This window comes from Bos indicus x Bos taurus, chromosome 14 (genome assembly GCF_003369695.1).
Source record: "Bos indicus x Bos taurus breed Angus x Brahman F1 hybrid chromosome 14, Bos_hybrid_MaternalHap_v2.0, whole genome shotgun sequence".
Taxonomy (NCBI): Eukaryota; Metazoa; Chordata; class Mammalia; order Artiodactyla; family Bovidae; genus Bos; species Bos indicus x Bos taurus.
Window position 1 is genome coordinate 77,361,448 of NC_040089.1, and position 72,089 is coordinate 77,433,536.

The following is a 72,089-nucleotide window of genomic DNA, read 5'->3' on the forward strand; positions in this document are numbered from 1 at the left end:
AAGTAATGTCTCTGCTTTTGAATATGCTATCTAGGTTGGTTATAACTTTTCTTCCAAGGAGTAAGCATCTTTTAATTTCATGGGGGAAGTAGATAAACTTAAAAATATATTTTAAAGGAAGAATGTATTAAACCTGCTAGTGGTTTTTACATAGGTTCTATGCAAAGAAATGCTCAAAACAGACTCTCAGAGTTCTTCCTCAAGAAATAAGGAGGGTGGTAGTGCCATTTATAGGTGGAATACTGAGAGGGAAAATTGTTGGGCTGGGAGACCAGAGGTATATTTTGTACATGCTAACTTTGCTAACTTCTGCTTTATCCTAAAATGAGCTTTAAAGTTGAGTGTCCAGGATAACTATTTATCTATATATGTCTCAGGTGTACAGTGTTATATTTGAACACCTGTACACCCTACAGAGTCATCATAAATGACTGTATTACCAGAGATATAGCTACCATCCATCACCATACAGTTGACTGCCATCACCCACTCTGCCCACCCGCCAACCGTTTTCCCATCTTGGCAACCACCAATCCAATCTCTGTATCTACGAGTTTGCTTTTTATTTTGTTTTATTTATTTGTGAGTTTGCTTTGCTTTTGAATTCCACATAGGTGTGAAATCATACAGTCCGTGTCTTTCTCTGTGTGATTTATTTCACTGACCACAATGTCCTCAAGGTCCATCCATGCTGTCAGGAATGGCAGAAGTTCACTGCTTTATATGACTGCTGTTTCATTGTGAATATACATTTACATACACCATGTCTCCTTTATCCACTCACCCGTCAGTAGACACTGACGTTGTTTCCATATGTTGGCTACTGTGAATAATGCTGCAATGAACACACGTGTATATATCTTTCTGAATTATTGTTTTCATGTTGTTTGGATAAATACCTGGAAGTGAAATAGCTGGGTCATATGGTAATTCTCTTCTTAGTTTTTTGAGGCATATTCATGCCATTTTCCATCGTGGCTGCACCAATTTACAGTCCCATGTTCTTTGCAGGCGAAGATGGAGAAGCTTCATACAGTCAGCAAAGAGAAGACTTGGAACTGACTGTGGCTCAGATCACGAGCTCCTTATCGTAAAATTCAGGCGTAAATCTAAGAAAGTAGGGAAAACCAGCTGGCCATTCAGGAATGATCTAAATCAAATCCCTTATGATTATACAGTCCAGGTGATGAATAGATTTAAGGGATTAGATCTGATAGACAGAGTGCCTGAAGAACTGTGGACAGAAATCCATGACACTGTACAATAAGCAGTGACCAAAACCATCCCAAAGAAAAAGAATGCAAGAAGGCAAAGTGCTTGTCTGAGGAGGCTTTACAAATAGCTGAGGAAGGAAATAGCAAATAGCTGAGAAATAGCTTTACAAATAGCTGAGAAACAAAAGGCAGGGGAGAAAGGGAAAGACATACCCAGCTAAATGCAGAGTTCCCGTGAATAGCAAGGAAAGATAAGAAGGCCTTCATAATCAACAGTGCAAATAGAGGGAAAAAATAGAATGAGGAAGACTAGAGATCTCTTCAAGAAAACTGGAGATATCAAGGGAACATTTCATGCAAGCGTGGGCACAATAAAGGACAGAAATGGTAAGGCCCTAATGGTTAGGGTTAGGGTGATTATTACTATGAATCAGTACCGTTTCTTTCAGTTTAAGGAAGTCCCTTTTAACACTGTTGGGCCAGTTTAACAGTGGTGAACTTTCTTAGCTTTTGTTTGGGAAACTTTTAAACTTTCCTTCAATTCTGAGTAATAATCTTGGTGGGGAGAGAATTCCTGACTCTGAAATTGTTTTGTTTTTTATTTTATTTTTGTCCTTCTAGTTCTTTGAATATCTCATGCTCCTCTCTCTGACATGTAAGGATGCTGCTGAAAAACCTGCTGATGGCCCTGTATTTAACAATTTGCTTTTCTCTTGCTGCTTTTAGGATTCTCTTTATCTTTTATTTTTACCATCGCAATTATGACATGTTTTAATTTTAATATTTCACTTTTACCATTTTAATTACATGTTTTGGTGTGACTCTCTTTAAGTCCACCATATCTGAAACTCTCTGAGCTTCCTGGACCTGAATGTCGGTTTCCTTCCCAGGTTAGGGGAGTTTTCAGCAGCTACTTCTTTAAATAATTTTTCTTTCTCTTGTCCTTCAGGGACCCCAATAATGTGAATATTCTGCTTGATGGTGTCCCAAAGGTCCCTTAGAGTATCTTCACTGTTTTAAATTCCATTTTCATTTTGCTGCTCTGTCTGGGTGAGTTCCATTGTCTTGTCTTCCAGCTCATTGATTCATTCGTCTGCCTCATCCAATCTGCCGCTGAACTGCTCTGGTGTATTTTTTAGCTCAATTATAACTTCCGTCTGGCATTTGCTTGTATTTTCTGTCTCTCTGTTGAAGTTCTCACTGTGTTTGTCCATTCGTTTCCCGAGTTCAATGGGCATCTTTATGACCTGACTTTTCACATCATACCAGGTAGATTGTGTGTCTTGGGTTTTGTTAGTTCTTTTCCCCAGGTTTTGTCTTGTTCTTTTGATAGGGACCTATTTCTGTGTCTCCTCGGTTTACCTAATTCTCTGTTTTCCGTTCTTGTGTCCGGGGTAAGTCAACTGCCTCTCCCAGACTTGAAGGGGTAGCCTTGTGTAGGACGTGCTGTGGGGCTCAGACGTGGGCTGGCACCTGAGCCGATGCTCGGGCTCTCTCTCCTGTGTGGGCTGCATGCCCCATCTTGACGGGGCAGGGCTAAAGCTGCTGCTGCGGGGTGCTGGTGGCCAGGGATGGCTGCTGACCCGGCAGACCCAGCGCATCTCAGACACAGCAACGGCAGAGCTGGATCTCAGAACTGCTATGGGACCTAGCCACGCGAGCTGCCACCTGCTGTTGGATAGGGTTATTGCCCAGTCAGCTGTGAATCCTGTCTGGGTTGCAGTGGTAGAGGAGGCTTTCTGGCGGTGTGCTTTGGTACTAACAGATTAGACGGAGGTTTACAAAATGGAACCTACCCTGCCATTGGCAAGGTGGCTCCAGTTGGTGTTGAGAAGTAAAACTTAGGGCCCTTTACGGAGGAGGAGGTGAACCGTCTCGCTCATGCATTGAGTCTCACGCAACAATGGATCTTGCAGGAAAGCTGATCGTTCTTTAGGTCTGGAGCTAATGAATACACAGCACAAAGTCTTACTCATGGAAATGCTTTCTTAGGCTCTATAGTAATGATTATAATTGTTACAAATCTTGCCTGGGAACCTGCCTCTCAAGACTTGCACCCCTGATAACACAGCAGCAGCATCTCTCACCCAGAGACCTTGCCTGGAACCCATTCGCCCTGACTAAACTTGTGCCAAAATTATCTCAGCATGTATGCCTTGGGAAAGGGTCTGGTGGAATTTTACAGACCTCGAGATCTTCTTTTCATCTGTTCTCAACAGCCAGTTGAGAAGTATATAATAACCTGCTTAAACTAGTGAGGGTTGGTACTCTTTCTTCCACCTGCTGACATCTGTGTCAGAAGCTTTCTTGGTCCTGTCTCATTAAATAAAATTTCACTGCATGAAGCTCTGAGTGACTGAGACCCGTCTTTGGTCCCAGAGTTAAGTCTTCTGCTTTGGACCATGAACTCTGCACCTACTGCCATCAGCCACCAGTGTCTCAGTCTCCATAGAGAGCATCCTGACTGGTGTCTGCCTCTCTAACATACACTCCAAAGTTAGTAAGCGGATCTCCTTTACTTACAGCCTGAAATGGCCAATGTAATGTCTCTGTGATGGTTTTGGAGTCAAGTGAGTCTATGTGCAAGCCCTTTAAAAGTGAGTTTCCCATCCCCTGTAGTTTTAATAATTTTCCTGAATTTCCCATTGATTTTCAAAGTCAGGTATGTTGGAAACTTATTTCTCCTGTGCAGGGTCTAAGGGTTGGAATGCCTGAAAAGTGAAAGTGTGAGTTGCTCAGCCGTGTCCAGCTCTTTGCGACCCCATGGACTATACAGCCCACGGAATTCTCCAGGCCAGAATACTGGAGTGGGTAGCCTTTCCCTTCTTCAGGGGATCTTCCCAAACCAGGGATCGTACCCAGGTCTCCTGCATTGCAGGCGGATTCTTTACCAGCTGAGCCTCCAAAAATCCTGAAGTGGGTAGCCTATCCTTCTCCAGGGGATCTTCCTGACCCAGGAATCAAACCAGGGTCTCCTGCATTGCACACAGAGTCTTTACCAACTGAGCTATGAGGGAAGCCCTTGGGATGCCTGATGTGGAGCTCAAATCTCTTGCTTCTCAGGGAGATAATCACGCCTTTGTGATCCTTCCTGACTGTGGATCACTGGGGCGTGGATACTGTTTTATCCTTGGCATGACCATGTCTCAGTTTTTCCAGCTCGCCTCAGTGATATCCTTTTACCCTGTGTTGTGGAGTCTCTGTTTTTCTACTTGTTATCTCCCTTTCAGAGGGAATTATTCCACGTGCAGCTGTAGGCTTGCTGTGTCTATGGGAGAAGATGAGTTCAGGATCTTCCTAGCCCACCATCTTGAACACAACTCTTAGGCCAAATTTGATATTTAAGTGTCATTGGAACACATGTGTGCCTTTTTTCATGGAACAATGGTATTTCAACTTATAAATTAAATGGTTGGCTTGATTTTCTATTTAAGATATGACTATTTAAGAAGTGAATATTTCAAACATGATGGGTAAAGACTCTGAAAAAACAACACGAAATCTCATCTTTTAAGTTTTCCTGGAAGGATTTATGGGAAAAGGACTATGTAATTTGTCCCCACAGACTGGATGATGGAGACTTAATGAAGCTTAAACTGTTCTTTCTGTATCTTTGTGTTTTGTTCTTGTTCTTCTTCTTTTTTTTTCTTCCATTAACCAAATGCTATAACCAGGAAACATAATCTGTCTGGGATAATTATCACATGCTCACCATGTTCCTCCAAAGAATTCGGTCTCCTCAGTGGTATGTCATATATAACTCTAGTAAATGGGTTTTGAGTCAGCTGTGCTGACCTTCAGTCCAGTTCAGTTCAGTCACTCAGTCGTGTCTGACTCTTTGCCACCCCATGAATCGCAGCACGCCAGGCCTCCCTGTCCATCATCAACTCCCGGAGTTTACTCAAACTCATGTCCATCAAGTCAGTGATGCCATCCAGCCATCTTATTCTCTGTAGTCCCCTTCTCCTCCTGCCCCCAATCCCTCCCAGCATCAGAGTCTTTTCCAATGAGTCAACTCTTCACATGAGGTGGCCAAAGTATTGGAGTTTCAGCTTCAGCATCAGTCCTTCCAATGAATACCCAGGACTGATCTTCTTAGAAAGGACTGGTTGGATCTCCTTGCAGTCCAAGGGACTCTCAAGAGTCTTCTCCAACACCACAGCTCAAAAGCATCAATTCTTCGGCACTCAGTATTCTTCACAGTCCAATTCTCACATCCATACATGACCACTGGGAAAACCATAACCTTGACTAGACGGACCTTTGTTGACAAAGTAATGTCTCTGCTTTTTAATATGCTGTGTAGGTTGGTCATGACTTTCCTTCCAAGACAGTTTTCAGAGAGTCTAGACATCCCAGGGTAACTGAAGGAAGGTCATACGGGTCATAGTGGAATAAGCTGTGTTATAAATTCTACCTCGTTGTCAACTAGATTTAACGTGCCATTGCAAGCCACTTCCACTGGGTTCTTGCCCAGAGGAGAGAACAGAACCTTTGATACAATCGGTCTGTTTCTCCAGCTTCCCTTCAGCCTCACTTCTATCTCCACGTCAGGCTTTCTTTTAGTTTGAAACCCAATGTTTTACTCCTTTCAAACTCTCCCCACCAGTTAAAATAATAAAGGTCCATTTGGGATCATTCGCACTTTGTTGAACCTTGTTTTGCTTTGTTAGCTATTTCCAGTATATCTGTTTTTTGGTGTAGTTTATATTTCCCGAAGTCTCACCCACCAACCTGTAAGGACAAATTAAGTCACTGATTTCTTGACTGGATCTGCTGGAATAAGATTCTCTACTCTCTGACCCCAAATGAAACCTTACCCCCCATTCATCCTTGGAGTCCTCTACGTTTGTCATAGTTTTTCTTCCAAGGAGCGTCTTTTAATTTCATGGCTATGTCACTGTCTGCAATGATTTTGGAGCCCAAGATTACAAAGCCTGCCACTGTTTCCTAGACAGTATATGAAAACAGTAGAGACATCACTTTGCTGACAAAGGTCTGTATAGTCAAAGCTATGGTTTTTCCAGTAATTGTATAAGGATGTGAGAGTTGGACCATAAAGAAGGCTGAGCACCAAACAATTGATGCTTTTTAACTGCAGTGTTGGAGAAGACGCTTGAGAGTCCCTCGGAGTCCTAGGAAATCAAACCACTCCATCCTAAAGGAAATCAACCCTGTATAGTCATTGGAAGGACTGATGCTGAAGCTGAAACTCCAAACCTTTGGCCACCTGATGTGAAGAGCTGACTCACTGGAAAAGACCCAGATGCTGGGAAAGACTGAGAGCAGGAGGAGAAGGGGGTCTAATTATGTAATTGGTATTATACTGTATCTATTATTATCCAGTTTAATTTTTTGCTTAGTTATGTTTTTGAAATGTATCTGTTTTGATGCATATAGTTATGTTTACATTCCACTGTATGACAATGAATTTGTCCATTTTCCTGTTGGATGACATTTGTTTCCAGCTTTCAGCTATTAACCACTAAAAATAATACTTCAATAATTATTTTTTCCTTCTAATGGAATTTAAAGCAATTATAGTGTGGAAAACTTACAATAAGGAGGTATTCTTCGGAGATTGTGGTTATGGTTGTTGGGGAAGGTCAAAGTACTTGGCTTGGGGTAAGAGAAGGGTGGTAAGAAAGAATTGTTTTCCTAGAATATCCCCTCCTTTCTTGTACCTTCTTCCCGACTCTAACAACTTTTGCCTCCTCTCTTTCTGCCACCAAGAGTCCCCTAAGTAGCCATGAGAGCCAACCTAATCTCTTCTAGTACAATAGTCTGCGTTTGGAATTTCTACCTCTGTGAAACTTTGAACAAAGTGGTATAAACCGACCAAACTTTATTTTTCTCATCCATAACATTTAAAATAATAAGAGTGTTATTGTGAAAAGTAAGATATAATATCTGGGATCTTAAGGCAGATTAGACTCTTCCCAAACAAAACTGGAGTATGTCCCCTCCTGTTGAATCTGGGGAGCTCTGTGACTTAGCACCTCTTAATATGATTTTTCTAGCAGGGCAATCAACTTTTTAAATGCAGACTCATGCCTCCAAGAGCTTATATCCTGGATAAAGAAAGTTGAAGTTGTCAGCCTCAAGGCCTGAGCCTGGAAATCGGTGCAGTCTCTTGCACCCAATTCCACTCGTCAAAGCAGGACTAGAGACTGGAACAGTCTATTAACTGGTCTCATCAATCATAAATCCTTTCCTTACTTCAAAGCTATTAATAATTTTCCACCTCATTTAGTATAAAAGAACTTTACACGTATAAGGCCCTGAATGACTTTTTAAGTGTCTACTTCTTTAAAAGCATTTCGTATCAGTTTCCGCTGTTCACTGGGCTTCAGTTTTCGTTTCCATTCTTTTGCAGGTAGCAGACCACCCCCCAAAATCTGTGATTTAAGGCAATTATTTTTTTATCTCACAATTGTGCGGTGTGGGGGATCAGGGGGTCAGGAGGGCTGTTCTGGTTTTGCCTGGGCCCACTCCTGCAGCTGTGTTTAACCAGAGGCTCAGCGGGAAGCTAAACTCTGTGGGCACCCTTGGGTGATCAGGCTTGGCTCTCCAAGTGGTGTTTCCATTTGGGGGAGGCAAGACCAGGCAGGCTCTCTCTCAAGGCCCACCTGTGTTCCAAATGAGTGCTTATCAAGTTTCTGTTGTTCGCTGATGTCCCACGAGCCAATGAAGTCATGCAGCCAAGCCCAAAGTCAATGGAGGGCGGGGGGTAGATTTCACAAGGGCATGAACAGCAGCAGGCAGGGCTCCTTGGGGGCCATTAGCGTGACACGACCCAAAGGCCTGATTTCACTTCCTAGACTTCACCAGGTTCTTTTCTACCCTAGGCTGCATCGTTTCCTCCTTTACTCATGCAACAAATATTTAGATACCCACGGGTCCTGGACATCGGGGCTCTTAGGAAGTTTTCCTTTTAAGAGGGGAAACATAGCTAGCAGGTGTAAAAGTAAGCAAGGTGATTTCAGATGGTTATAAGAGCGCTGAAGAAGTCAGTCAGATTCGCGGGGAGACAGTGGCCGGCAGAGGTGGAGACCTTGAGTTGAGCGAGGTCAGGAAGACTTAACAGACAGCTCAGGACCTGAGTCTGCATGAGGAGAAGCAGCGGCCCGGGGCGGCGCAGGCGCGGAGGGCTCCAGGCAGAGGAGCAGCCCGCCCTCCGCCAGGCCCCGGCCCTCCAGCCGCCTCTTCACGCCGCGGGTGCCGGCTGCTCTCAGCCTGAAGGCCACTTCTCTGGCTTGGCTCTCTCTGTCTGCCTAACCTAAAGTAGCCTATTCTTGCCCTCACCACTCCCTACCTAGTTCAGTCTTTTAAAGAACTTACAATTTTCAGGTATTTGGTCATTGTTTACTTATTACCAGTCCCCAGTAAGCTATAATTCCCATGAAAATAGGGTCATGTCCCAATGTTTCTTGAATAATTTCATCAGTCAGTTCAGTTCAGTTCAGCCGCTCAGGTGTGTCTTGCTCTCTGCGACCCCATGGACTGCAGCAGCCCAGGCCTCTCTGTCCATCACCAGCTCCTGGAGTTTGCCCAGACTCATGTCCATGGACCAGTGATGCCATCTGATAGAACTATGATTATTCAGCATTCACAAATATTGGGTAAGCAAATACATAAATGAATTAAGATAGTCCCAATCTGAAAGGGTGACCACAAATGCCTGGCGTGGGACAGGTTCCCAAGTCCGATTCTTGATGAGCCCAGACAGATGCAGTCCTGCAGGCTGGTTGGGGCATCCGCTTTCCGGAGGTTTCTTTTTCAAAGCTCCTTGGAGCTTCCTGGACTCTGAGTCTTGGTCAGCACTGCCGCGATACCTCAACAGGTTTCCATCGTTTTAAACCCCAGAAAGGAGACTTGGGAGTCTGTTTCCTTAAAAACTCTCCAGAGATTCTTATACAAAATTCCTACCTCTCTCTCCTGCTACTTTCAAAATTCTTCATGGGGAAAAAAGAAAAAGATTTTAATTCTTTATCTTTAGACACCACCTGCCACGAACATTGATAGGGGGGTCAATCATCCGACTTTGCTTACCAGATAGCAGACACTTGAAGCATAATATTAGTAGCCCTCCCTTCAATCCTGCAAGGTAGGAATTCTTTTCCTCATTTTCCAGGTGGGGAAACAGACTGTCAGAGATCAAGAAACGTCCAGTCTCATCTCAGGGCTGAGTGGAAGAGCAGATAATCAGACTTCTGAGTCTAGAGCTGATGGTGTTCCTACCACCCGCATTCCCATTATGTTGACCCACTTCACACAGGAGAGGGAAATACAGATCCACCATGACTTGCTCCCAACCCTGAAATCCAAAACTTTCTGCAAACCAAAAACTTTTCTGCAAAAATCTGACCTGACTTGGCCTGAACTCATTTGTGAACAAAACTTGACCTGAACTGATATGAAGCTAATTATACTCCTTACTTATGCCACTTATTATGACTAGTCTTACATTTTGGTATACAAATAGTAAAATGTTAAATTGCAGGGTGCTCTTCCACCTCCTTAGTGCCCCATTAGGTCATTATGCATATAATATCTGCCCTGTAATCCTCCTTAAGGTCTGAAAGTTCTAAACTCTGAAGCACACGTGGTCCCAGGAGTTTCAGATGAGCAACCGGGAATCTGTTATATTTGTGAGTGATCCTGTCATCCACAAAGCTTTTACAAACTGGAAGTAATTTTTTCTCATCTTCTTCTCATGCCCAAAGAGGAATTGAGAAAATTTTCTAACATGCCTTATTTTCTTGCTTTTTATAAAACCACTTCATTCTGTGGTTTCAAGGTATTCGCTGTACTTGATGTCAAGAGAAGTTTGCGGTTATTTGTTCGAGAAAAAAAAATTTAATTTTAAAAATTAATAACATACTAAGTGGGGGAGGTGAAGGCCAAAAATGTATACAGAGTATGCTAACTGTATTCTTTGAAAGAGAAAATCTTCAGTTTTTTTCATGTGTGTTTATCAACTAGAAAAGTATGAGCAAAATTGATAACTGTGGTTCTCTCTGAGATGATTGAGGGAGATTTTTTTCTTTAATTTTGTACCCTTTTATACCTGTAAGTTTAGAACCACATGAACTTATTATCCACCGAGAAACTTATAGTCATAAGTAAACATACCCACGAATGATTTTTCACAATGTGTGAGAGACTCGAGACACAGGTGCCAAGTCAGCGGAGGTACCATTCACAGCCTGTGTCAGTCATTCGCGCGGCACAGAGTTGATGGCCCGTGTTTTCCTTGCTTTCTCCCATTCCCATTTAGGACAGGTGTTTCCCCTCATCTTCCATCCCTGAAGAGCACGTGCTGGCCTTTGTTTCTGGTTCACGCCAGCCTTCCCTCTCTGCTGCTTCAGTCTCGGACAGTATTCTTCTCTGGCCAGAGCTCTCAGCCCCTGGCCTAAGTGGTCATCTGAGTCAGGGCAGAATGAGAGGGTCCTGAACAGGAGGCTGGGCAAAGCTGGTGGGCGGGGTGGTCAGAGCGGGCCCACAGGTCACAGCAGGCAGCGGTTGGTCTGTGACGGGCAGCCCCAGACAAGGGCAAGGGCCGGGCAGGCCACGGAGACGGGGGCTGAGGTGCAGAGGGCAAATCCACTGTGGCTGGCACCCAATGAAACTGAAGCTGGGGTGCAAGTGTTGGCTTGACGTTCAAGCTGGGCACGTAGAACAGAGTTCAACTTCCAGAAAAGACAGGCTCACACATGTTTACGCCAGAATCGAGCTATAGCATTCCCGCTGGACTGGAGAAGACTCTTGAGAGTCCCCTGCACTGCAAGGCGATCCAACCAGTCCATCCTAAAGGAGACCAGTCCTGGGCGTTCATTGGAAGGACTGATGCTGAAGCCGAAGCTCCAATACTTTGGCCACCTGATGCGAAAAAAGGATTCATTGGAAAAGAACCTGATGCTGGGAAAGATTGAAAGCAGGAGAAGGGAACTACAGAGGATGAGGTGGGTGAATGACATCACTGACTCAATGGACATGAGTTGGAGCAAAACATCTGGAGACGGTGACGGACAGGGAGGCCTGGAGTGCTGCAGTCCATGGGGTTGCAAAGAGTCAGACGTGACTGAGCGACTGAACTGAACTGAACTGGAATAGTTTAAGCACTTTCCCCCCAAGGAAAATGAGAAAGCCCAGGATTCTGTACATGCTGCTTGTAACACAGAGTTGATGAGATTTCCTCCCCTCCCTCAAGCAGGGCTGTCCTGCCCAGTTTTATACTCTAAGAAGCAACAGATCATGGAAATCCCTGCAAACTTGCATTGTCCTTCCCCAAAAGTTGGGTTGAAATGATCTGGGGGCAGCCTTGACGGCTAAGGAGGCAAGCTGGTGACCTCAACGGCAGTGTGGGTGCAACAGTGAGTCACACACTCAACCCACAGCTCATTGCAACAACCAGAAGTCATGGTGCCCAACTGCCATGGTACCTTTTGTCTTACGCTTTGTTCATATTGTGATGAGGGGATTAACTGGGCTCAATTTAGCTTTGTGTAGACACTGCAATTCAAGGCTTGTCCGTAGCTGTATTTCAATCCTCCTAAATCTAATAGACTTAAAAATCTCTCAGGGGCCTCCGTTTAGCATCCATCTTTTCACTGGCTCAACAGGGGCCTGACAAAAATAATATAATGCTGCCTCACCTCTAGGTTCTCTGCAGAGGGAATGGAAAGAACTGGACTTTCCAGCTCACTTTGAAAGAGGCAAGTGGGAAGGAGACCGAGAGCAGACCATAAATCTGTTGCTTGAGGCAGGACACCTGCCCTGTCAGTCTTTGCTCCATCCAAATGGAAACATGGGTGATCTAGGATTACCCTCCCGCAATGCCAACGGTCAACGCACTGAAAGGTCACGTCTATTACGGTTGGCGTTGCTCTCCCCGCTGAGCTGCTTTCTGAGTGGACGTCATACTCATCTCATGCAGAAGGCATGTTCTCCATGCCAGAATGCTGCTGCTAATATTTGGTCTAATAAAAGACACCTTATCTTTTCTTCAAGCTTCATGACGTCTAGCTGCTGTTAGATGATCATTCCTTTCTTCTTCATCATTCCAACTTTGTGTTCTAAGGACTTGAATCCTTCAGCAAAGTTTTACTTGCCACCTCTCATTTTAAAGTGATTTTTTTAAAAAGATGCAAACCAAAGAAAACAGCTTTATTTGCAGAAGTAACTTTATGTGAATAGTCGGTGTGCCTTTGGAAGGAGCCACTGGCCTTTACTAATACTATCAGCTTCCCCAGCAAACCACACGGTGCTGTTTGTGTAGGATTGTAAGTGGGGAGAGGAAGGACTGGAAACACAATCTTCACCAAAAAATAGGATCAAAACATGCAGCAACAGCTGGAACCAGCTGCGAGCAACTGCACAGTAGAATCCTGTCCAAGTCCACAGACGGAAGTCTGAGCACTCTTGGAGCCTGGAACAAGAGGAACAACAGACCGCTTCGTAAGAATGTCACACGTAAACCCAGCCAGCTAGCGCCCCCAGAAATTGGCAACAGGAGGAATTCATCTTCTTAGATCCAATCACTGGGTAAAATCAGCCCTGTTTGTTCTAGGAGGTCCACGCACATGAACTTCATGCTAACTGGAGCTTGGTTCTCAGCCACTGGGACCCTTAAGGACTCCTTTGGACTCTGTGGGTCTCCATTTCAAAAGCGTTATTGACATGAAGCTGGGGAGCTTTTTCCTGGAGTTCTTTCTCATCAGACTGGTTCTGGCTGCCTCCCGGGTGATGATGGAAAACCAAGGTGCTAGCCAGCATGTCATCCCCTTATTTTGTAATCATCAGGCAGTTGCACAAAGGTTATGTGGAACTTTACCAAGTAGTCAAAGGCACAGCCCCGGGCAGTCTTCAAGGATTTAGGACTATTAACGCACTCCCCAGATTGCATATTAAGGAACTCCACCGCCGGCCAGGTAAACGAGGTATGAGGGAATACAGTCATCACCTTTCACTCTCAACCGTGACCTTTGGAAACCCAAGGCCTTTCAAGTCACAGTTGAGAACTGCTGCTTGGCTAACCTCTCCAACATTTTCTGATCCCAAAAAGGAGCCGTAAGAAACCACAGGGAAGGACCCTGAGCACTCTTGCCGTGGAGTCATTGCTAAAGTCCTTCTTAGAGATCAGCTTAATGTAAGTTCCATGTTTAGGTAGCTCTCATTTGCCTCAGGGCTTTCCAGGAGGCACTAGTGGTAAAGAATCCGCCTGCCAATGGAGGATATGTAAGAGACACGGGTTTGATCCCTGGGTTGGGAAGATCCCCTGGAGGAGAAAAAGGTACCCTACTCCAGGATTCTTGCCTGGAGAATCCCATGGACAGAAGAGCCTGAAGGGTTACAGTCCCTGGGGTCACAATGAGTCAGACACAACTGAGAAATTTAAATAACAGCAACTAAACAGAAATTTAAATAATAGCAACTAAACAAATAATCTGAATATGGGAGACAAGACCTGAAGGGACTTTCATTAAAATCTTGCTATTTGGTCTTTAGCGCAAAGGACAAGACTCTTTTATGAAATCCTGTTGTAGGGATTCTAATGTAAATTTTCTTTTTCTTCTTTTAGCCCTAGGAATAGAAGAGAGGAGGATATATTATGGTCCATCCTGTGCTCTGATCCTTCACCCTTAGGACTAGAAGAAATAAAGAAGACTTTTGCATGAATGTAGAAATATGTTTACCAGCTACACCGGAAACAGGGAGTTGAAGTCATGCAGAGCTTGGTTTCTCCAAAGACATGTTGGAAGTGTGGGCACTGAAAGAGTGTCGTGGGCATTTAACTCTCCTGTCCAAGTTAACCACAGTCCATGCAGTTTCCCATCATCAGCAGTACACTCAGTGGAAAAAATCACAGCTGTGTTTTACTGTGCATCAGCTATGTGCCTGTATCTCTAATCCTGGTACAAAAAGAAAAACCTTCAAGAGAGTACTATCATTAAACCAGTTCAAAATAAATAATACAATGATTCAGAGAAATTGGGATAGACAAGTTTTGGTTAATGCTAACGACTGAAACAGCCGTGAAGCCGTGACAGTCTTTAGAGCCCTAGGGAGCATCGTGTTAATAGCAATGGCTTCGTCCCCATTAGGTGGCTGTGTTCACCCTCTTAAGATCAATAAGCAGAATGCCGACAATGTGCGTCCTCTGAGCACTCCGAGTCCCTCTGCACACCACTATTTCAGGTGGTGGTCTTGCCACTCTCCTTTGGTAGCCTCAGGAAGACGAGGATCAGTTAACGGTAAATTAAATGGCAGCCTCCGGCATGCAGCCGTGGGTATTTCCACTACTAAAAGGCATTTGGTTATTAGGTTTGTCTTCACTTAATCATGGACCTGACTTGAACACTCGATTCAAAATCCCCTGCAGAGCAAGCTATCACTCTGTTGTTGTTAGCATGTTGACCCAATAGATAAAAAAGCATTAAAAAAGAAAAGAATGGAAAAAGGTTTTCTTTTCTGAAGTCAGGAACTAGTAAAAGGCTCAAAGGATTTTTAAAATCTTAGAGAGATTAAAAGCTAGTAAAAAGTAAATATTTCTTTCAGTGGCTGCTCATATTTGTATTCTTCCTAAAGGTGGAAGGCATGTCAGGAAGATGACATTCCTCTTAAAAGAGTTTTGCAAAAGTGTCTAAATGTATTTGATCAGAGATGTTTTCTTTGAAGCATATCTTTCATTAGTTAGATTGTGAAGGCTGATTCATATAGGCCCCAGATGCTTCTGAAAAGGCTGCAATACCACTACTGCTGCTGCTGCTAAGTCGCTTCAGTCGTGTCCGACTCCGTGCGACCCCATAGACGGCAGCCCACCGGCTCCCCCATCACTGGAATTCTCCAGGCAAGAACACTGGAGTGGGTTGCCATTTCCTTCTCCAATGCACGAAAGGGAAAAGTGAAAGTGAAGTCGCTCAGTCGTGTCTGACTCTTCGGGACCCCATGGACTGCAGCCCACCAGCCTCCTCCATCCATGGGATTTTCCAGGCAAGAGTACTGGAGTGGGGTGCCATTGCCTTCTCCTACAATACCATTAATACAATACCACTAATGCAACGCCCCTGAAAGAGCTTGAAGTTTGTTAGCAGTCCAAACTGGCTCGGGTCATCTCCCAAAAGTAAGGGACTCGATGAGACACGCATGTGCATTTTCACTCACGTGTCCGTGACTCCAAAGCCAGTGATCTGCAGCCTGTATGTTACAAACCACAGGGTCAAGAGAGGACGTATTCAGTCGCAAACTTGTTTTAGAAATCTAGCCTTTGATAAAAATGGTTTGAGAGCTAACAGAAGTATTTGGGAAGTCAGGAAAAAATGTTTTTAACTCTTCAAATAACTTTTTGGTAGATGGACCCCAACAAAGTTTGCATGAAAGATGTTACAAGGCAGTTGATGTGACTGACTTCCACCCCCTTGATATTTAAGTTTGAGAACTTATCTCCTTTTGTGTTTACATGTGGGATTTAGTTTAATCTGTGGCAAGCTGATTTCTGTTACACAACTGTTTGAATTTCAGGCCACATGCAATCACTTGAATTATTTTACTTAATTTCATGTATTTATCTTATGTATTTACCTGAGAGTTAAAAATCAAACTTTTTTGAGGCTGAAGTTAATCATTTACATTTGTGCCGTATTTTAAGGTTTGTAAAGCATTATACATACTATTTTCTTTTTAGATGAAAAATATTGTTTAACTATGTCATCTGCTATAGAGGAGTTCATTAATTCTCTAAACATTATAGGAGATAAGACATAAATATTATTTTGTCTGTTTTGAAAATAAATACAAGGATAACACACTTAACCTGCTCAAGTTACCCATTCATCTAGTAGAAGAGGCTCAACAATTAGCTTTAAAGTGCATAAGCCTATATTTTCAGTGTTTTCAGTATATATCTTTCCAATCAGTGATTTTTAACATGTATGACAATCAACTAGACATATTTAAAATGTAATGTTTTCAAAAGCAAGAAATTGTAAGAAACCAGAGCCTCTATGCTGTGGATTAAAGTCACTTTGGTTAACTTGGTTATTAGAAAAATATTCATTAGTGAATTTTAAAACTGCCTTCAGAAATAAAAATAAAATGTTCCAATGCAGAAAATATCAAGTTAAAAGTTTTTCTTTAAGAGTTAGGGATTTATGAAATTTGTATGTCAAAACTTCAAACCACATTTCAAGAGTTAAGTTTTGACACTTACAAGGTATCTAAAAATTTGACACTTATAAAGACCAACATTCTCACTCTCCCAGCAGTGACTGACAGACACACACGGGTCCCTTCGTTCCTCCATTAATAGAACTGAAAAGGGAAAGCTCTGTTTTCTGAGTTCCGAATATGAACATGAGTTTACCTCCAGCAAAGCTCATTCACACCTGAGTTCAGACCAGTGCATTTGGGTGGGCGTAGTTCCTGATGATGGAGAAGGCAGTGGCCCCCACTCCAGTTCTCTTGCCTGGAGAATCCCATGGATGGAGGCGCTTGGTGGGCTGCAGTCCATGGGGTCGATAGAGGTCGGACACAACTGATCGACTTCACTTTCACTTTTCCCTTTCATGAATTGGAGAAGGAAATGGCAACCCACTCCAGTGTTCTTGCCTGGAGAATCCCAGTGATGGGGGAGCCTGGTGGGCTGCCGTCTATGGGGTCGCAAAGAGTCGGACACGACTGAAGCGACTTAGCAGTAGCAGCAGCAGTTCCCGATGAAGGTTCTATTCTTCCAAGTCTTTATAAAAATACAATAATTAAAGTTCAAAATGACCACTTAATAGTTCTCTCTAAACTGTTTATTGAACACCACAATTTACCATGCATGTTATAATTAAAGTTAACATAGTGAAATAAAAAAACAATAAAATAGCCCATTGTTATCAAGGTGTCACTATAGAGATGGTTATAGGTATCAAGCAAGTAAACAAATAAATTTCAGAATGGAAAAGAATGAATAATTTCAAGATGCAACAAAGATAATGAAAGACCTAAGATGGAAGGAAGTAATAGAGTGACTGAGAGCTGGGCAATATGTTCAGTTTGGAGGTCAGGAAACCTGTCTCTGAGAAGGTGATATCTGAGCCTGTGGAAAGACCTGGACACAGAGAAATCCAGACAGAGGGAAGAGCAAGTGCAAAGCCCTAAAATGGGAACCCCGTGGTGGGGGTGGACACAGACCTCCTTGGAAAGGATGAAGCTGGTAAAACAGCTGGTTACAAGGCGAGAGAAAGACCAGTTTGGAAGAAATAATCCAGCCATTTAAATTGATTCAGCAGAATTTCCAATTGTCTTACTGCAGAAATGTCCGAGCTAATATTACCATTTTCCATGTCCCACTTCACTAGAATTAAGCTTTCTCTTGTCACCCTAAACAATATCAATTCTGGAGAAGCAGGGACATTAAGAAGCGATGTGAGAGTTATGCCAATTTAATAAACATGACACTTGATTTTCACTATGTATATTTCTTAATTTTAGGGAAAATATGGGTCCCAGGAAATCCACGCATCCTATGGAATACTAAGATTATAGAACTGCTACTGTCTTTTGGAATTTCTTTTCAGTGGCATTTACAGATTTCTACCATAATGAGACATCATTTTTTCACATTCTTAGTTCCTTCTCTACCAAAGAACTATTTTTAATTATAAATTTAAACTTGGAACTCATCATAATTTACTTGCCCTCATAATAGTTCATGTTCTCAATTTTAAAATATGAAAGTAGGAATCAGAGGAAAATGTTCATTTAAGAGACTAGGAGAAAAAAACTCAGATAAGAAACACTAAGACTTTAAAATGTAGAGTCGCCTAACTATGGTTTTCAAATGTTGTGAAACACTGAGAAAATGTCTCTACATTTTAGGGCCCTAAAATTATCTTCGGTAAAGTTAATTGATGCTACTCAATAAATAAATGTCATCAGCTATTCAGTTCAGTTCAGTTCAGTTCAGTTGCTCAGTCATGTCTGACTCTTTGCGACCCCATGAATTGCAGCACGCCAGGCCTCCCTGTCCATCACCAACTCCTGGAGTTCACTCAGACTCACGTCCATGGAGTCAGTGATGCCATCCAGCCATCTCATCCTCTGTCGTCCCCTTCTCCTCCTGCCCCCAATCCCTCCCAGCATCAGAGTCTTTTCCAATGAGTCAACTCTTCGCATGAGGTGGCCGAAGTACTAGAGTTTCAGCTTTAGCATCATTCCCTCCAAAGAAATCCCAGGGCTGATCTCCTTCAGAATGGACTGATTGGATCTCCTTGCAGTCCAAGGGACTCTCAAGAGTCTTCTCCAACACCACAGTTCAAAAGCATCAATTCTTCGGCACTCAGAAAGTTTAAAGCAAAACTTCTATGGACAGCCTGTTAAAGACAGTCATGTGATAAAATAGGGAAGAGGATGCGCTTTGGGGTTTTAGATTCAAATCCTGCCTTGTCCACTGGAATATCCTGAGCCTCAGTCATTCCTTTTTAAAAGTGGAGTGAGACTAACCTAACCCCAAGTCTTCTGTGAGAACTGAATTAGATCATCGTTTTTAATCTTATTCAGTGACCCATAGTTTTTTTCTAGTCTATTGCAATACTCCTAACCGTGTGCATCGTAACTAGCTGGCCTTAATCACAGTAAATCTTTTGTGTCAGATGCTCAGTCATGTCTGACTCTTTGCACCCCATGGACTGTAGCCCACCAGGCTCCTAGGTCCATGGAATTTTCCAGTCAAGAATCCTGGAGTGGGGAGCCATTTCCTCCTCCAGGGAATCTTCCCAATCCAGAGATCACATCCATGTCTTTATGCGCCCTGAATTGGCAGGCAGATTCTTTACCACTAGCACCACTTAGTTCGGTTCGGTTTAGTTCAGTTCAGTTCATTTCAGTCGCTCAGTCGTGTTCGACTCTTTGTGACCTCATGAACCTCAGCACGTCAGGCCTCCCTGTCCGTCACCAACTCCCGGAGTCCACCCAAACTCATGTCCACTGAGTCAGTGATGCCATCCAGCCGTCTTAGGAAGCACATAAATCTTTTAGCCTCTTTATAGTTCTTTTTGTTTGTGTGTTTGCTGCAAGAATTTTATTTACTGCAAAGGATGGTCAAGAGATAAAATTAGGGCATATGGTTTAAGAGTAAAGATAATATCAACATTTTAGCTGTAAGTTTTTTTTCAGTAAATATTTGACTTTTAAAATTCCATTTTAGAAGGTTAAGAAAGCAATCTTTCTTCCCTCTCCCCCAGCCCATTAATACACTTTCATCAAATTTGAAAATTAAACCAATGTAATTGTTAAAATTAAACATTCTGCACAGCATTCTTTCAACATTTAAAATTTTTTATTTCAAATACTACAATATTTTATTCCTATTTTCTCCATTTTCTGACATATAGCTTGATACTTCTAAATGTTATCAATTAACCAGTACTCTATCAAAATTGACTTATGTAGTTTTACAGTACTTTTAAAATATATATATGTTTTTCCATCAGCTTACCTGCTCCTGCTTCAGTTCCAAGTACCTATGGATTTCTTTGGAATATTCTAACAGGGCTTGGGAAACCTTCTACATATGTGCTTGCATCCTTGATGGTTTTTAAGGAATAAACTGTTTAAATCAGAAGAGCAGAGTTCAGTGTAGACTAAACTCTTCGGTATGCAGAAGCAGTCCAAAGATTATAGGCTCAGAAAAATGTCCTGTGAGGATGTTACAGGTGAAAGTGGAAGGAACACAAAGGGGACATTTGGATTTAGTGCCGATATTAAGCTGAAAGGTGACGTTTGTAAGCAGAAAAAGTGGTGAAAGTAAATGAGAGGCGTGTCAGGATGTAAACCACAGATGCTCTTTAAATTGTACATCTTTCTCTGTATAGCTTTCTGCTCGTGGTCGTAAACAAGCACACCCAAGCTACATAATCGAATAAAGGGTCATAATGGTTAGGATTCAAGCCAATTTTGTGCCTGAACTTTAAACAAATTACCATTCCTATATGAATGTTAAACGTTCATGTGATGAATTGTCATGTAATCATGAAATAAAAAGGGACTTATCTCTTCTCAAATAGGTTGATTAATACAGTAGTTCAACTTAAAGTTACTTTTAACAAAGTATCAGTCAGCAGGCGTCTTAACTAGACACAACTTAGCAACTGAACAAAGAAATAAGAGCAATAACTGACAAAGCGTAGCCTATTTCTATCCCTCTATGTGCTTCTGGGCAACCTGAGACTCTAAATCTAAAATAAAGTAACCTAAGGGTCAATACCTTAAGAGTTCCAAAAAATAGCAAGAAGAGATAAGAAAGCCGCCTTCAGCGATCAATGAAAAGAAATAGAGGAAAACAACAGAATGGGAAAGACTAGAGATCTCTTCAAGAAAATCAGAGATACCAAAGGAACATTTCATGCAAAGATGGGCTCAATAAAGGACAGAAATTGTAGGGACCTAACAGAAGCAGAAGATATTAAGAAGAGGTGGCAAGAATACACAGAAGAACTGTACAAAAAAGATCTTCATGACCCAGATAATCACGATGGTGTGATCACTCACCTAGAGCCAGATATCCTGGAATGTGAAGTCAAGTGGGCTTTAGAAAGCATCACTACGAACAAAGCTAGTGGAGGTGATAGAATTCCAGTTGAGCTATTCCAAATCCTGAAAGATGATGCTGTGAAAGTGCTGCACTCAATATGCCAGCAAATTTGGAAAACTCAGCAGTGGCCACAAGACTGGAAAAAGTCAGTTTTCATTCCAATCCCAAAGAAAGGCAATGCCAAAGAATGCTCAAACTACCGCACAATCACACTCATCTCACATGCTAGTAAAGTAATGCTCAAAATTCTCCAAGCCAGGCTTCAGCAATATGTGAATCGTGAACTTCCTGATGTTCAAGCTGATTTTAGAAAAGGCAGAGGAACCAGAGATCAAATTGCCAACATCTGCTGGATCATGGAAAAAGCAAGAGAGTTCCAGAAAAACATCTATTTCTGCTTTATTGACTATGCCAAAGCCTTTGACTGTGTGGATCACAATGAACTGTGGAAAATTCTTCAAGAGATGGGAATACCAAACCACCTGATCTGCCTCTTGAGAAATCTGTAGGCAGGTCAGGAAGCAACAGTTAGAACTGGACATGGAACAACAGACTGGTTCCAAATAGGAAAAAGAGTACATCAAGGCTGTATATTGTCACCCTGTTTATTTAACTTCTATGCAGAGTACATCATGAGAAACGCTGGACTGGAAGAAACATAAGTTGGAATCAAGATTGCCGGGAGAAATATCAATAACCTCAGATATGCAGATGACACCACCCTTATGGCAGAAAGTGAACAGGAACTAAAAAGCCTCTTGATGAAAGTGAAAGTGGAGAGTGAAAAGTTGGCTTAAAGTTCAACATTCAGAAAATGAAGATCATGGCATCCGGTCCCATCACTTCATGGGAAATAGATGGAGAAAGAGTGGAAACAGTGTCAGACTTTATTTTTTTGGGCACAAAATCACTGCAGATGGTGACTGCAGCCATGAAATTAAAAGACGCTTACTCCTTGGAAGGTAAGCTATGACCAACCTAGATAGCATATTCAAAAGCAGAAATATTACCTTGCCAACAAAGGTCCGTCTAGTCAAGGCTATGGTTTTTCCTGTGGTCGTGTATGGATATGAGAGTTGGACTGTGAAGAAGGCTGAGCACCAAAGAATTGATGCTTTTGAACTGTGGTGTTGGAGAAGACTCTTGAGAGTCCCTTGGACTGCAAGGAGATCCAACCAGTCCATCCTAAAGGAGATCAGCCCTGGGATTTCTTTGGAAGGAATGATGCTAAAGCTGAAACTCCAGTACTTTGGCCACCTCATGCGAAGAGCTGACTCACTGGAAAAGACTCTGATGCTGGGAGGGATTGGGGGCATGAGGAGAAGGGGACGACAGAGGATGAGATGGCTAGATGGCATCACTGACTCGATGGACGTGAGTCTGAGTGAACTCTGGGAGTTGGTGATGTACAGGGAGGCCTGGCATGCTGTGATTCATGGGGTCGCAAAGAGTTGGACACGACTGAGTGACTGATCTGATCTGATCTGATCTGATCTGAAGGGTCAACACTGACTATTGGTCGTCTTGAGACAGACTAGTCTGGATCCACCAAGTCAGTCCTTCTGCAAACAGAATCAAGTGAAGATTAATGGGTATTTGTTGACAGTGGAAAGTCAAGGAAGAAGACAAGCACTGGAAACAAACAGATCTAGGTTTAAACCCTCGCCTGACCCAATGTACACATCCACTTACAAGCATTTATAACCCTGCGGAGTTGTCTTCAGTTTCTTCCTGTGTGGAATACAAATGTTGATGCCTGATTGGCTTATTGTGAGAATTGATGATTTGCTGCACATAAGCTTTTAGCATAGCATTTGAGATATCCTGGACCCTCAATAAATGCTATCTTTTCAAAGTTCTCTTTACGTAATAATTCTTTCCACTTACTAAAGTGAGGAATGGAAACTCAGGTGTCTTCCCATTCTATGTCTGAACCGGTGGGCTGTCAGCACCCAAAAGGGGCAGAAAACGTGGCTCTGATAAGCCTGGCTAAGAGCTGTGACAGACCCACTTCCTTCAGAATGCCCAGGGAGCTCACAGTACGCGAATATGGAAGGAGGTATGACTCCCAGGCATGGAAAGCGTTACTATGAAGGCTTTTTTCAGGTTGCGTTTCCTCTGAGCACATTTAGAGCCTTGGGAATGCAGACCTAGCCAAGATCTGACACACATTCATTACTCTTCTTTGCCTCCTTGACAAGTCCTGTGAATCTTCTCATCACTCAACAGCTGGCAAGTCTCACCTCCGTGCAGGCTTCAGCTGGACTTAAGAGGATCATGGGCAGAGATGGGAAACGGGATCAGCCACCTCCTGGCTCGGCCAGCAGGGCCTTCAGCGGAGATGGAGGCAAAGAAAGCAACTAGATGTGGAGGCTGGAGCCTTGGCTTCTCCCTGGTTGTGGTGAACCCCTCAACTTCTCTCAGCTGCAAAATGATAACTCATTGTATAGGATTTTTATGTATGGTGTTGATGGTAAAATAATATGAAAATGCCCTATAAATCGTATGCGTGTGTGAGCACTCAGTCATGCCTCACTCTTTGGGACCCCATGGACTATAGTCCACGAGGTTCCTCTGTCCGTGGAATTTTTCCAGGCAAGAAGACTGGAGTGGGTAGCCGTTTCCTCCTCCAGGGGATCTTCCCAACACGGGGATCGAACCCTCATGACTCTTAATCTCCTGCATTAGCAGGCATGTTTGTTTGGGTTTTTTTCCCTATATAGAACTATACTAAAGAAAGGCTTCTATTTGAATATTTGATGTGTAAAAAAGTATTGCGCTGTATGTAATTTCAGTCTTAATAAAATGTTCTCCATTTATGGTGGCTCTAGGGAGAAGGAACTGGCAACCCTCTCCAGTGTTCTTGCCTGGAGAATCCCAGGGACAGAGGAGCCTGGGGGATGCTGTTTGTGGGATTGCACAGAGTTGGACAGAGCTGAAGTGACTTAGCAGCAGCAGCAGTGGTAAAGAATCCACCTGCCAATGTAGAAGATGCAAGAGACACAGGTTCAACCCCTGGGCCAGGAAGATCCCCTGGAGTTGGAAATGGCAACCCACTCCAGTATTCTTGCCTGGAAGAATTCCATACAGAGGAGCCTGGCGGGCTACAGTCCAGGGGGTTGCAAAGAGTTGGACATGACTGTGCTCACACATAAAACAAATCTCCATCTGTGAATTCCAATACTGCTCAAAAATGAGGAACTTTACTCTCATCTTGTATGTATTTGAAATGTACTGTCATCAATAATATATTGAGTTGGCCAAAAAGCTTGCGTTTTTCCCTAAGAATTTACAATATACTACAAACTGCAAACCCAATGTATTACAAATGACTCAGTTCAGTTCAGTCGCTCAGTCATGTCCAACTCTTTGTAACCCATGAATCGCAGCACTCCAGGGCTCCCTGTCATCACCAACTCCCAGAGTTCACTCAGACTCACATCCATTGAGTCAGTGATGCCATCCAGCCATCTCATCCTCTGTCGTCCCCTTCTCCTCCTGCCCCCAAACCCTCCCAATATCAGAGTCTTTTCCAATGAGTCAACTCTTCGCATGAGGTGGCCAAAGTACTGGAGTTTCAGCTTTAGCATCATTCCTTCCAAAGAAATCCCAGGGCTGATCTCCTTTGGGATGGACTGGTTGGATCTCCTTGCAGTCCAAGGGACTCTCAAGAGTCTTCTCCAACACCACAGTTCAAAAGCATCAATTTTTTGGCGCTCAGCCTTCTTCACAGTTCAACTCTCACATCCATACATGACCACAGGAAAAACCATAGCCTTGACTAGACGGATCTTTGTTGACAAGGTAATATTTCTGCTTACAAATGATTAGTGGTTCTCTTATCTGATTTTAAATTAACATCATGATATTGGTTCTGATCTGCCTGTAAATATGCAAATTATTCTCCTGACTCAATTCCTGTTGCTAGTATTGCTTGAGTGTCCAGCAAGGGTAAAAGCTGGGAATCTCAAATGCACAGTCCTTTTTAACTGGAAATTCAAAGCATCATGTGTGATAACTCAGCCATATCTTCTACTAACATGAGAATGACAGGGCTTGGTTTTGCAGAAGCTAAGATTTTGATATTTCTCTTTAACAATATAAGAGAATAAAGCAATTGGAATTGACCTTACCTTTGTGAGCTTTTATAAACGATACCTTTTTTTTTAACATGCATATACTTCCTGATAGATAAAGATGATGAAATAGTGGGCTGAGTGACTAACACACATGCACAAAGGCAGAGACTTTCTATAAAAACCCTGCGAACTGCGGTTTCAGTTGTCTATCGCACACTCAGTTACAGTCAGTTATTCCAGGTATTGTCTTTGTTTTCAGGAAAAGAAAACTAAGTAGAAGATCATGGCAAGTCCTGACTGGGGATATGATGGTGAAAACGGTAAGCATTCTTCTGCTCATGTAGATCAAATAACGGCTTCTTCCCTTTTCCAGGAAAAGAGATATTGAGCACTTAAAATAATGGTAAAGTCATAGATTAATGGTTTGAAGTGCCTTTGACTTACACCAGATTTGCATACGTTGTCAACAGTCGTCCTTAGGGCCCATGATGTCTACAAAATGTATTCTGCCTCTTTTCTCCTCTCTGCCTCTCAACCTCTCTCCCTCCCTATGTATGGACAGGTCTATTGCTAACAGCAAAATATGTACAGTCTGATCCCATAGACTATGAGACTTCTGTCGACAAAGACACTACTTGCCAGTGTGGCACAGAAAAGGGGCATTCTCACACCTGGGATTTCCATTAAGCTAACCGGAATACCATTTGAGATACCTGGATAAATCCTAATCTAGTAAAACTATATTCCTAAAACTTGGACTCAAGCATTAGATCAGTTTTGATTGTAATCATGTTCGTCCTGGTAGGTCCTGAACACTGGGGCAAGCTGTACCCCATCGCAAATGGAAATAACCAATCTCCTATCGACATCAAAACCAGTGAAACCAAGCGTGATCCCTCTCTGAAACCCCTCAGTGTCTCCTACAATCCAGCCACAGCCAAAGAAATCGTCAACGTGGGACATTCCTTTCATGTAAACTTTGAGGACAGTGATAATAGATCAGGTGAGCCAAAAGGTCCTTCTAATTTGTGTCTTTGACTTTACTGGGGAAATGTAAACAGTAGGGCTTTCAGAAACATGAACACCCATATGCAGTGGGTGCACACGGGTAGCATTGATGCCATCTACTGAGGTGTCTTGAAGTTTAAAAATATTTCCAAGTGTTAAAGGTGATTCTGGCGACTCCCAGCTCAGTCTTTTTTCAGCCCTTCTCCTTCTCAGTGACTCTATTCCATCTTTTCTGGTTTCCAATATCTTTATGCTAACTTTACACCCTCTGAATAAACAGTACTTTTTCACAAAATTCTGGAATCATCATGAATAGAAAATCTGAAAAGGCAAATATTTTCTAATTGAGATGAGGTTGGAGGAGTGCATTAGGGAAGAAATACAGATCCCGATGAGTATATTTATTTTTTGTGGCCAGGAAAATGGCTCCATAACAATGAATTGCTTCAGTTCAGTTGAGTTCAGTCGCTCAGTCATGTCCGACTCTTTGCAACCCCATGAATCATAGCATGCCAGGCCTCCCTGTCCATCACCAGCTCGTGAAGTGCTTGGGTACCAGTACCAAAAAAAAAAAACACAAAAAAACTGGTCTTGGGTGTATCTTGCATGGAATCATTCTGTGCATAAGTATTTTTGTCTAGCTTCCCCTCTCCCTATTAAATCATAGTATCTGAATTATCTTCATCTCCCAGAATCTAACATACTTCCTCGCTCACAGGAAAAATCTCAAAACTGTTTACTGAATAATTTACTAAATGACAATTTCATAAATCAGCTCTACTGTCAAAAGGCAAAGTTAGTCATAGCACTTTCCTTCAAGGTTCTGAGCCTAAGTTTTAGACATCTTGGTGCTACGTCCTTTGTTAATATTGGATTAGGTCTGGTACTACGTGTGTTTTATTACTCATATGGTTGGACAGACTCTCTAAAGCAAAATGATCCTTCAGTGTTAGAATTTTAAAAGTGACTCTACCATCCTGCTGGAACTTTCTTTTGGTCCCTGGCTAGGATTCTGAGTAAAGCTGTCAGAATACCCTCTTGTATCTTGATCAGTTACAAGATACATGCAGAGTGATTTGTTACTAAAAATAAATTGCTAGATATCTTAATGCATACTGTCCATTACTGTCTGTTGAAAGAATGAATGAACTTATAAACTAAAGCAGAATCAAGGAAAGAGCTCTAATCCTAGAATTCACTCATCTTCCAATATGTTTTCCTGAAAACAGGAAAAGATAAAATTATAGCCCATGTGCTGAGAACCATGTAACTCACGCACCATCTGAAGGTGCTCCGCACCTCTGAAGCCCATCATTGTGGACACGGGGAAAAACCAACAAGACGGAAACTTTAGACTACTGTTTATTTTCATTTCTACTCGCCCCAATTTAATGTTAATTTGTATTAAATGCAAAGACAAGCTGGAGCTCATGACTGTAACACTAATAGCAGTTTCCTTTTTCTTCTAGTGCTGAAAGGGGGTCCTCTATCTGAAAGCTACAGGCTGCGGCAGTTCCATTTTCACTGGGGCATCACAGATGACTGTGGCTCTGAGCACTTAGTGGATGGAGCCAAATTTTCTGCAGAGGTAATGTAGCGTAGTACGTGAGGGAGAGCTACACAGAGCCCTCCCAGAAGTAGCACCCTTATACCATGTGGATGTGTGTTAGTCGCTCAGCCATGTCCAACGCTTTGTGACCCCATGGACTGTAGCCCGCCAGGCTCCTCTGTCCATGGGATTCTCCAGGCAAGACTACTGGGGTGGGTAGCCTATCCCTTCTCTAAGGGATCTTCCCCACCCAGGGATCAAACCAGGGTCTCTTGCATTGCAGGCAGATTCTTTGCCTGTCTGAACCATCAGGGAAGCCCCCCTTATCACTTAAGACACAATTTCAATGGCCCAAAGGAATGAGCATTCTGAGGCCTGTAAAGAATTCCCTTGCTCATTTAAACTTAAACAGTGACACACTGCATTTGGCAATAGAGAAGAATTTTTCACATGAGGGAGGCAGGTGAATTTGCAGTCAAACTCCTGGGCCTCAGAATCTGCTTTCATTTCAGAGTGTCTCAGAAACTGCTGCCTGACATCAGACTATCCTCAAGGGGAGTTGCTGCTGTCCTTTTAAAGCTCTGAGCCCAGGGGGAACACACCATCATTCTCTTCTCATTTAAAGGTTCGAGTGTGCACACACCCACAGCAGAGGTGTAGCCAGGCCGAGGCACTCCATTAGGATTTGACTAAGAGGGCCAGTTTAACCTCAGGAGTCATCACAACGAGTAGCATACTCTAGATGAGGGTTTGGGGCTCCCTGGCAGCAGGCCACTACCCTCTGGCCTCTTGACTTGCCTCCACATGGAAGTCTGTGATTCAGTTCAAGACATTCTGCCTGTATATCCACAGTAAAATCAAGAAAATGTGCATCAAACTCTCAACAGAGGGTATGGAGACTGAAAACAAAAAACTTTTGTTCTTTGTATGCATGACTATTCAATAAGTTTGTACCAGCACAGACTGGTTGGCTTTTTTGTTTTACTCTTGTAGAATGAATCTGTAATACACATAGTTTTGCAACAATCTTTTTTGTTTTTTTTTCATTTACCAATGATCATGATCATTTTTCCAAGTCAGTAGGAATTCCTAAAGTCTGTACGGTATTTCCATGTATGCATATGTTAGAATTTATTAACTAACTCCTACATAGGAACAATTGCAATGCCTTTCACATTTCATTCTGCTGTTGTTTTTTGTTCTTTACAAAAAAAATGGGCAATAAATACATTTGTACAAATATCTTACACACCAGTGAAAGCAATTGTGTAGGGCATTTTTGTAAGGAGGATTCTTAGGTACAGAGTATGTGTAGTATTCATTTTGATAGAAGACTTGGGAATAGTATACAACTAAAACTTACTTTATGTTACACTAGAAAGCCAGGCTAGGTACTTTCAATGGTGCAGAAATCTATTACATGTTTTGTTTTTTTCCTATTTATTTTTCATAAAATTGAAAGTGGACTGAAATCAAATGGGCGGAAAGTCTAAATTAGTAATAGTATTACGTCTGGGGGAGGATATTTGGTTGTATCTAAGAAATCTGGCAGTGGGTGATGGACAGGGAGGCCTGGCCTGCTGCGGTTCATGGGGTCACAAACAGTAGGACAGAACTGAGCGACTGAACTGAACTGAACTGAAGAAATCTGAATCAATGAATCTCTTATCTAATTTGAGAAAAGTGAAGTTAATCCAGGCTGGAGGTGACAGGAACTCAGTCACTAAGTTCAGCGTATGAGAGAGGGTAGGAGGGAGGGTGGGAGGGAGACCAGGAGAGGGGAGTGGTGTGGAGAAAGACAGAGCAAAGACAGAGAGGAGATGTGTGGGTGGCGGGGAGCAGACTGCTTTGGTTTAGAGTCATCCAAGCGACCCGGTGATCACTTGACATTAGGTGGTCAGAAAAAGACTTTTTCAGGAGTAGCATTTGAGTTCAGCCATAATTCAAGTCAAAATCCTGCCATTTTGACTTGACTTCCCAGAGGAAAATCAGCAGTTATGCAAAGCCTTAAAGCTGTGGACTAAGTGCAAAAGTCACATCCACGCGCTGCGTGGAAGGATGGATGCCAATCAGTGGAGAAGAGTAAGAATGAATAACTGCAGTTTTCGGTTGAGCAGTTAGATGGAAGGTGATGCCTTTTCCTAAAGCGGGAAAATGAAACGGATCTGGAAAAGAGGAAGTCAAGAGTGCTAGTTTAGCTGTGTTAAGTTTGAGATGCATATCAGGCATCCATGTGGAGATATCAAGAAAGCATCAGGAGACGTGCACACGCACTTGGATATACAGGTCTAGAGTTTCACAGAAATGTAGGCAGGGGATGTTGGTTTGAAAGGTGTCTGGATACGATCAGGAGAACCTGCCCTTGGCCACCACTCCAGACATCTCAGGAGCCCCTTCTCACAAAGTTACCAGGTACCTCAAGTTAGAAAATTATTTCAGTTTTTGTCTCCAAACTAGTTAGCCAGAAATACTTGATCTTCTCACACCTTACAGAGAGGTGTCTGTCTTTTGTTGTTTTGTTTTAAGAAGTAATATTGAATAGTTATGATATTGTGGGAAAAAGAAGTTCTACTTACTGGTTCCAGGATTTGCAACGTGCCCACTCTCTTCAACTCTATTTTCTTAAGAAAACCCTTCTTAAGAGTACAAACATAGCCCTTCCCATGCCCTGGATAAAGCGTCACACAAGTTTTCTCTACCCAAGCCAAGATGTATCTGTATATATCAACATGTTAAGGTCTAACCTGCTTTTTCCCTTCACCATGGTATGAATAACTGGTCCATCATGCTGTGATTTTAGCTTCATTTAGTTCACTGGAATTCTGCCAAGTACCCCAGCTTCGCTGATGCTGCCTCGCAGGCTGATGGTTTGGCGTTGATTGGCGTTTTGGTGAAGGTGAGTCGTAGAGCGTCTCGGAGCTCTGCTAAAATTATTCCTTACCAATCAGACCGCAAACTAGGGTGAAATACAGCAGAGAGATGTTTGCGTCTCTCTTTTTTTGAAATGTGCCCGTTTACTAGTGACTGCACAGGTGAGCAAGCAGGTCTCTGGTATATGTTTGTTCCGCTGGACTTTCCCCTCTTGAAGAGAGAAATACATTTCAGGCAGAGATGAAATGGGAGGGTGTTGATGGTGGCACTAATTTTTTTATTTTTCAGCTCATCTTCCACTTTTCTTCTAAACTTTCTACATCACGGAGTCAGGAGTTTATCAATTTAATTTTCATCAGAAAAAAATATGAAGAGGACTTTTGTCCCGTAAAGAAAGTTGAACTGATATTTAATATGGAAGATTCAAATCTTCTGTAGGGGAGTCCCTGAAAAGTCCTATAGGGAAATTACTATTAAATTCAGGATATTTGGGTGACTAACTTTTGGAATTATAGTAATTCTAGTGAATCTTTATTGAACACTTGTAACATACCATTCATTTTACTGACTAGAATTAATAGAACAGACCAAAGAGGTTTGCTTTTGTATTTTAGTTGTGCTAAATTCCTGTATTTTGACTTGCATATCTTTTCTTCAGTTACTGGTTTTAATTTTTTTAAAAGTAACTAAATAGGATTTTACTTGGTAACCATTTTTATCTCACACTTTATTTTTTTAATCTCCAGGTGGGTCAGGCCAACCCAAACCTTCAGAAAGTACTTGATGCCCTAAAAGCAGTTAAAAATAAGGTAAATAGACTCATTAAGTTAGTTTAAATCAGAGAACAAGAATCTACAGAACCTCAGAAATCATTTAATTGCATATTTGATGTGAGGAGTAGGAAGACCTGAGCAAAACCATCAATCCGAAAATCAAGGTGCTGCTTACACGTTCCTGGTTTCTGAGGTCTCTGAGCAGTGATTTATTTGGGTTTCGCTTTTCATGGTTACCGCTTATCTATTTCAGCAAGATGAAGCCTGTAGAAGAATAGTTTTCATAGCCTTTTCATACATCATAACTATGATGCCCACTGTCAGCTTAGAAAAAGATGGGTTGTTCTGATATAATTGACCTTAGCTTCACCATTTTGATAATAAAGAGTTAAATCTTGTCAGAGATTTGCCATTGTCATTCACAGTTTGTAGAACTATCATACCTTTATATAAAATAAATCTAGTTCATGTTGAGTCCAAAAAAATTACACTTTTATAAAGTGAGAAAGTTTACAGGTAAATAAGCACTCAATTCAAGAATGTAAAAGATGATAAATGAAAAGAAAGTAGAAGGAAATGATTAATTAAGATGAAGTAAAACATTAATAAAATAAGAAAGAAAATGAACAAATACAGGTAAAATTTTTTCAATAAAGTGAAAAACTAATTCTTTGGGGAAAAAACAACCAAAAAAGACACTTTTGGCATGTTTAATGATGGGGGGAAAATAGAAATACAACAAATTATTACAAATAAGGAAATGGGTCATAACTCAAGATGCATTAGAAGGTTTTAAAAGAGAAAAGTTTGTACAGTGGACCCTAGAGCAACATGGGTTTGAACGGCACAGGTCCAGTGACCTGTGGATTATTTTTCTGATAAATGCTTGCTCCAGCACCACACAATGGTCCCTTAAATGAACCTGCTGATGCACAGCCACGATTACGAGGGACGACCATAAACTTATGTGCGGATTTCTAACTGCTCAAGAGGTCAGCACCCCAACCCCTACATTGCTCAAGGGTCAGCAGTACCACACTACATGAGCAAATTTGAAAATTTAGATCACATAGATGAATGTCTAGGAAAATGTAGAGAAACTGACTCAAAATATGTTGAAAGTCTAAATAGACCAATAATATAAAAAGAAGTCGAAAAGAATAGTTTAAAAAAAAATGTACCTAGTAAAAGAAACCCTAGGCCCAGACCACTTTATGGGGAAATGTTACACAACTTTTAATAAACAATCGTACCACTTTGAACTAAACTGCCTAGATTAGGGGACCAAAAAAACCTAATTCAAGGAATTAATTTAATTTAATGAAACCTAATACACAAACTGGGTAAGAACACCACAAAAAGGATATCATAGGCCAATCTTACTTAGCAGTGTAGCTAAAAGGAATATTAAAATAGATTACAGAAAATCGTATTCAACAGTATGTTAAAAGAGCCATGCTTTCAAACTAGTAGAATTTACCCAAAGCATGCAAAGATGATTCAGTATTAAACTACCTCTCAATATAATTCATTACGTTAGCAAATTTCACTTGTTAGATGCTTGAAAAATGTTTGATTAAAATTCAATGTCCATTCCTGAAGAGTAAAAGAAAGAAAGAAAAATATTCCTCTAAAATTTAAACTGAACTTAAGAAAGAATATCAACTAGAAATTTGAAACAAGCATCAAACTTCATAGTGAAATATTTGAAGCATTTTCATTTCAATCAAGAATAAGACCAGGGTGTCAATTGTGACCACCACAAATGAACATTCCAATTATTGTCCATTCAATGTAGTTAAATAAGGAAAGAAATGAGCACATATTAGGATAAATATTAGAAAAACAGAGACAAAGCTATCATCAAGTGTGCTGCTAAGTCACTTCAGTCGTGTCCGACTCTGTGCGACCCCACAGACAGCAGCCCACCAGGCTCCCCCATCCCTGGGATTCTCCAGGCAAGAACACTGGAGTGGGTTGCCATTTCCTTCTCCAATGCATGAAAGTGAAAAGTGAAAGTGAAGTCCCTCAGTCGTGTCCGACTCTTAGCGACCCCATGGACTGCAGCCTACCAGGCTTCTCCATCCATGGGATTTTCCAGGCAAGAGTACTGGAGTGGGGTGCCATTGCCTTAAGTGTAGAGGATATGATCATTGACATCCACCTGGAAAACTACAAAATCAACATAATTAATACACAAGTTCTAATCAAGTTGACTACATAAAATATTAACATATGAATATCAATTTATTTGTATATACCAATATGACCAATCAGTAAAGAAACAAGAATAAAGAATATAGATGATAAACAAATGTTTAACCTCTGCTTATACTTAGCCAAATGAAGGAGGAAGAAGATCAGTCACAATTCTATTGTAGTGTATTTTCAGTCATCTGTTACTTTTTCTGTTTGTATCTACAAACATGTTGTTGTTTAGTCACTAAGTGGTATCCAATTCTTTGTGACCCCATGGACTGTAGCTCACCAGGCTCCTCCATCCATGGGATTCTTCAGCAAAAATACTGGAGTGGGTGCCATGTCCCTCTCCAGGGGATCTTCCCCACCCAGGGATCAAACCTGTGTCTCCTGCATTAATGGGCAGCTGAGCCACCACAAACATACCAGTCATGCAATACTATATAGTAGAAAAACTGATTAAATTCTTTGCTAAGACCTATCTACCAAATAATATGTATGTCATATGTGCAATGATGTAAATATTTTACATCAGGGCATAATGATACATTGCTTATCTTTTTCTTTCAGAACAAGAAAGCTCCATTCACAAATTTCGACCCCTCTGTCCTCCTGCCTCCATCCCTGGATTACTGGGCCTACTCTGGTTCACTGACTCACCCTCCTCTTCACGAGAGTGTCACCTGGATCATCTTTAAAGAGACCATCAGTGTGAGCTCGGAACAGGTAGAATGTCAGAGGGGCATGTGTGGGAATTGGAAATGCAAAGCAGGAATATCAGTTCAATTCATACTGAGGGAAATTATTATTTCCATTCAATTTTGGAGAGTTCCCTTTTCCTTTCAACTGAAAAGATTTATTAGTGACATCAGGTCTATTTAATAGTCAAAAAGTAGAGTGTATTTATAAGCACTTTTTTTTCTTTATGTAGAGATTCAGAATTCCTGCTCTTCTTTTCACCTTAATAAGGAAAAGTCCAACCTCTTCGGGGAACTGTGACTCTCCAGTGGCATACCTTGATCGTTGACGTTGGTTATTCATTCTTTTGTAAAGCTTAAGCTCTTCAATATTCTGTAAAATATCTCATTAATCATTGTTTATAATTATGATAAAAACTGCCATTGATTGAGCAGCTCTTTTCATCAGGTGCCTTACGTACATTCTGTCAGTCAAGTCTCACAGCAAACCTGCAGCGTGACCTGTTGGTATTTAGCTACATGCCAAACGCCATTCTAAGAACCTTATCTGTGTTGAGCCATTTAGCCTTCACCAAAACACAGTGAAATAGTACCATTTGGAAACGTAGGCGCCAAGCAGGGAAGTCTCTTACCCAAGTGTGAGAAAGCTGGAATGCTAATCCAGTCAGTCATTGATAATTTAAGCCAAATGCTTGGTGCAAAGACATGTGGAAGAACTGTTGGCTTCCTCCCTTTCCATCAGTGAAACCATTGCAGTCTTCAACCTGATTTTCTAAATAACACTGCATCAATCATATTAGAAGAAAAAAAAAAAGTGTTCTCTGTGACATCAATAGCTTTTCCTTCTCTAAACATGTTATCCTTCCCTCAAGCTGGTGCAGTTCCGCAGTCTGCTGGCAAATGCTGAAGGCGATAGAGAAGTCCACATCAAGCAGAACAACCGACCACCCCAGCCTCTGAACGGCAGGACAGTGAAAGCTTCATTCTGAAGGGCCCAAGAGAAAGCTCATCTTCCCTCAAGAAGCACAGCTCTGCTTCTGACATAATCCTAGAAAACAAGCTTTAAAAACACGTTTATTTCAATACTAGCAAGACAGCCTGCTTGCGAATTTACTCTGCAGAATGCAAAATCTTTTTCTTCTTTCTGTTGAGCTCAAATAGTAATCTGGAAGTTCACTAAACTTGAGCTTAAATTCAAATCTATTGCATTGACTTCCTTATCATTGCAATTAAGGCATACTTGATTTCTTAATGACTTTTATCCCTTCCCATTTTATTCCATTTAATTGGACCAAAAATCATTTTATCCCTTTCTTCTTGCATATTACGTACTATACTTTTAAATGGTATTAGGTTTCTACTCTATTTACATTCGAGAATCTTAAATGCTTTCATTTGCAACATTATTCTGATGCAATATCAGGTCTATTACTCAAATACAATGACCTAAGAGCAGCTTGAGATGAAATGTTAAGAATTCATTTGCTTACTCTTGAAGACAAATATGCAGCTACGATGGCAACTGGATTTTATATTATGATGAAATAAATGGCCCAACATTGCTACCGTTTGCGTGCTCTATTATAAAAACCATGTATCTCCTATAAGAACTGACACTTCTGGTTATTCCTCCACCTGTTAGCAAGGCCAGTGGGGCTGTTCCATCATTATAACTAGTTAGCCTACATGAAGAATCTGTACGTCAAATTTGGAAGAAAAATCACCTGTGACTTATTTTTAAAAATAATGAAGGAATCACTTGACTTAGAATCATATAGAAACATCACATAATCTTTTAGTCTGGTGTGTATTTAACCTGAAGTCAGTTCTTTCTGAAGCCATATCTACACTCAGAATTCTACAAATCTTGTGTCCAGTGTTTAGTTTTGTGATTTACTTATTTCGCTTCTTTGAGAAATCATAATGGTGATCAAAACCCACATCCATTCCCATGTTCCAGTCTTGTCTAATGTCACAGAATCAGTCAAAACTTCTCATGTAATCATGGTTAAAAAGACAGACAAACCAGATTCTTTACTGCTCTGAGGGCAATAAAGTTCCTAGGAGACATCTTTGTACCTCAAAATCCTAGGAGACATCTTTGGAAATTTTTATTTGGAGCCCAGAATTTAAGTGAATCTTTATTAAAAAATGGCAGGGCCAAGGAGCACTTCATTTATCTCAGCCCCCATAAGCATTCTAAAGAATTAAATACTTTCTTTGCAAACCTACTCTGACTGTGTGTTTTAATATATATTTGCCAGATATTGAGAAGGCCTGAAACAGGCTTGATAAAATTTTCGGCTTAAGTTATCAAAGGTCAACATGAGGGCCAAAGAAAGAGGAGTATGATTTTAAGAAATACCTTTGCAAAGAGGCTCAGCACCTATAACGTTTGAAAGTATTTTCTGAAAATAAACTGAACAATTTAAAAATAAATCTCATGGCAAGGATAAGAAAAGGACCTGACTTGATGACCCATATTTCTTTTTTAAGAAAGTTAAAAATGGATTCCAGGATTTAAATACGTCTGTAAGTCTTAGTATGGAAAGGGCAAAGAAGTGACAGAAGATATATGATGGTCATCAAACTTTATCCCTTAGCTAAATGCCAGTTGGAAAGCATGGTTCCTGGTTACTTGCTTCTGCCAGAATTTCCCATATTTGGCAGGGCTCGCGAGGTGCATTATGGGAGCTGTCCGCGTTTCTCTGAAGTAGCCGATAAAAGCAGCTGCTGAGAGGAGGCATGTGGACAAGACATCGGATCACCTAAGCATGCAGCTCGAATGTTTGACTCACGTTCCTGTTTTGTGCCCTCTCCCTTTGTTGCCAACTTAGGTGGAGGATTTGAACGTCCTGCAAGGATTCTCTGTCTCTTCCCCGATGTTTGGCAGCTGACTTTCTTTATGCCAAATCTGCTGGGCTTCTACCCATCCAGAATAACACTGCCAGCTGATGGGCTCAGCAATAGGTTCAAGAGTAGAAAGCTGCTTCTACTCCCTGGTGTCTTTTGTCTTAGGACCACCCTTTTCATAAATATCACGCTGAGCTTTCATGAAACCCTTTAGTTATTCTGTGAGTCCAGGTACCTCCAGCTATTTTCTAAGTTATTCATTTCGATAAGCTTCAGCAAAATAACTCTGAAAGCATTAAATTCATCAAAGAGAATTAGGGCAAAGGAAGCGAAGGGGGGAAATGTTGAAAGATTTAATTTCCTGACATAACTCAAAAGAGAAAATTGTCCTTTCTTGTAATTCTGGTTGTTCTATATTAGTGGTTCTTCACCCTTTGGCGATCATGGATTCCTATAAATACGTGAGTAAAGCTATGAAACTTCTCCCTACCTCCCCACAAAATGAAAAGAATTCTACATATGTGAAATCTGACATAGATTTCTAGAGTATTTAGGGACTCATTCCCTTCTTTGGTTCCTCATAACAAAGTCAATCCTGGTCCCCAGGACGAGAGCCTGACTCTAAACTATAAAAAAATAACTGAGTTACCACGGACTCCAGGTCTCTATCTCTCTTCTTAACATTTATTTTTGCTTTTGTGCCTCATTTTTTATAACAGGTCTTTAGAGATAGAATACCAGTATATTTCCAGTATAGCTCATGAAATATCCCCTTGCTGTCTTTCTATTTTCAAAATATTATTTTGAGTTGGTATGAGGTCCCATTGTAAAAGAGATGAAAAATTAAAAAAAAAAAAAGATAATCCAAACCTCTATGAATTTGTTCATTTATTTGTGGGCAGACTAACCAAGAATTATAACGAGAATAAAAAGGCTTAGAAGGAAAAAATCTTTTGAGGAAGAGATCATCAGATAATAATGGGTTCAAATCACTCTGAAAGTCATCGACACTCTTTGTACCTAAGACCAGGAAAGCATAAGGAAATACTTACATTCTGAACATTATCTTCATGATTATCTATAAATACCAAATACTTCAGGCAGTTCAGTCCAGTTCAGTCACTCAGTCGTGTCCAACTCTTTGCGACCCCATGAATCACAGCAAGCCAGGCCTCCCTGTCCATCACCAACTCCCAGGGTTCACTCAGACTCACGTCCATAGAGTCAGTGATGCCATCTAGCCATCTCATCCTCTGTCGTCCCCTTCTCCTCCTGCCCCCAATCCCTCCCAGCATCAGAGTCTTTTCCAATGAGTCAACTCTTCGCATGAGGTGGCCAAAGTACTGGAGTTTCAGCTTTAGCATCATTCCCTCCAAAGAAATCCCAGGGCTGATCTCCTTCAGAATGGACTGGCTGGATCTCCTTGCAGTCCAAGGGACTCTCAAGAGTCTTCTCCAACACCACAGTTCAAAAGCATCAATTCTTCGGTGCTCAGCTTTCTTCACAGTCCAACTCTCACATCCATACATGACCACAGGAAAAACCATGGCCTTGACGAGACGGACCTTTGTTGGCAAAGTAATATCTCTGCTTTTGAATATGCTATCTAAGTTGGTCATAACTTTCCTTCCAAGGAGTAAGCATCTTTTAATTTCATGGCTGCAGTCACCATCTGCAGTGATTTTGGGGCCCAAAAAAATAAAGTCTGACACTGTTTCCACTGTTTCCCCATCTATTTCCCATGAAGTGATGGGACCAGATGCCATGATCTTTGTTTTCTGAATGTTGAGCTTTAAGCCAACTTTTTCACTCTCCATTTTCACTTTCATCAAGAGGCTTTTTAGTTCCTCTTCACTTTCTGCCATAAGGGTGGTGTCATCTGCATATCTGAGGTTATTGGTATTTCTCCCGGCAATCTTGATTCCAGCTTGTGCTTCTTCCAGCCCAGCATTTCTCATGATGTACTCTGCATATAAGTTAAATAAGCAGGGTGACAATATACAGCCTTGACATACTCCTTTTCCTATTTGGAACCAGTCTGTTGTTCCATGTCCAGTTCTAACTGTTGCTTCCTGACCAGCATATAGGTTTCTCAAGAGGCAGGTCAAGTGCTGTGGTATTCCTAGCTCTTTCAGAATTTTCCACAGTTGATTGTGATCCACACAGTCAAAGGCTTTGGCATAGTCAATAAAGCAGAAATAGATGTTTTTCTGGAACTCTCTTGCCTTTTTGATGATCCAGTGGATGTTGACAATTTGATCTCTGGTTCCTCTGCCTTTTCTAAAACCAGATTGAACATCTGGAATTTCATGGTTCACGTATTGCTGAAGCCTGGCTTGGAGAATTTTGAGCATTACTTGACTAGCATATGAGATGAGTGCAATTGTGCAGCAGTTTGAGCATTCTTTGGCATTGCGTTTTATTTGGGATTGGAATGAAAACTGACCTTTTCCAGTCCTGTGGCCATTGCTGAGTTTTCCAAATTTGCTGGCATTTTGAGTGCAGCACTTTCACAGCACCATCTTTCAGGATTTGGAATAGCTCAACTGGACTGCCATCACCTCCACTAGCTCTGTTCATAGTGATGCTTTCTAAGGCCAATTTGTCTTCACATTCCAGGATGTCTGGCTCTAGGTGAGTGATCACACCATCGTGATTATCTGGGTCATGAAGATCTTTTTTTGTGTGGTTTTTCTGTGTATTCTTGCCACCTCTTCTTAATATCTTCTGCTTCTGTTAGGTCCATACCATTTCTGTCCTTTATCGAGCCCTTCTTTGCATGAAATGCTCCCTTGGTATCTCTAATTTTCTTGAAGAGATCTCTAGTCTATCCCATTCTGTTGTTTTCCTCTATTTCTTTGCATTAACTGCTGAGAAAGGCTTTCTTATCTCTTCTTGCTATTCTTTGGAACTCTGCATTCAGATGTTTATATCTTTCCTTTTCTCCTTTGCTTTTCGTTTCTCTTATTTTCACAGCTATTTGTAAGGCCTCCCCAGACAGCCATTTTGCTTTTTTGCATTTCTTTTCCATGGGGATGGTCTTGATCCCTGTCTCCTGTACAATGTCACGAACCTCATTCCAGAGTTCATCAGGCACTCTATCAGATCTAGGCCTTTAAATCTATTTCTCACTTCCACTGTATAATCATAAGGGATTTGATTTAGGTCATACCTGAATGGTCTAGTGGTTTTCCCTACTTTCTTCAATTCAAGTCTGAATTTGGCAATAAGGAGTTCATGATCTGAGCCACAGTCAGCTCCTGGTCTTGTTTTTGCTGACTGTATAGAGCTTCTCCATCTTTGGCTGCAAAGAATATAATCACTCTGATTTTGGTGTTGACCATCTGGTGATGTCCATGTATAGAGTCTTCTCTTGTGTTGTTGGAAGAGGGTGTTTGTTATGACCAGTGCATTTTCTTGGCAAAACTCTATTAGTCTTTGCCCTGCTTCATTCCGTATTCCAAGGCCAAATTTGCCTGTTACTCCAGGTGTTTCTTGACTTCCTACTTTTGCATTCCAGTCCCCTATAATGAAAAGACATCTTTTTGGGGTATTAGTTTTAAAAGGTCTTGTAGGTCTTCATAGAACCGTTCAAGCTCAGCTTCTTCAGCGTTACTGGTTGGGGCATAGCCTTGGATTACTGTGATATTGAATGGCTTGCCTTGGAAACAAACAGAGATCATTCTGTCGTTTTTTGAGATTGCATCCAAGTACTGCATTTCAGACTCTTTTGTTGACCACGATGGCTACTCCATTTCTTCCAAGGGATTCCTGCTCACAGTAGTAGATATAATGGTCATCTGAGTTAAATTCACCCATTCCAGTCCATTTCAGTTCGCTGATTCCTAGAATGTCGACGTTCACTCTTGCCATCTCTTGTTTGACCACTTCCAATTTGCCTTGATTCATGGACCTGACATTCCAGGTTCCTATGCAATATTGCTCTTTACAGCATTGGACCTTGCTTCTATCACCAGTCACATCCACAACTGGGTATTCTTTTTGCTTTGGCTCCATCCCTTCATTCTTTCTGGAGTTATTTCTCCACTGATCTCCAGTAGCATATTGGGTACCTACTGACCTGGGGAGTTCCTCTTTCAGTCTCCTATCATTTTGCCTTTTCATACTGTTCATGGGGTTCTCAAGGCAACAATACTGAAGTGAACTTTTTATAAAGTTATCTAGAATAAAACTCACACAAAGTCTATTAAGTGACTTACAGACTCTTGCAAAAGCTAATCTTGAAGTTACATTCTGGGTATGTACTGGTGCAGGCCGCTGTGGCATGAAGACCATATTTGGCTTCCCCCACCTGCAATGTGAGAAATTCCTTCTACTATAATAATATTAGGGAGGCTGTGTCCAGCCAAGCAGGGTTCACTTTCTTAAATCATAGAGGTTTATCAGGTCAGGTAAGGTTTCATGATCATTTAATCTTACCTTTCATCACCCATTAAGGTGGAGCCTAAACTATATACTTCTAGATTTATGTGTCTGTAATTTTTGCATGTTTCTCCAAAATGAGGAGTAAGTTTACACCCCAGATAAAGCCAGGTTTCTGAAATATAGAAGTTGTTGTTGTTGTTTAAACTGATGCAATATAGTCTCTTGAGCAGATATTATGAAGCAATTCAGAGATTGTCACCCTTTTATAGGATGAAGACTATCGAATAAATTGTTCTGCTTCCTGCAGCTCAGCTGCCCCTCTGAGGCCAGAGTCTTCCTTGAGCCCCTGCCCGTGTTTCTGCCCACCTCCCCCACGCAGCTTGGGTCTCTTAGCTGCTGGGGCTTTCTGCATCCATCTCTTGGCCATACCGAGAGTTCAGAGGGCTGCCTTCAGAGCCAGCAGCAGCTGTTGCTGCCAGTCCCGTGACCAGAAGCTGAAGACTCCCCTCCAGCCTTCTTTAGCTTCTCCCTCACCATGTACCCCTTGGCTGGCACTGCAAGCTGGCCAGTGTTCAGGGTAATTTAATAGTTTCACCTCGGTCACAGTTTATGACATATTGAACGTTGAAACATTTATTCTCCAGTTAGGTTTCAGGTTTCTAGTACTAAGATTAGAGCAAGTCTTAAGCAAAGAGACAGTATCCCTTTTCTAAAAAAGATGTGCCAAGACTCTGGCCCGTTTTCCTGAGAGGAGACGATTCTTAGCTTAGTGTGTACTGCAGCCATCCTCCTTGACTGAAATTGCTGTCGCTCCAGCTCAGCTGCATATTCTGGTCGCCTCACATTGCTTGTTCTCAGCGTCACAAATGTCCCATGGAAATAAAGAGCAGACTCAACTCACTCGTTTATCCATCCCAACTTTTGACAAATAATTACTGAGGATCTGTTAAGAGTAGTGGAAGATTACTAACATCTTATCATCTAGTAGAAAGACAAGTACACACATAAATATAACCAAGGTTTTCATATGAAAAGTGTCATAAGAAAGATATAAAACAAATTCTACAGCCACCCAGAGATCTTTTCCAACTTGGGAGAATTACTAATTTCATGAAAGACTTCTTCAGGAAATACTTATCATCTGAGATTTACGTTAAATAATGGCTGGATTTTCCCAAGTGGATTTGTGTGTTTGGACTGGAAAGCTGGATGTCCCACATGTAAAAGCAGCACACAGCAAAGCCTGAAGGTGGAGAGAAACACAAAATCAATTTGAGGAGAACATATAATCCTGTTTTACTAAAATGTAAAGAATATAAAAGGAACTAGCAAGATGTAAGACTAGAGAAACATGTTTGTAGCCCAGGCTGTGATGCTTACCTTTTATGAAAAGTTTTGGGAGCTGTCGAAAGTTAACAGTCCAGAAATGAGCTGAATGGAACCAGGCCTTGGGGCAATGATCCTCACAGGAGGACCTGAGCTGCACTGAAGGGGACAGAGGCTCAGGCAGTGAGGCCTGGGGGGTGCAAAGTCTTGTCAACAGGTGAAAGGCAATGCAAAGGGAAAGGCAGGAAGGTGCCAGAGGTGTTGCAGAGGCAGAATTTACAGCATTCACGTGTGGTGGTGATGGTGGTTTAGTTGCTAAGTCCTGTCTGACTCTTTGACCCCATGGACTGTGGCCCACCAGGCTCTTCTGTCCATGGGACTCTCCAGGCAAGAATATGGGAGTGGGTTGCCATTGCCTTCTCCAGGGGATCTTCCCAACACAGGAATCAAAACCAGATCTGCTGCATTGCAGGCAGATTCTTTACTGACTGACCTATGAGGGAAGCCCAGCTTTCATGTGTGGAAACCTAAGGAAAGAGAGGGGATCGTGAGAAGTCCAGGCCTGGGGGCTGAGCCCCCACCCCCGGGCTTCGTGGCAACATTAACTGATACACTGGAGGCAGGAGAAGGACCACGAAACCATCTGGAGGCAGGAACTAATCCGACCAGTCACTCGGTCAGTGCTGATCTCACAGCAGAAAGACTGAGCAGAGTGAAAGGTTGTTGCTGAACTGCAAAAAGATGCTGGGATTCTTGGCCTCCAGAAGAGAAGAATTCAATCCAGGGCCAGAGACGAATCTTGATCACTCAGAGGTTTTGTGCAATAAAGTTTTCTTAAAGTATAAAGGAGATAGAGAAAGCTTCTGATATAGACATCAGAAGGGGGCAGAAAGAGTGCCCCCCTGCTAGTTTTTAGCTGGATGTTACATAGTCACTAGCAGTCTGTTAATGAAAGAAAGGAATGTCTTAAAACTCAGAATAGCACCAGGAGTCTCCTCCATAAGATGTATTTGGGATAATCTTGGCACCAGAGGAGTCATCTAGGGCCATAACAACCATCGACTTGAATCTTGTAGGAGGGAAGATTACCATACAAATAGTTTCGTTTACACAGATTAGGGGAACAATGTCTGAGTATAACATGATGGTTTGTCAAGTCGGTTCTGAGCCATTAGGCAGAACGGACTTGAAGACAGAGTCTGGAGTAAATGCATGGTACATTACCATGGCTTAAGACAAACATCTCGATTAAAAAAATGTATTGGTTAACTCAAGGTTTGAGACTAGTTAACTTCAGGTGGAACCAGGTGTCATTATGGCAACACAGTATTTTAAGAGAAACCTTTTAAATTTGTATAGAGAAGGGGAAAAAATATAGTTTGTTTCCTCCTTCAGCTTAAGAGAGAGATAAAAAATGCCCGACACTTGCAGCTTATTTCCTCTGCTTGGAGACCCCTGGCCTTCCTGCCTGTTACCCTCTCAAGAGGAGCTCTCAGTTAAAAGAGGAACATTTTGTTAAAGGGGTTTGAGACAGGCTAATGTGACTTATTTGTATACCACGTGTCTATTTCCTGGAAGAATGTAAGCTTCACAAGAACAGGAATATTTGTTGAATCACAATGAAGATGGTCGCAATCAGGATTCAGTAACGCATGTAAAGCTGATCTTGGGCCTTGCTTAACTAAGCATAAGTTTGAGTTCACTTACAATCAATATAGGTCGCAGGTTTGAAATGCAGCATTGACTATTGTCAGATATCAATTATCAATGGCAGTGGCTGTTGTCAGATGTACATTTCTGAAAACTTTTGAATAAAGTTGATTATAGGATTTGGGGGAAAGTAAAGAGTAACATTTTCATAGCGACGCCTTGCAAGTATGTAAGTCTACACCTCTTAAGTGATTAACGGGTGGGACACTTGACCACGTTCATCACCTGCATGAAGGGAAATATTTATGGTGCTCTGCCCCAGTGCATGGCACTCCACCAGCGGTGGAAAAGATACGGAAACAAGTTAGTGTTTCAGTTAGCTACTGAGAAATTGGAGTTTCTCCCATGATTAGGAAAAGTAACAAGAGCTACCTGAAGCCAAAGCATTTAAAAACAAAAGTGTTCCCTTCACTTTCTCCTTAAACTGTGAGGAGATGAACATGCACCCAACACCAGCCATGATGACAGAGCAAACCTGTGTGGGTTTATAACAGCCCTTATAAAATAAAACTCACATCAAAATCAATCTGACTCACCTTTATGCAACTGTGCCACAGGGGAATTAAGATGAACAGTGCACATAAATGACTTTATTGGTAATCGTGTTGCCAAACCACACGTTTTCAGCTCTTCTTAACCACTTCCTCTTACATACCTATTATTGGCATCAGCATTGATATTTTCTTCAAAATAATATGTGATATAAGTTATCTTCCTAAAATATCCAAAAGAATCAAGGGATGACTAATTAGAACTTGAAAATCCAGTCAGATCTCCAGAAGAAACAATATAGAAAAGTCCACTCCCTTCTGCTCTACCAGCCACAGTCAATGAAAAAATGCAAATCAAAACTGTAATGAGGTTATCCCCTCACATTGGTCAGAATGGCTATCATCAAAAGTCTACAAGCAATAAATGCTGGAGACAATGTGGAGAAAGGGGAATCCTCTTGCACCGTTTGTGGGAGGGTAGATTCATACAGCCTCAATGGAGAAAGTATGGAGGTTCCTTTAGAAACTAGGAATAAAGCCAGCATATGACCCAGAAATCCCACTACTGAGCATATACCCTGAGAAAAATCACAATTCAAAAGACGCATGCATCCCAATGTTTATTAAAACACTGTTTATAATATCCAGGACATGGAAGTAACCTAGGCGTCCACTGACAAATGAATGGATAAAGAAGTTGTGGTGCATATATACCATGGACTATTTCTCAGCCATAAGAAGGAATGAAATTGGGCCTTTTGTAGTAATATGCATGAACCTACAGTCTGTCATAAAAGGGAAGTAAGTCAGAGGAAGAAAAAAAAACAAATATTGTTTTTATTTGTATATTAATGCATATATATAGACTCTAGAACAAATGGTACTGATGACCCTATTTGCAAGGCAGAAATAGAGATGGAGATGTGGAGACTGGACTTGTGGACACAGTCGGTGAATGAGAAGGCGATGAGACCAGCGCTGACATAGGTGCGCTGCCACATTTGAAACAGACAGCTAGTGGAAGCTGCTGCAGAGCACAGGGACCTCAGCTCTGTGATGACCTAGAGCGGTGGGGTGGTCAGGATGGTGCAGGAGGGAGGGGGCATCTTATGCTTTAGCTGACTCATGTTGTTCTACAGCAGAAACCAATACAGCATGGTAAAGCAATTATCCTCCCATTACAAATCTAAGAAACCACAAAAAATATCCAAAGAGCAACATTCTTTACAATACTAAGGAAACTATTACTTTAGCATATTATTTCAAGCACCCTAGGCCTGCCCCAACACACACACACACACACACACACACACACACACACACACAATTATACCTGCAATTTAGAAAGCAAAATCTCTGGATCATTTTAAACTCCAGATGAAGTTAATTTCCCTGACTCTCTTTTCCGAAATATACCAAGGCAATCATGTCCAGGGCTGAAATCCATCTCTTTTCCCCATTTAGTCAGTTTCCTCCTCAATACCCCACCATCACTATCAATGTGCACCCCTATTAATGAATCTTTGAGAAGCTGTTCCCTGCTCCCTATCTGTGGTCAGATGAATTGTTTTTGTTGTTGTTCAGTGGTTAAGTCATGTCCAGCTCTTTGCAACCACATGGACTGCAGCAATTTTCTTGAAGAGATCTCTCATCTTTCCCTTTCTGTTGTTTTCCTCTATTTATTTGCATTGTTGATTTAAGAGTGCCTTCTTATCTGTCAGGCTTCGCTGATAGCTCAGCTGGTAAAAAATCTGCCTGCAATGCAGGAGACCCCAGTTCGATTCCTGGGTCAGGAAGATCCCCTGGAGAAGGGAAAGGCTACCCGCTCCTATATTCTGGCCTGGAGAATTCCATGGACTGTATAGTCCATGAGGTCTCAAAGAGTTGAACAGGACAGAGTGACTTTCACTTCCGCTTTCTTTCTTATCTCTCCTAGCTGTTCTCTGGAACTCTGCATCCAGTTGGGTGTATCTTTCCCTTTCTCCCTTGCTTTTTCACTTCTCTTCTTTCCTGAGCTGTTTGTAAAGCCTCCTTAGACAGCCACTTTGCTTTCTTGCATTTCTATTTCTTTGGGATGGTTTTGGTCACTGCCTCCTGTACAATGTTGCAAACCTCTGTCCATAGTTCTTCAGGCACTCTGTCTACTAGGTCTAATCCCTTGAATCTGTTAATCACCTCCACTGTATAATTATAAGGGATTTAATATCCATTCTGAAGGAGATCAGCCCTGGGATTTCTTTGGAAGGAATGATGCTAAAGCTGAAACTCCAGTACCTTGGCCACCTCATGTGAAGAGTTGACTCATTGGAAAAGACTCTGATGCTGGGAGGGATTGGGGGCAAGAGGAGAAGGGGACGACAGAGGATGAGATGGCTGGATGGCACCACTGACTCGATGGACATGAGTCTCAGGGAACTCTGGGAGTTGGTGATGGACAGGGAGGCCTGGTGTGCTGCGATTCATGGGGTCGCAAAGAGTCGGACATGACTGAGTGACTGATCTGATCTGACTGCATTTCAGACACTTGTTGACTATGATGGCTACTCCATTTCTTCTAAGGGATTCATGCCCATAGTAGTAGATATAACGGTCATCTGAACTAAATCCACCCACTCCCATCCATTTTAGTTCACTGATTCCTAAGACGTCAATGTTCACTCTTGCCATCTGCTCATGTCCAGATTACCTTGATTCATGGACCTGACTTTCCAGGGTCCCATGCAATATTGTGCTTTACTTCAACAGGCTTTTCTTTCACCACCAGACACACACACAGCTGGTCACTAGTCAGCTGAATAATGGCCCCCAAAGATTCTCAAGCCCTAATCCTCAGAAACTATGAATTTGGTACTTTATAGGGACTTCGCATTAACTAAGATCCTTAGTTAACTAAGATTCTTAGTTAAAAAATAAACTCTCTCACTGTTTCCATTGTTTCCCCATATATTTGCCATGAAGTGATGGGACCAGGTGCTATGATCTTAGTTAATCCTTAGTTAATCTCAGATTAATAAACCTGAGATTGTAGTTATTCTGAATTATCCAGGTGGGCCTGATATAATCACAAGGTTCCTTATAAGCATGAGGCCGAGAGCAGAAAGAGAAAAGATGCTAATTTTCTGGTTTTAAAGATACGAAAGCGGCCCTGAGTCAAGAAGTGTAGGCAGTATCTGCTGCTGCTGCTGCTGAATCGCTTCAGTCATGTCTGACTCTGTTCGACCCCATAGACGGCAGCCCACCAGGCTCCCCCATCCCTGGGATTCTCCAGGCAAGAATACTGGAGTGGGTTGGTAGGCAGTATCTAGAATCCAGAAAAGGCAAAGAATCAGATCTCCCCTAGAGCCTGGCAAATGAATGCGGCCCTGCCAAAACCTTGATTTTAGTCCCTAAGACTCATTTCAGAGTTCTGACCACCAGAAGTGTTGAGAATAAATTTGCATTGTTTTAAGCTGTTAAATTTTGGTAGTTTGTGACATCAGCAGTAGAAAACCATTAATACTATATTTCTTCTATGTATCATTTGCCATAAATCCTGGACCATGACGCTGTGCACTGCCTGCTGAGAGTGCAGTCAAGATCAGTGCACACTTCAGTATGAGAGCACCTGGAGGATCCAGTACAAAGAGCACTGGCTCAGAAAAGAACGTGTGAAGTGAGATCCAAATGGAGCTTCTAGTGAGGAACACCCGCTGCATTTCAGACACTGTACTAAATGCTTTACATACATTACTTCTGCATCTTCTTGTGTCAGTCAGTTCAGTCGCTCAGTCGTGTCCAACTCTGCGACCTCAGGCTTCGCTGTCCATCACCAACTCCTGGAGCTTGTTCAAACTCATGTCCATTGAGTCGGTGATGCCATCCAACCATCTCATCCTCTGTCATCCCCATCTCCTCCTGCCCTCAATCTTTCCCAGCATCAGGCTCTTTTCCAATGAGTCAGCTCTTCGCATCAGGTGGCCAAAATATTGGAGTTTCAGGTTCAACATCAGTCCTTCCAATGAATATTCAGGACTGATCTCCTTTAGAATGGACTGGCTGGATCTCCTTGCAGTCCAAGGGACTCTCAAGAGTCTTCTCCGACACCACAGTTCAAAAGCATCAATTCTTCGGTGCTCAGCTTTCTTTATAGTCCAACTCTCACATCCATACATGACCACTGGAAAAACCATAGCCTTGACTAGACAGACCTTTGTTGGCAAAGTAATGTTTCTCCTTTTTAATATGCTTTCTAGGTTTGTCAAAGTTTTTCTTCCAAGGAGCAAGTGTCTTTTAATTTCATGGCTGCACTCACCATCTGCAGTGATTTTGGTGCCTCCCAAAATAAAGTCTCTCACTGTTTCCACGGTTTCTCCATCTATTTGCCATGAAGTGATAGGACCAGATGCCATGATCTTAGCTTTTTGAATGTGAGTTTAAAGCCAACATTTTCACTCTCATCTTTCACTTTCATCAAGAGGCTCTTTAGTTCTTCTTCACTTTCTGCCATAAGTGTGGTGTCATCTGCATATCTGAGGTTATTGATATTTCTCCCGGCAGTCTTGATTCCAGCCTGCACTTCATCCAGATTGGCATTTTGCATGATGATTGATGGTGGGAATAGAAGGGGATAACAGAGGATGAGATGATTGGATGGCATCACCTACTCAATGGACATGAGTTTGGGTAAACTCTGGGAGGTGGTGATGGACAGGGAGGCCTGGCATGCTGCAGTCCATGGGGTCGCCAAGATCAGACACTACTGAGCGACTGAACTGAACTAAACTGAATTCTGCCTATAAGCAGGGTGACAATATACAGCCTTGACCTACTTCTTTCTCAGTTTGGAACCAGTCTGTTGTTCCATGCCCAGTTCTAACTGTTGCTTCCTGACCTGCATACAGATTTCTCAGGAAGCAGGTCTGGTATTCCCATCTCTTTAAGAATTTTCCACATTTTGTTGTGATCCATACAGTCAAAGACTTGGCGAAGTCAATAAAGCAGAAGTAGATGTTTTTCTGGAAGTCTTCTGCTTTTTCGATGATCCAGTGGATGTTGGCAACAGATGTTTTCTTGTGTATTAACCTTTTCCATGTCTTTGAGATATACAGTGCTTGTCTTCTCTAATGGTAGTGTTTGATCACAAGCTTATCATTTAATCATTATTTGTAAAAGTCCTAAATTCTAAACTGGGCAGTCTTTCCATCACCATGCATGGGCCAGTTCAGTTTCTTTGAAAGTCTTGGCTCAGCAGAAGAGTCAGAGGTTCAGTCCCAGTGGCCCAAGCCTCAGAAGTGTCATTGGTACCCATTCTAAGGGCAATGCCACATCTGTCTCTAAGACCCAGCTCTTAATTTGGGGGTTAGGAGAGAGACTGTGCATTTCCTGAAAGGATCAACTACCTGTTGCATGATCAGCATTGTCTCTAAGAGTTGAAATCTTTCCAGGGCTCAGTGCTTCTGCAAGAGAGAAATCATGGCAAAAGGGGAAATGCTATGAAGCTGGGGGAAAGTTCAGTTCAGTTCAGTTCAGTCGCTCAGTCATGTCTGACCATTTGCGACCCAGCATGTCAGGCCTCCTTGTCCATCACCAACTCCCGGAGTCCACCCAAACCCATGTCCACTGAGTAGGTGATGCCATCCAACCATCTCATTCTCTGTCATCCCCTTCTCCTCCCACATTCAATCTTTCCCAACATCAGGGTCTTTTCCAATGAGTCAGTTCTTTGCATCAGGTGGCCAAAGTATTGGAGTTTCAGCTTCAGCATCAGTCCTTCCAATGAATATTCAGGACTGATTTCCTTTAGGATGGACTGGTTGGATCTCTTTTCAGTCCAAGGGACTCTCAAGAGTCTTCTCCGACACCACAGTTCAAAAGCATCAGTCCTTCAGCACTCAGCTTTCTTTATAGTCCAACTCTCACATCCATACATGACCACTGGAAAAACAATGGCCTTGACTAGACAGACCTTTGTTGGCAAAGTAATGTCTCTGCTTTCGAATATGCTGGCTAGGTTGGTTATAACTTTTCTTCCAAGGAGTAAGCGTCTTTTAATTTCATGGGGGAAGTAGATAAAAATATATTTTAAAGGAAGAACATATTAAACCTGCTAGTGGTTTTTACATAGGTTCTATGCAAAGAAATGCTCAAAACAGACTCTCAGAGTTCTTCCTCAAGAAATAGGAAGGGCAGTAGTACCATTTGTAGGTGGAATACTGAGAGGGAAAATTGTTGGGCTGGGAGACTAGAGGTATAGTTTGTACATGCTAACTTTGCTAACTTCTGCTTTATTCTAAAACGAGCTTTAAAGTTGAGTGTCCAGGATAACTACTTAGCTATATATGTCTCAGGTGTACAGTGTTATATTTGAACACCTGTATACACTACAGAGTCATCACCGTTGACTGTATTATCACAAATAGTCACCATCCATCACCATACAGTTGACTGCCATCACCCACTCTGCCCAACCACCAACCGTTTTCCCGTCTTGGCAACCACCAATCCAGTCTCTGTATCTATGAGTTTGCTTTTTATTTTGTTTTATTTATTTGTGAGTTTGCTTTGCTTTTGAATTCCACATAGGCGTGAAATCATATAGTCCGTGTCTTTCTCTGTGTGATTTATTTCACTGACCACAATGTCCTCAAGGTCCATCCATGCTGTCAGGAATGGCAGAAGTTCACTGCTTTATATGACTGCTGTTTCATTGTGAATGTACATTTACATACACCATGTCTCCTTTATCCACTCACCCGTCCGTGGACACTGAGGTTGTTTCCATATGTTGGCTACTGTGAATAATGCTGCAATGAACACACGTGTATATATCCTTCTGAATTTTTGTTTTCATGTTCTTTGGATAAATACCCAGAAGTGAAATAGCTGGGTCACATGGTAATTCTCTTCTTAGTTTTTTGAGGCATATTCATGCCATTTTTCATCGTGGCTGCACCAATTTATAGTCCCATGTTCTTTGCAAGCAAAGATGGAGAAGCTCCATACAGTCAGCAAAGAGAAGACTTGGAACTGACTGTGGCTCAGATCACGAGCTCCTTATTGTAAAATTCAGGCATAAATCTAAGAAAGTAGGGAAAACCAGCTGGCCATTCAGGAATGATCTAAATCAAATCCCTTATGATTATACAGTGCAGGTGATGAATAGATTTAAGGGATTCGATCTGATAGACAGAGTGCCTGAAGAACTGTGGACAGAAATCCATGACATTGTACAAGAAGCAGTGACCAAAACCATCCCAAAGAAAAAGAATGCAAGAAGGCAAAGTGCTTGTCTGAGGAGGCTTTACAAATAGCTGAGGAAGGAAGAGAAACCAAAGGCAGGGGAGAAAGGGAAAGACATACCCAGCTAAAAGCAGAGTTCCCGTGAATAGCAGGGAGAGATAAGAAGGCCTTCATAAATCAACAGTGCAAATAGAGGGAAAAGATAGAATGAGGAAGACTAGAGATCTCTTCAAGAAAACTGGAGATATCAAGGCAACATTTCGTGCAAGCGTGGGCACAATAAAGGACAGAAATGGTAAGGCCCTAATGGTTAGGGTTAGGGTGATTATTACTATGAATCAGTACCGTTTCTTACAGTTTAAGGAAGTCCCTTTTAACACTGTTGGGCCAGTTTAACAGTGGTGAACTTTCTTAGCTTTTGTTTATCTGGGAAACTTTTAAACTTTCCTTCAATTCTAAGTAATAACCTTGGTGGGTAGAGAATTCCTGACTCAGAAGTTGTTTTGATTTTTATTTTAATTTTGTCCTTCTAGTTCTTTGAATAGCTCACGCTCCTCTCTCTGGCCTGTGAGGATGCTGCTGAAAAATCTGCTGATGGCCCTGTATTTAACAATTTGCTTTTCTCTTGCTAGGATTCTCTAGGATTCTCTTTTTATCTTTTATTTTTACCATCACAATTATGACGTGTTTTAATTCTAATATTTCACTTTTATCATTTTAATTACATGTTTTGGTGTGAATCTCTTTAAGTCCACCATATCTGAAACTCTCTGAGCTTCCTGGACCTGAATGTCTGTTTCCTTCCCAGGTTAGGGGAGTTTTCAGCTACTACTTCTTTAACTAATTTTTCTTTCTCTTGTCCTTCAGGGACCCCAATAGTGTGAATATTCTGCTTGATGGTGTCCCAAAGGTCCCTTAGAGTATCTTTACTGTTTTAAATTCCATTTTCATTTTGCTGCTCTTTCTGGGTGAGTTCCATTGTCTTGTCTTCCAGCTCATTGATTCATTCGTCTGCCTCATCCAGTCTGCCGCTGAACGGGTCTGGTGTATTTTTCAGCTCAATTATAACTTCTGTGTGGCATTTGCTTGTATTTTCTGTCTCTCTGTTAAAGTTCTCACTGTGTTTGTCCATTCATTTCCCGAGTTCAATGGGCATCTTTATGACCTGACTTTTCACATCATACCAGGTAGATTGTGTGTCTTGGGTTTTGTTAGTTCTTTTTCCCAGGTTTTGTCTTGTTCTTTTGATAGGGACCTATTTCTGTGTCTCCTCGGTTTGCCTAATTCTCTGTTTTCCATTCTTGTGTGCCTCTCTCAGACTTGAAGGGGTAGCCTCGTGTAGGGCGTGCTGTGGGGCTGAGACATGGGCTGGCACCTGAGCCGATGCTCGGGCTCTCTCTCCTGTGTGGGCTGCGTGCCCCATCTTGACGGGGCAGGGCTAAAGCTGCTGCTGCGGGGTGCTGGTGGCCAGGGATGGCTGCTGACCCGGCAGACCCAGCGCATCTCAGACACAGCAACGGCAGAGCTGTATCTCAGAACTGCTATGGGACCTAACCACGGGAGCTGCCACCTGCTGGTGGATGGGGTTATTGCCCAGTCAGCTGTGAATCCTGTCTGGGTTGCAGTGGTAGAGGAGGCTTTCTGGCGGTGTGCTTCCAGTACTAACAGATTAGATGGAGGTTTACAAAATGGAACCTACCCTGCCATTGGCAAGGTGGCTCCAGTTGGTGTTGAGAAGTAAAACTTAGGGCCCTTTACGGAGGAGGAGGTGAACCTTCTCGCTCATGCATTCTTTGAGTCCCATGCAACAATGGATCTTGCAGGACAGCTGATCTTTCTTTAGGTCTGGAGCTAATGAATACACAGCACAAAGTCTTACTCATGGAAATGCTTTCTTAGGCTCTATGGTAATGATTATAATTGTTACAAATCTTGCCTGGGAACCTGCCTCTCAAGACTTGCACCCCTGACGACACAGCAGCAGGATCTCTCATCCAGAGACCTTTCCTGGAACCCATTCGCCCTGGCTAAACTTGTGCCAAAATTATCTCAGGATGTATGCCTTGTGAAAGGGTCTGGTGGAATTTTACAGACCTCGAGATCTTCTTTTCGTCTGTTCTCAACAGCCAGTTGAGAAGTATATAATAACCTGCTTAAACTAGTGAGGGTTGGTACTCTTTCTTCCACCTGCTGACATCTGTGTCAGAAGCTTTCTCGGTCCTGTTTCATTAAATAAAATTTCACTGCATGAAGCTCTGAGTGACTGAGACCCGTCTTTGGTCCCAGAGTTAAGTCTTCTGCTTTGGACCATGAACTCTGCACCTACACCATCAGCCACCAGTGTCTCAGTCTCCATAGAGAGCATCCCGACTGGTGTCTGCCTCTCTAACATACACTCCAAAGTTAGTAAGCGGATCTCCTTTACTTACAGCCTGAAATGGTCAATGTAATGTCTCTGTGATGGTTTTGGAGTCAAGTGAGTTTATGTGCAAGCCCTTTAAAAGTGAGTTTCCCATCCCCTGTAGTTTTAAGAATTTTCCTGAATTTCCCATTAATTTTCAAAATCAGGTGTGTTGGAAGCTCATTTCTCCTGTGCAGGGTCTAAGGGTTGGAATGCCTGAAAAGTGAAAGTGTAAGTTGCTCAGCTGTGTCCAGCTCTTTGTGACCACATGGACTATACAGTCCACGGAATTCTCCAGGCCAGAATACTGCAATGGGTAGCCTTTCCCTTCTCCAAGGGATCTTCCCAAACCAGGGATTGTATCCAGGTCTCCCGCATTGCAGGAGGATTCTTTACCAGCTGAACCTCCAAAATTACTGAAGTGGGTAGCCTATCAGTTCTCCAGTGAATCTTCCTGACCCAGGAATCAAACCAGGGTCTCCTGCATTGCACATGGATTCTTTACCAACTGAGCTATGAGGGAATCCCTTGGGATGCCTGATGTGGAGCTCAAATCTCTTGCTTCTCAGGGAGATAATCACGCCTTTGTGATCCTTCCTGACTGTGGATACTGTTTTATCCTCAGTATGACCTTATCTCAGTTTTTTCTGCCCATCTCAGTGATATCCTTTTACCCTCTGTTGTGGAGTCTCTGTTTATCTACTTGTTATCTCCCTTTCAGAGGGAATTATTCCACGTGCAGCTGTAGCCTTGCTGTGTCTATGGGAGCACATGAGTTCAGGATCTTCCTAGCCCACCATCTTGAACACAACTCTTAGGCCAAATTTGATATTTAAGTGTCATTGGAACACATGTGTGCCTTTTTTCATGGAACAATGGTATTTCAACCTATAAATTAAATGGTTGGCTTGATTTTCTATTTAAGATATGACTATTTAAGAAGTGAATATTTCAAACATGACGGGTAAAGACTCTGAAAAAACAACACGAAACCTCATCTTTTAAGTTTTCCTGGAAGGATTTATGGGAAAAGGACTATGTAATTTGTTCCCAAAGACTGGATGATGGAGACTTAATGAAGCTTAAACTGTTCTTTCTGTATCTTTGTGTCTTGTTCTTGTTCTTCTTCTTTTTTTTTCTTCCATTAACCAAATGCTACAACCAGGAAACATAATCTGTCTGGGATGATTATCACATGCTCACAATGTTCCTCCAAAGAATTCGGTCTCCTCAGTGGTATGTCATATATAACTCTAGTAAATGGGTTTTGAGTCAGCTGTGCTGACCTTCAGTCCAGTTCAGTTCAGTTGCTCAGTCGTGTCTGACTCTTTGTGACCCCATGAATGGCAGCATGCCAGGCCTCCCTGTCTATCACCAACTCCCGGAGTTTACTCAAACTCATGTCCATCAAGTCAGTGATGCCATCCAGCCATCTCATTCTCTGTAGTCCCCTTCTCCTCCTGCCCCCAATCCCTCCCAGCATCAGAGTCTTTTCCAATGAGTCAACTCTTCACATGAGGTGGCCAAAGTATTGGAGTTTCAGCTTCAGCATCAGTCCTTCCAATGAACACCCAGGACTGATCTCCTTCAGAATGGACTGGTTGGATCTCCTTGCAGTCCAAGGGACTCTCAAGAGTCTTTTCCAACACCACAGCTCAAAAGCGTCAATTCTTCAGTGCTCAGATTTCTTCACAGTCCAACTTTCACATCCATACATGACCATGGCGAAAACCATAGCCTTGACTAGACGGACCTTTGTTGGCAAAGTAATGTCTCTGCTTTTTAATATGCTATTTAGGTTGGTCATAACTTACCTTCCAAGACAGTTTTCAGAGAGTCTAGACATCCCAGGGTAACTGAAGGAGGTCATACTGGCCATGGTGGAATAAGCTGTGTTATAACTTCCACCACGTTGTCAACTAGATGTAACATGCCGTTGCAAGCCACTTCCACTGGGTTCTTGCCCAGAGGAGAGAACAGAACCTTTGATACAATCGGTCTGTTTCTCCAGCTTCCCTTCAGCTTCACTTCTATCTCCACGTCAGGCTTTTTTTTAGTTTGAAACCCAATGTTTTACTCCTTTCAAACTCTCCCCACCAGTTAAAATAATAAAGGTCCTGATGGGATCATTCGCACTTCACTGAACCTCATTTTGCTTTGTTAGATGTTTCCAGTATATCTGTTTTTTGGTGTAGTTTATATTTCCCGAAGTCTCACCCACCAACCTGTAAGGACAAATTAAGTCACTGATTTCTTGTTTGGATCTGCTGAAATAAGATTCTCTACTCTCTGACCCCAAATGAAACCTCACCCCCCATTCATCCTTGGAATCCTCTAGGTTTGTCATAGTTTTTCTTCCAAGGAGCGTCTTTTAATTTCATGGCTGTGTTACTGTCTGCAATGATTTTGGAGCCCAAGATTACAAAGCCTGCCACTGTTTCCTAGACAGTATATGAAACAGCAGAGACATCACTTTGCTGACAAAGGTCCATATAGTCAAAGCTGTGGTTTTTCCAGTAATTGTATAAGGATGTGAGAGTTGGACCATAAAGAAGGCTGAGCGCCAAAGAATTGATGCTTTTTAATTGCAGTGTTGGAGAAGACTCTTGAGAGTCCCTTGGACTCCTAGGAAATCAAACCACTCCATCCTAAAGGAAATCAACCCTGTATAGTCATTGGAAGGACTGATGCTGAAGCTGAAACTCCAAACCTTTGGCCACCTGATGTGAAGAGCTGAATCACTGGAAAAGACCCAGATGCTGGGAAAGACTGAGAGCAGGAGGAGAAGGGGGTCTAATTATGTAATTGGTATTATACTGTATCTATTATTATCCAATTTAAATTTTTGCTTAGTTATGTTTTTGAAATTTATCTGTTTTGATGCATATAGTTCTGTTTATATTCCACTGTATGACAATGAATTTGTCCATTTTCCTGTTGGATGACATTTGTTTCCAGCTTTCAGCTATTAACCAGTGAAAATAATGCTTCAATAATTATTTTTTCCTTCTAATGGAATTTAAAACAATTATAGTGTGGAAAACTTAGAATAAGGAGGTATTCTTCAGAGATTGTGGTTATGGTTGTTGGGGAAGGTCAAAGTACTTGGCTTGGGGTAAGAGAAGGGTGGTAAGAAAGAATTGTTTTCCTAGAATATCCCCTCCTTTCTTGTACTTTCTTCCCGACTCTAACAACTTTTGCCTCCTCTCTTTCTGCCACCAAGAGTCCCCTAAGTAGCCATGAGAGCCAACCTAATCTCTTCTAGTACAATAGTCTGCGTTTGGAATTTCTACCTCTGTGAAACTTTGAACAAAGTGGTATAAACCGACCAAACTTTATTTTTCTCATCCATAAAATTTAAAATAATATTAACAACTTAAGAGTGTTATTGTGAAAAGTAAGAGATAATATCTGGGATCTTAAGGCAAATTAGACTCTTCCCAAACAAAACTGGAGTATGTCCCCTCCTGTTGAATCTGGGGAGCTCTGTGATTTAGCACCTCTTAATATGATTTTTCTAGCAGGGCAATCAACTTTTTAAATGCAGACTCATGCCTCCAAGAGCTTATTCCTGGATAAAGAAAGTTGAAGTTGTCAGCCTCAAGGCCTGAGCCTGGAAATCGGTGCAGTCTCTTGCACCCAATTCCACTCGTTAAAGCAGGACTAGAGACTGGAACAGTCTATTAACTGGTCTCATCAATCATAAATGCTTTCCTTACTTCAAAGCTATTAATAATTTTCCACCTCATTTAGTATAAAAGAACTTTACACGTATAAGGCCCTGAATGACTTTTTAAGTGTCTACTTCTTTAAAAGCATTTCGTATCAGTTTCTGCTGTTCACTGTGCTTCAGTTTTCGTTTCCATTCTTTTGCAGGTAGCAGACCACCCCCCAAAATCTGTGATTTAAGGCAATTATTTTTTTATCTCACAATTGTGTGGTGTGGGGGATCAGGGGGTCAGGAGGGCTGTTCTGTTTGCCTGGGCCCACTCCTGCAGCTGTGTTTAACCAGAGGCTCAGCGGGAAGCTAAACTCTGTGGGCACCCTTGGGTGATCAGGCTTGGCTCTCCAAGTGGTGTTTCCATTTGGGGGAGGCAAGACCAGGCAGGCTCTCTCTCAAGGCCCACCTGTGTTCCAAATGAGTGCTTATCAAGCTTCTGTTGTTCGCTGATGTCCCACGAGCCAATGAAGTCATGCAGCCAAACCCAAAGTCAATGCAGGCTGGTGGGGGGGGGGGGTGGCGGGGAGGGGTGGATTTCACAAGGGCATGAACACCAGCAGGCAGGGCTCCTTTGGGGCCATTAGTGTGACAAGACCCAAAGGCCTGATTTCATTTCCTAGACTTCACCAGGTTCTTTTCTACCCTAGGCTGCATCCTTTCCTCCTTTACTCATGCAACAAATATTTAGATACCCACGGGTCCTGGACATCGGGGCTCTTAGGAAGTTTTCCTTTTAAGAGGGGAAACATAGCTAGCAGGTGCAAAAGTAAGCAAGGTGATTTCAGATGGTTATAAGAGCGCTGAAGAAGTCAATCAGGATCACGGGGAGACAGTGGCCGGCAGAGGTGGAGACCTTGAGTTGATTGAGGTCAGGAAGACTTGACAGACAGCTCGGGACCTGAAGTCTGCATGAGGAGAAGGAGCTGGCCCCGGGGCGGCGCAGGCGAGGAGGGCTCCAGGCAGAGGAGCAGCCCGCCCTCCGCCAGGTCCCGGCCCTCCAGCCGCCTCTTCACGCCGCGGGTGCCGGCTCCTCTCGACCTGAAGGCCACTTCTCTGGCTTGGCTCTTTCTGTCTGCCTAACCTAAAGTAGCCTATTCTTGCCCTCACCACTCCCTACCTAGGTTAGTCTTTTAAAGAACTTACAATTTTCAGGTATTTGGTCATTGTTTACTTATTACCAGTCCCCAGTAAGCTATAATTCCCATGAAAATAGGGTCACGTCCCAATGTTTCTTGAATAATTTCATCAGTCAGTTCAGTTCAGTTCAGCCGCTCAGGTGTGTCTTGCTCTCTGCGACCCCATGGACCGCAGCAGCCCAGGCCTCCCTGTCCATCACCAGCTCTTGGAGTTTGCCCAAACTCATGTCCATGGAGTCAGTGATGCCATCTGATAGAACTATGATTATTCAGCATTCACAAATATTGGGTAAGCAAATACATAAATGAATTAAGATAGTCCCAGTCTGAAAGGGTGACCACAAATGCCTGGCGTGGGACAGGTTCCCAAGTCCGATTCTTGATGAGCCCAGACAGATGCAGTCCTGCAGGCTGGTTGGGGCATCTGCTTTCCGGAGGTTTCTTGCTGGTTGGGGCATCCGCTTTCCCGAGGTTTCTTTTTCAAAGCTCCTTGGAGCTTCTTGGACTCTGAGTCTTGGTCAGCACTGCCGCGATACCTCAACAGGTTTCCATCGTTTTAAACCCCAGAAAGGAGACTTGGGAGTCTGTTTCCTTAAAAACTCTCCAGAGATTCTTATACAAAATTCCTACCTCTCTCTCCTGCTACTTTCAAAATTCTTCATGGGGAAAAAAGAAAAAGATTTTAATTCTTTATCTTTAGACACCATCTGCCACGAACATTGATAGAGGGGTCAGTCATCCGACTTTGCTTACCAGATAGCAGACACTTGAAGCATAATATTAGTAGCCCTCCCTTCAATCCTGCAAGGTAGGAATTCTTTTCCTCATTTTCCAGGTGGGGAAACAGACTGTCAGAGGTCAAGAAACGTCCACAGTCTCATCTCAGGGCTGAGTGAAAGAGCAGATAATCAGACTCCTGAGTCTAGAGCTGATGGTGTTCCTACCACCCACATTGCCATTATGCTGACCCACTTCACGCAGGAGAGGGAAATACAGATCCACCATGGCGTGCTCCCAACCCTGAAATCCAAAACTTTCTGCAAACCAAAAACTTTTCTGCAAAAATCTGACCTGACTTGGCCTGAACTCATTTGTGAACAAAACTTGACCTGAACTGATATGAAGCTAATTATACTCCTTACTTATGCCACTTATTATGACTAGTCTTACATTTTGGTATACAAATAGTAAAATGTTAAATTACAGGGTGCTCTTCCATCTCCTTAGTGCCCCATTAGGTCATTATGCATATAATATCTGCCCTGTAATCCTCCTTAAGGTCTGAAAGTTCTAAACTCTGAAGCACACGTGGTCCCAGGAGTTTCAGATGAGCAACCGGGAATCTGTTATATTTGTGAGTGATCCTATCATCCACAAAGCTTTTACAAACTGGAAGTAATTTTTTCTCATCTTCTTCTCATGCCCAAAGAGGAATTGAGAAAATTTTCTAACATGCCTTATTTTCTTGCTTTTTATAAAACCACTTCATTCTGTGGTTTCAAGGTATTCGCTGTACTTGATGTCAAGAGAAGTTTGCGGTTATTTGTTCGAGAAAAAAAAATTTAATTTTAAAAATTAATAACATGCTAAGTGGGGGAGGTGAAGGCCAAAAATGTATACAGAGTATGCTAACTGTATTCTTTGAAAGAGAAAATCTTCAGTTTTTTTCATGTGTGATTATCAACTAGAAAATTATGGGCAAAATTGATAACTGTGGTTCTCTCTGCGATGATTGAGGGAAATTTTTTTCTTTAATTTCGTACCCTTTTATACCTGTAAGTTTAGAACTACATGAACTTATTATCCACTGAGAAACTTATAGTCATAAGTAAACATACCTACGAATGATTTTTCACAATGTGTGAGAGACTTGAGACACAGGTGCCAAGTCAGTGGAGGTACAGTTCACAGCCAGTGTCAGTCATTCGTGCGGCACACAGTTGATGGCCCGTGTTTTCCTTGCTGTCTCCCATTCCCATTTAGGACAGGTGTTTCCCCTCATCTTCCATCCCTGAAGAGCACGCACTGGCCTTTGTTTCTGGCTCATGCCAGCCTGCCCTCTCTGCCGCTTCAGTCCTGGACAGTATTCTTCTCTGGCCAGAGCTCTCAACCCCTGGCCTAAGTGGTCATCTGAGTCAGGGCAAAATGAGAGGGTCCTGAACAGGAGGCTGGGCAAAGCTGGTGGGCGGGGTGGTCAGAGCGGGCCCACAGGTCACAGCAGGCAGCGGTCGGTCTGTGACGGGCAGCCCCAGACAAGGGCAAGGGCTGGGCGCACAACGGGGATGGGGGCTGAGGTGCAGAGACCAAAGCCACTGTGGCTGGCACCCGATAGAACTGAACCTGGGGTGCAAGTGTCGGCTTGACGTTCAAGCTGGGCACGTAGAACAGATTTCAACTTCCAGAAAAGACAGGCTCATACATGTTTATGCCAGAATCGAGCTATACCATTCCCGCTGGACTGGAGAAGACTCTTGAGAGTCCCCTGCACTGCAAGGAGATCCAAACAGTCCACCCTAAAGGAAACCAGTCCTGGGCGTTCATTGGAAGGACTGATGCTGAAGCCGAAGCTCCAATACTTTGGCCACCTGATGCGGAAAAAGGACTCATTGGAAAAGAACCTGATGCTGGGAAAGATTGAAAGCGGAGGAAGGGAACTACAGAGGATGAGGTGGGTGAATGACATCACTGACTCAATGGACATGAGTTGGAGCAAAACATCTGGAGATGGTGACGGACAGGGAGGCCTGGCATGCTGCAGTCCATGGGGTTGCAAAGAGTCAGACGTGACTGAGCGACTGAACTGAACTGAACTGGACTAGTTTAAGCACATTCCCCTCAAGGAAAATGAGAAAGCTCAGGATTCTGTACGTGCTGCTTGTAACACAGAGTGGATGAGATTTCCTCCCCTCCCTCACGCAGGGCTGTCCTGCCCAGTTTTATACTCTAAGAAGCAACAGGTCATGGAAATCCCTGCAAACTTGATTTGTCCTTCCCCAAAAGTTGGGTTGAAATGGTCTAGGGGCAGCCTTGACGGCTAAGGAGGCAGACTGGTGACCTCAACGGCAGTGTGGGTGCAACAGTGAGTCACACACTCAACCCACAGCTCATTGCAACAACCAGAAGTCATGGTGCCCAACTGCCATGGTACCTTTTGTCTTACGCTTTGTTCATATTGTGATGAGGGGATTAACTGGGCTCAATTTAGCTTTGTGTAGACACTGCAATTCAAGGCTTGTCCGTAGCTGTATTTCAATCCTCCTAAATCTAATAGACTTAAAAATCTCTCAAGGGCCTCCGATTATCATCCATCTTTGCACTGGATCAACAGGAGCCTGACAAAAATAATATAATGCTGCCTCACCTCTAGGTTCTCTGCAGAGGGAATGGAAAGAACTGGACTTTCCAGCTCACTTTGAAAGAGGCAAGTGGGAAGGAGACCGAGAGCAGACCATAAATCTGTTGCTTGAGGCAGGACACCTGCCCTGTCAGTCTTTGCTCCATCCAAATGGAAACATGGGTGATCTAGGATTACCCTCCCACAATGCCAACGGTCAACGCACTGAAAGGTCACGTCTATTACGGTTGGCGTTGCTACCCTGCTGAGCTGCTTTCTGAGTGGACATCATACTCATCTCATGCAGAAGGCATGTTCTCCATGCCAGAATGCTGCTGGTAATATTTGATCTAATAAAAGACACCCTATCTTTTCTTCAAGCTTCATGGTGACTAGCTGCTGTTAGATGATCATTCTTTTCTTCCTCATCATTCCAACTTTGTGTTCTAAGGACTTGAATCCTTCAGCAAAGTTTTATTTGCCACCTCTCATTTTAAAGTGATTCATTTAAAGAGATGGTATAACCAAAGAAAACAGCTTTATTTGCAGAAGTAACTTTATGTGAATAGTCGGTGTGCCTTTGGAAGGAGCCATTGGCCTTTACTAATACTATCAGCTTCCCCAGCAAACCACACGGTGCTGTTTGTGTAGGATTGTAAGCGGGGAAAGGAAGGACTGGAAACACAATCTTCACCAAAAAACAGGGTTGAAACGTGCAGCAACAGCTGGAACCAGCTGGGAACAACTGCACAGTGGAATCCTGTCCAACTCTGCCGACGGAGATCTGAGCACTCTTGGAGCCTGGAACAAGAGGAACAACAGACCGCTTCGTAAGAATGTCACACGTAAACCCAGCCAGCTAGCACCCCCAGAAATCGGCAACAGGAGGAATTCATCTTCTTAGATCCAATCACTGGGTAAAATCAGCCCTGTTTGTTCTAGGAGGTCCACGCACATGAACTTCATGCTAACTGGAGCTTGGTTCTCAGCCACTGGGACCCTTAAGGACTCCTTTGGACTCTGTGGGTCTCCACTTCAAAAGCATTATTGACATGAAGCTGGGGAGGTTTTTCCTGGGGTTCTTTCTCACCAGACTGGTTCTGGCTGCCTCCCGGGTGATGATGGAAGACTAAGGCGCTAGCCAGCATGTTATCCCCTCATTTTGTAATCATCAGGCAGTTGCACAAAGGTTATGTGGAACTTTCCCAAGTGGTCAAAGGCACAGCCCCAGGCAGTCTTAAAGGATTTAGGACTGTTAACGCACTCCCCAGATTGCATATTAAGGAACTCCACCGCCGGCCAGGTAAACTAGGTATGAGGGAATGCAGTCATCACCTTTTCACTCTCAACCGTGACCTTTGGAAACCCAAGGCCTTTCAAGTCACAGTTGAGAACTGCTGCTTGGCTAACCTCTCCAACATTTTCTGATCCCAAAAAGGAGCCGTAAGAAACCACAGGGAAGGACCCTGCGCACTCCTGCCGAGGAGTCATTGCTAAAGGAGGAGCATTTTATCAGAGATGCTTAAGAGTCCTTAAAATCCTTCACTTATGGCCAAGTCCTTCTTAGAGATCAGCTTAATGTAAGTTCCATGTTTAGGTAGCTCTCATTTGCCTCAGGGCTTTCCAGGAGGCACTAGTGGTAAAGAATCCGCCTGCCAATGGAGGATATGTAAGAGACACGGGTTTGATCCCTGGGTTGGGAAGATCCCCTGGAGGAGGAAAAGGTACCCTACTCCAGGATTCTTGCCTGGAGAATCCCATGGACAGAAGAGCCTGGAGGGTTACAGTCCATGGGGTCGCAAAGAGTCAGACACAACTGAGAAATTTAAATAACAGCAACTAAACAGAAATTTAAATAATAGCAACTAAACAAATAATCTGAATATGGGAGACAAGACCTGAAGGGACTTTCATTAAAATCTTGCTATTTGGCCTTTAGTGCAAAGGACAAGAATCTTTTCTGAAATCCTATTGTAGGGATTCTAATGTAAATTTTCTTTTTCTTCTTTCAGCCCTAGTGATAGAAGAGAGGAGGATATATTATGGTCCATCCTGTGCTCTGATCCTTCACCCTTAGGACTAGAAGAAATAAAGTAGATTTTTGTGTGAATGTAGAAATATGTTTACCAGCTACACCGGAAACAGGGAGTTGAAGTCATGTGTAGCTTGGTTTCTCCAAAGACATGTTGGAAGTGTGGGCACTGAAAGAGTGTCGTGGGCATTTAACTCTCCTGTCCAAGTTAACCACAGTCCATGCAGTTTCCCATCATCAGCAGTACACTCAGTGGAAAAAATCACAGCTGTGTTTTACTGTGCATCAGCTATGTGCCTGTATCTCTAATCCTGATACAAAAAGAAAAACCTTCAAGAGAGTACTATCATTAAACCAGTTCAAAATAAATAATACAATGATTCAGAGAAATTGGGATAGACAAGTTTTGGTTAATGCTAACGACTGAAACAGCCATGAAGCAAATGAGAGTCTTTAGAGCCCTCGGGAGCACTGTGTTAATAGAACGGCTTCGTCCCCATTAGGTGGCTGCCTTCACCCTCTTAAGATCAATAAGCAGAATGCCAGCAACGTGCGTCCTCTGAGCACTCCGAGTCCCTCTGCACACCACTATTTCAGGTGGTGGTCTTGCCACTCTCCTTTGGTAGCCTCAGGAAGACGAGGATCAGTTAATGGTAAATTAAATGGCAGCCTCCGGCATGCAGCCGTGGGTATTTCCACTACTAAAAGGCATTTGCTTATTAGGCTTGTCTTCACTTAATCATGGACCTGACTTGAACACTCGATTCAAAATCCCCTGCAGAGCAAGCTATCACTCTGTTGTTGTTAGCATGTTGACCCAATAGATAAAAAAGCATAAAAAAAGAAAAGAATGGAAAAAGGTTTTCTTTTCTGAAGTCAGGAACTAGTAAAAGGCTCAAAGGATTTTTAAAATCTTAGAGAGATTAAAAGCTAGTAAAAAAGTAAATATTTCTTTCAGTGGCTGCTCATATTTGTATTCTTTCTAAAGGTGGAAGGCATGTCAGGAAGATGACATTTCTCTTAAAAGAGTGTTTGTAAAAGTGTCTAAATGTATTTGATCAGAGCTGTTTTCATTAAAGCATATCTTTTGTTAGTTAGATTGTGAAGGCAGATTCATATAGCCCCCAGATGCATCTGAAAAGGCTTCAATACCACTAATGCAATGCCCCTGAAAGAGCCTGAAGTTTGTTAGCAGTCCAAACCAGCTCAGGCTATCTCACAGAAGTAAGGGGCTGGATGAGATGTGCACATGCATTTTCACTCATGTGTCTGTGACTCCAAAGCCAGTGATCTACAGCCTGAATATTACAAACCACAGGATCAAGAAAGGACATGCTGCTGCTGCTGCTAAGTTGCTTCAGTCGTGTCCGACTCTGTGCGACCCCATAGATGGCAGCCCACCAGGCTCCGCCATCCCTGGAATTCTCCAGGCAAGAACACTGGAGTGGGTTGCCATTTCCTTCTCCAGTGCATGAAAGTGAAAGGTGAAAGTGAAGTCGCTCAGTCGTGTCCGACTCTTAGCGACCCCATGGACTGCAGCCTACCAGGCTCCTCCATCCATGGGATTTTCCAAGCAAGAGTACTAGAGTGGGGTGCCATTGCCTTCTCCGAAGCGAGGACATATTCAGCTGCAAACTTGCCGGGAGCCAGCGTGAGGAACTCCGCCCGTGGCTAAGGTCATGAGGAAGGAGGCTCGGCATACGCAAAGGTGCGATCGAGCCTCAGGAGTCCCCCTGGAAATTCTCAAGCATCTACCCCGAAACCCAGAGTCTGCCTACTTTCTGTTTTGTGCTCTCACCTACACCTCTGACTTTACAGGGGGCTGTCCCCCACTACCTCTCTCTGAAAAAAGAATTAACTTACAGCTCCAGTTAATAAAGTTCCTGGGTGTGATAGTGTTTCAACCTACAAACTCCTTTGGAAATCCTCTAGCCTGCCTAAATAGGTTTTTCCAGCCACATGTGATTGCTCAGAGCCTCCCAACTGTGAGAGGCATGAGATGTTCTAAACTGTCTAAATACAGATTCCTTTGAGCAGTTAAAAGATTGATTTAGAAATTGTATTGGTGAAGGGTTTTTCACTTGTTGGGCCAATGTTTGCTGCTAAGTTTCCATATCCCTTACCTGCTGTGTCCCTGGCAGTGTATTGATTAATATAGTTGGTGTAAGTAGTAGCTTTAATGTTTGTAACCTTGGACCCTTGAGTTAATTCTTTTTCTTGTTATAGCCCACCACACCTTTGCTGTGTAGGAATGCAACTTTATCTAATGCTTTTGGAGGGTGGCTCCTGACTGATCACCTTTAGAGAAAAATAAGTTTTCTGAAGAAAGGGTCTTAAAATGTTAACAGGCCTCCGGGCCAGAAGATGATGCAAATCACTTAAGCTTTTGCATATGATAAGTTTGCAGGAAGAAAGCCTGGCTTGCTGCATGACTCTACCCCTTCCCCCATCATCCTCTATGCATAACTTAAGGTATAAAAACTACTTTGGAAAATAAAGTGCGGGCCTTGTTCACCGAAGCTTGGTCTCCCCGTGTTGTTCTTTCTCTCAACTTCTGGCTGAATTATTCAGCCTCTTTTCTCCACTGAATTTCCTCACTGAGCTATCCTTATTCTATTACTCTTTATATCCTTAATTAACATTTAGTTAAGCAATTGTTTTCCCTGGATCCACTGGGGCTGGACCCCGGCACAAACTTGTTTTAGAAATCTCGCCTTTGATAAAAATGGTTTGAGAGCTAACAGAAGTATTTGGGAAGTCAGGAAAAAATGTTTTTAACTCTTCAAATAACTTTTTGGTAGATGGACCCCAACAAAGTTTGCTTGAAGGATGTTACAAGGCAGTTGATGTGACTGACTTTCACCCCCTTAATATTTAAGTTGGAGAACTTATCTCCTTTTGTGTTTACATGTGGGATTTACTTTAATCTATGGCAAGCTGATTTCTGTTACACAACTGTTTGAATTTCAGGCCACATGCAATCACTTGAACTATTTTACTTAATTTCATGTGTTTATATTATGTATTTACTGAGAGTTAAAAATCAAACTTTTTTGAGGCTGAAGTTAATCATTTACATTTGTGCAGTATTTTAAGGTTTGTAAAGCATTATACATACTATTTTCTTTTTAGATGAAAAATATTGTTTAACTGTCATCTGCTATATAGGAGCTCATTAATTCCCTAAACATTATAGGAGATAAGACATAAATATTATTTTGTCTGTTTTGAAAATAAATACAAGGATAACACACTTAACCTGCTCAAGTTACCCATTCATCTAGTAGAAGAGGCTCAACAATTAGCTTTAAAGTATATTTTCAGTGTATTCAGTATATATCTTTCCAATCAGTGATTTTTAACATGTATGACAATCAACTAGACATATTTAAAATGTAATGTTTTCAAAAGCAAGAAATTGTAAGAAACCAGAGCCTCTATGCTGTGGATTAAAATAGTCACTTTGGTTGACTTGGTTATTAGAAAAATATTCATTAGTGAATTTTAAAACTGCCTTCAGAAATAAAAATAAAATGTTCCAATGCAGAAAATATCAAGTTAAAAGTTTTTCTTTAAGAGTTAGGGATTTATGAAATTTGTATGTCAAAACTTCAAACCACATTTCAAGAGTTAAGTTTTGACACTTTCAATGTATCAAAAACTTTGACACTTAGAAAGACCAACATTCTCACTCTCCCAGCAGTGACTGACAGACACACACGGGTCCCTTCGTTCCTCCATTAATAGAACTGAAAAGGGAAAGCTCTGTTTTCTGAGTTCCGAATATGAACATAAGTTTACCTCCAGCAAAGCTCATTCACACCTGAGTTCAGACCAGTGCATTTGGGTGGGCGTAGTTCCCGATGAGGGTTCTATTCTTCCAAGTCTTTATAAAAATACAATAATTAAAGTTCAAAATGACCACTTAATAGTTCTCTCTAAACTGTTTATTGAACACCACGATTTACCATGCATGTTATAATTAAAGTTAACATAGTGAGATAAAAAAAACAATAAAATAGCCCATTGTTATCAAGGTGTCACTATAGAGATGGTTGTAGGTATTAAGCAAGTAAACAAATAAATTTCAGAATGGAAAAGAATGAATAATTTCAAGATGTAACAAATGTAGTGAAAGAACTAAGATGGAAGGAAGTAATAGAGTGACTGAGAGCTGGGCAATATGTTCAGTTTGGAGGTCAGGAAACCTGTCTCTGAGAAGGTGATATTTGAGCCTGTGGAAAGATCTGGACACAGAGAAATCCAGACAGAGGGAAGAGCAAGTGCAAAGCCCTAAAATGGGAACCCCGTGGTGGGGGTGGACACAGACCTCCTTGGAAAGGATGAAGCTGGTAAAACGGCTGGTTACAAGGGGAGAGAAAGACCAGTTTGGAAGAAATAATCCAGCCATTTAAATTGATTCAGCAGAATTTCCAATTGTCTTACTGCAGAAATGTCCGAGCTAATATTACCATTTTCCATGTCCCACTTCTCCACTAGAATTAAGCTTTCTCTTGTCACCCTAAACAATATCAATTCTGGAGAAGCAGGGACATTAAGAAGCGATGTGAGAGTTATGCCAATTTAATAAAAATGACACTTGATTTTCACTATGTATATTTCTTAATTTTAGGGAAAATATGAGTCCCAGGAAATCCACGTATCCTATGGAATACTAAGCATCATAGAACTGCTACTGTCTTTTGGAATTTCTCTTCAGTGGCATTTACAGATTTCTACCATAATGAGACATCATTCTTTCATATTCTTAGTTCCTTCTCTACCAAAGAACTATTTTTAATTATGAATTTAAACTTGGAACTCATCATAATTTACTTGCCTTCATAATACTTCATGTTCTCAGTTTTAAAATATGATAGTAGGAATCAGAGGAAATGTTTGTTTAAGAGACTAGGAGAAAAAAACTCAGTTAAGAAACACTAAGACTTAAAAATATATTTTAGAGTTGGCTCTTACTCCTTGGAAGAAAAGTTATGACCAACCTAGATAGCATATTGAAAAGCAGAGACGTTATTTTGCCAACAAAGATCTGTCTAGTCAAGGCTATGGTTTTTCCAGTGGTCATGTATGGATGTGAGAGTTGGACTGTGAAGAAAGCTGAGCGTCGAAGGATTGATGCTTTTGAACTGTGGTGTTGGAGAAGACTCTTGAGAGTCCCTTGAACTGCAAGGAGATCCAACCAGTCCATTCTGAAGGAGATCAGCCCTGGGATTTCTTTGGAAGGAATGATGCTAAAGCTGCAACTCCAGTACTTTGGCCACCTCATGCAAAGAGTTGACTCATTGGAAAAGACTCTGATGCTGGGAGGGATTGGGGGCAAGAGCAGAAGGGGACGACAGAGGATGAGATGGCTGGATGGCATCACTGACTTGATGGACGTGAGTCTGGGTGAACTCTGGGAGTTGGTGATGGACAGGGAGGCCTGGCGTGCTGCGATTCATGGGGTTACAAAGAGTCGGACATGACTGAGGGACTGAACTGAACTGAAATATGGTTTTCAAATTTTGTGAAACACTGAGAAAATGTCTCTACTCTGTTAAAAACATTTTATGGCGCTAAAATTATCTTCGGTAAATTTAATTGATGTTACTCAAAAATAAATGTCATCAGCTATTAACTAAGTTTAAAGCAAACATTCTATGGACAGCCTGTTAAAGATGGTCATGTGATAAAATAGAGCAGAGGATGCGCTTTTGGGTTTTAGATTCAAATCCTGCCTTGTCCACTAGAATTTTCTGAGCCTCAGTCATTCCTCTTTAAAAGTGGAGTGAGATTAACCTAACCCCAAGTCTACTGTGAGAACTGAATTAGATCATCATTTTTAATGTTATTCAGTGAACCATAGTCTTTTCTAGCCTATTGCAATACTCCTAAGTGTGTACATAGTGAAATAGCTCACTTTAATCACAGTAAATCTTTTGTGTCAGATGCTCAGTCATGTCTGACTCTTTGCACCCCATGGACTGTAGCCCGCCAGGCTCCTAGGTCCATGGAATTTTCCAGTCAAGAATCCTGGAGTGGGGAGCCATTTCCTCCTCCAGGGAATCTTCCCAATCCAGAGATCACATCCATGTCTTTATGCGCCCTGAATTGGCAGGCGGATTCTTTACCACTAGCACCACTTAGTTCGGTTCGGTTCGGTTCAGTTCAGTTCAGTCGCTCAGTCGTGTCCGACTCTTTGCGACCCCATGAACCTCAGCACACCAGGCCTCCCTGTCCATCACCAACTCCCGGAGTCCACCCAAACTCATGTGCACTGAGTCAGTGATGCCATCCAGCCATCTTAGGAAGCACAGTAAATCTTTTAGCCTCTTTATAGTTCTTTTTGTTTGTGTGTTTGCTGCAAGAATTTTATTTATTGCAAAGGATGGTCAAGAGATAAAATTAGGGCATATAGTTTAAGAGTAAAGATAATATCAACATTTTAGCTGTAAGTTTTTTTCAGTAAATATTTGACTTCTAAAATTCCATTTTAGAAGGTTAAGAAAGGAATCTTTCTTCCCTCTCCCCCAGCCCATTAATACATTTTCATCAAATTTGAAAATTAAGCCAATGTAATTGTTAAAATTAAACATTCTGCACATCATTCTTTCAACATTTAAAATTTTTAATTTAAAATACTACAGTATTTTATTCTTATTTTCTCCATTTTCTTGACATATAGCTTTATACTTCTAAATGTTATCAATTAACCAATACTCTATGAAAATTGATTTATGCAGTTTTACAGTACTTTAAAAATATATATATGTTTTCCCATCAGGTTACTTGCTCCTGCACCAGTTCCAAGTACCTATGGATTTCTTCGGAATATTCTAACAGGGCTTGGGAAACCTACATATGTGCTTGCATCCTTGATGGTTTTTAAGGAATAAACTGTTTAAATCAGAAGAGCAGAGTTCAGTGTAGACTAAACTCTTCAGTATGCAGAAGCAGTCCAAAGATTATAAGCTTCGAAAAATGTCCTGTGAGGATGTTACAGGTGAAAGTGGAAGGAACACAAAGGGGACATTTGGATTTAGTGCCGATATTAAGCTGAAAGGTGATGTTTGTAAGCAGAAAAACTGGTGAAAGTAAATGAGAGGCGTGTCAGGATGTAAACCACAGATGCTCATTAAATTGTACATCTTTCTCTGTGTAGCTTTCTGCTTGTGGTCGTAAACAAGCACACCCAAGCTACATACTCGAATAAAGGGTCATAATGGTTAGGATTCAAGCCAATCTTGTGCCTAAACTTTAAACAAATTACCATTCCTATATGAATGTTAAACATTCATGTGATGAGTTGTCATGTAATCATGAAATAAAAAGGGAGTTATCTCTTCTCAAATAGGTTGATTAATATAGTAGTTCAACTTAAAGTTACTTTTAACAAAGTATCAGTCAGCAGGCCTCTTAACTAGACACAACTTAGCAACTGAACAAAGAAATAAGAGCAATAACTGACAAAGCGTAGCCTATTTCTATCCCTCTATGTGCTTCTGGGCAAC

General features: G+C 42.0%; 1 protein-coding gene across 1 annotated transcript; it reads left to right on the forward strand.

Annotated features, from left to right (window-relative positions):
• The first annotated feature begins 25,054 nt into the window (after nt 1–25,054).
• On the forward strand, nt 25,055–35,535 carry LOC113903984 (carbonic anhydrase 1). The gene is made up of 7 exons (XM_027560637.1): nt 25,055–25,192; nt 25,678–25,875; nt 27,350–27,468; nt 30,230–30,325; nt 31,047–31,109; nt 33,843–33,998; nt 34,843–35,535. The coding sequence occupies exons 1-7, from the start codon at nt 25,156–25,158 to the stop codon at nt 34,957–34,959; spliced, it is 786 nt and encodes a 261-aa protein (XP_027416438.1). The 5' UTR covers nt 25,055–25,155; the 3' UTR covers nt 34,960–35,535.
• The last annotated feature ends 36,554 nt before the right edge of the window (nt 35,536–72,089 follow it).

Bases quoted from the DNA above. Each gene is read 5' to 3' on its own strand.
- LOC113903984 (XM_027560637.1), top strand. From the start codon at position 25,156: ATGGCAAGTCCTGACTGGGGATATGATGGTGAAAACG. The intron at 27,469-30,229 runs GTAATGTAGCGT...CTGTGATTTTAG, and splicing joins GAGCCAAATTTTCTGCAGAG to CTTCATTTAGTTCACTGGAA. The intron at 33,999-34,842 runs GTAGAATGTCAG...CCTTCCCTCAAG, and splicing joins TCAGTGTGAGCTCGGAACAG to CTGGTGCAGTTCCGCAGTCT.